This window comes from Equus caballus, chromosome 6, assembly GCF_041296265.1.
Source record: "Equus caballus isolate H_3958 breed thoroughbred chromosome 6, TB-T2T, whole genome shotgun sequence".
Classification (NCBI taxonomy): Eukaryota; Metazoa; Chordata; class Mammalia; order Perissodactyla; family Equidae; genus Equus; species Equus caballus.
This window is the reverse complement of record NC_091689.1, coordinates 79,322,698-79,394,786: the sequence shown is the minus strand read 5'-3', so window position 1 is coordinate 79,394,786 and position 72,089 is coordinate 79,322,698. Positions and strand designations below refer to the sequence as shown.

At 37.5% G+C, this 72,089-nt stretch overlaps 5 protein-coding genes and 3 pseudogenes across 6 annotated transcripts; 1 reads left to right on the top strand and 7 right to left on the bottom strand.

Annotated features, from left to right (window-relative positions):
• The first annotated feature begins 660 nt into the window (after positions 1–660).
• OR8S34 (olfactory receptor family 8 subfamily S member 34) lies at positions 661–1,593 on the top strand. Its single transcript, NM_001391036.1, has one exon. It carries the CDS (start codon positions 661–663, stop codon positions 1,591–1,593), a length of 933 nt encoding a protein of 310 aa, NP_001377965.1.
• A 19,434-nt stretch (positions 1,594–21,027) lies between these two features.
• Positions 21,028–21,984, bottom strand: OR8S33 (olfactory receptor family 8 subfamily S member 33). The gene is given in 1 exon segment (NM_001391034.1): positions 21,028–21,984. A coding segment is annotated over 1 exon segment (957 nt).
• Positions 21,985–33,226: 11,242 nt separating this feature from the next.
• Positions 33,227–34,162, bottom strand: OR8S24 (olfactory receptor family 8 subfamily S member 24). Its single transcript, NM_001391030.1, is given in 1 exon segment — positions 33,227–34,162. A coding segment is annotated over 1 exon segment (936 nt).
• On the bottom strand, positions 40,437–41,382 carry OR8S36P (olfactory receptor family 8 subfamily S member 36, pseudogene; annotated as a pseudogene).
• Positions 49,753–62,759, bottom strand: OR8S1 (olfactory receptor family 8 subfamily S member 1). 2 transcript variants are annotated; one of them, XM_023643461.2, is made up of 3 exons: positions 62,562–62,759; positions 52,774–52,911; positions 49,753–51,825 (listed from the first exon to the last, which is right to left on the bottom strand). In XM_023643461.2, exon 3 carries the CDS (start codon positions 50,909–50,911, stop codon positions 49,973–49,975), a length of 939 nt encoding a protein of 312 aa, XP_023499229.2. In that variant the 5' UTR covers positions 50,912–51,825; positions 52,774–52,911; positions 62,562–62,759; the 3' UTR covers positions 49,753–49,972.
• OR8S37P (olfactory receptor family 8 subfamily S member 37, pseudogene) lies at positions 54,435–55,396 on the bottom strand (annotated as a pseudogene).
• A 755-nt stretch (positions 62,760–63,514) lies between the features above and the next one.
• OR8S31 (olfactory receptor family 8 subfamily S member 31) lies at positions 63,515–64,470 on the bottom strand. The gene is given in 2 exon segments (XM_001490962.3): positions 63,515–63,555; positions 63,558–64,470. Coding segments are annotated over 2 exon segments (954 nt in total).
• OR8S39P (olfactory receptor family 8 subfamily S member 39, pseudogene) lies at positions 69,407–70,314 on the bottom strand (annotated as a pseudogene).

Sequence of the window (72,089 nt, the reverse complement as noted above, 5' to 3'; positions counted from 1 at the left end):
CTTTTTTAATGGTTCCCTTGATGAGCAATTCAGCTTTGTTTTACCTTTATTATTTCTTTAGCTTTGTTTTTTAACTTTAAAATGTAGGTTTAGCAATTTCCTCCCTATTTCAAGTCCCTAACACACACACAACTTTCAAAGTTGTTTCTAAGATTAAACGTTCCAAATATATGAAAGATAATAATAAAAAGGAAAAAGGTAACACAAAGAATATATAATTAAGTAGTGATGAACTATTACAGTGTTTTGAATGGGAGGCGAAGGCTGAAACTGAGAAGAACAAGAAAGATTAGAACATCTGCCGAAAGTGAGCTCTTGACCAGAATATTCAAAATCAAAGACCCAGTTTAAATAGACACAACATTATTCAAGAGTCAGATCTGAAAAATTATGCGAATTTCTCTAGAGTTATTTGTAAGGAAAGAGCAACAAATGGAAAGAGCTCAGAAGGTTCAGGACTTGTGCACCAGGAAATCAACATAGGGAAGGGCATTCTTCAGCGGACTCCATGAGAGTTATGAGACAACTATGGCAATAATGGGAAGCTGAAGAAAAAAAGTATGTGATAGAATGGGTGGAAACTCTGGGTTGTACCCAAAGAAGAGACAGTTGATGCTTCATTCCTCTTTCTGTTTTCTTCCAAAGGATTATCATCTTTAGATGGCCTTGGGAAACCACAGCACCGTCATTGAGCTCTTCCTTCTTGGGCTGCCTGTTGATCATCACATCCAGGTCCTACTCTTTGTGCTTTTTCTGGCAATTTGCCTCTTCGCTCTGTCTGGGAATCTATTGATGATCCTGTTTATCAGGGCCAATTCTCACCTTCACGCCCCCACGTACTTCTTCTTGAGTCACTTCTCCTTCCTGGATCTCTGTTGCTCTTCAGTCACTGTCCCCAAGATGCTAGAGAACATCTTGTCTGAGAAGAAAACCATCTCAGTGGAGGACTGTTTGACCCAGGCCTTCTTTGTGTTTGACTCTGGGGGAAGAGAGCTGTGCCTCCTTGCAGTGATGGCTTATGACCGCTATGCTGCCATCTGCTACCCTCTACTCTATGGTCAGATGATGAGCAATGAGCTGTGTGTGGGACTGGTATGGGGATCTTGGGGCCTGGCCTTTTTAGATGGTTTCATCAACACCCTCCTAGCTTGGAATTTGGACTTCTGTGAGACTCAAGTCATCTCCAACTTCATTTGTGAGATACCTTCTCTATTCCCTCCATCCTGTTCCAATAGCTCTAATAATTTTGAGGCCTTTCTCTTCTCTGTGCTCCTGCATGCCTTTGGGACTTTTCTCCTGGTTTTCTCTTATGCTCGCATTATCTCCACCATCCTGAGTATCAGCTCCACCTTAGGCAGAAGCAAGGCCTTCTCTACCTGCTCCTCCCACCTCACTGCAGTAACCTTATTTTATGGCTCAGGCTTGCTTCGTTGTCTCATGCCGATCTCAGGTTCCCCATGTGAGTTGGTTTTTTCCATGCAGTACTGTGTGATCACTCCCCTGGTGAATCCCCTTGTCTACAGCCTAAAGAACAAGGAATTAAAAGCATCTCTAAAAAACATGTTGCAGAAAAATTTACAACATCTCAGGTAGCAGAGAACAGGCAGAGGATAATTGGGAAACAGGATGGAATTACAGAAAGACACCTCAATAACAGACATTAAGGAAAAATTTCGGTTGCTCATAATGTCAGACACGGCAAGCTATCTTGAAAAGCCTCCTTTATTGGAAATGCACAAAAAATATAGCAGCAAAGTATTTGCTTGCTTTGGTTCATATTTTGTCTTTCTCAGAGGCAGAAAAAAATGCATCAGATAGCTATTTCAATCCAGGTAGTATGGTTACAGACATGCAGATATATTATTCTTTTTGTTTGTGAAATGTTAACAAAATTCTTAGCATTGGGAAAACTGTTTATGCCCTGAATTCTTACATGGATTCCTGTGGGTATGAAATTGGGGATGAAGTTTTGATGCAAAGTGCAAAATCGGGGTCTCTGAAGGAAGAAGGACATAGGCTTGAGACTCATGGAGGGGGTGAGTGGAAGGTGGGTTTAAGATGTGCTCTGGCTGAAGAGGGCCTTAGAGACAAAGCAGATGCAGCTGAAGGGGTCTAAGAGAGGAAGTCAGCTTGTGGGGCTAAAGTCCAGGCTGACAGACATCTTCCCCAAGCTCTGTGAAGCATTTTCTGGTATGTGGCAAATAGCAGAGAATTTTATTCATTCTAGGGGAGTGTAGGAGTCCTGCTTGTTACCCATCTTGGGTCTTACTGCTGGCTCCAAAGGATAAGTCTGGAAGATCTTGTCCTGGCAAAAAATTTGAAAACGTGATTGATTTCTGTACAGTACAAAGTAAGAGACATCTTTTGCCTAATTGACAAAAGTTTTCATCTTAGAGATTTTGAAAAATACAAAAAAAAGATTCTCTCTCTCAATGAAATAGCTAACATTTAGTTTCATTTTTCTCCAAATTTTGTTCTGGTAAGACCTTTGGTATGCATTTTTATACATAATTATAATCATATTTATGTGCAATATTGTATCCAGCATTCTAACATTATGAATAAATGCCTTTCCATATTTCAAAACATAATTTTCAAGTTCTTTTATATTCCACTAAGTATATAGACTGTTGTATATTTAATAACTCCTCTACTTTTAAATGTGTCTGATATTGACCTATTTTATTAACCATGCAGTTGTTCCAAAAACAATATAATTCAGAGTTTCTCCCTTCCTTTCTTCCTTCATTCATTTGTTTGTTTCTTCCTTCCTTCCATCAATCCTTCCTTTTTTCTTTTTTTCTTTCCTTTAGGACCTCATGTCATAGAATTAGAACCATAATCCTTCATTCATAATGTGTTATATTGCTCCACACATATATAGCTTTTCTTTTCTTTTTTCTTCTTCTTGGCAAGGAAACTTCGCTCTGAGCTAATATCTGTTACCAACCTTCCTCTTTTTTTTTTGTCTTGAGGAAGATTAGCCCTGAGCTAACATCTGTGCCAAACTTCCTCTATTTTGTATGTGGGTTGCCACTACAGCACAGCTTGATGAGTGCTGTAGGTCTGTGCCTGGGATATGAACCCACGAACCCAGGCCACCAAAGTGGAGCACGCCAGACTTAACCACTGTCCCACGCGGTCAGTCCCCATTTTATTTCATTTTGATTCATTTTTCATATTTTACTTTTTGTTTGTATATTTGTTTGAGTTTAATAGTATTTAATAGTCCATGACCCCACCACTTAGCCCCAAAACTAAACTATTGCTAACAAAACACATCTATCTTGAGTTTCTTTCCCATCCCAAACAATAGTCACCAAATATTTCACCAGTCTTTTTTTTTCACATTTTTTTATTAAGATTATGATAGTTAACAACCTTGTGAAATTACAGTTGTACATTATTGTTGGTCATGTTGTTGGTACACCACCTCACCCTTGCACCAGTCTTTTTTAAATCTGAAACATTAAGAATAAGTTATCATGTTAGTTTCAGTTTGGTTTTACCTGTGTTTAACCATTTATGTGTTTGCCATTTTTTCTTGCAACTTAAACGTCCTTTGGGATTATTTTCCTTCTTTCCCAAGTACATTCATTAGATGTCTTCTAGAGGACATCACTAAACTGTGAACTTTTCCAGTTTTTGTTTATTTGTGAATAAATATCTTTCTTTATTCCCCATTCATGAAAGATTTTTTTGATGGATACATAATTCTGGGCGAACACTTGTTTTCTTTCAACATTTTGAGGTATTTTTCCTTGGTAGTCTTTCATTATTGCTCTTGAGAATCTACTTGTCAATCTGATCCTGTAGGGAATATCTTTCTTTTTTTTTCTTGTTGCTTTAAGGATCTTTTCTTTGTCCTTGATATTATGTACTTTATGCAGTTTTTCATTTATTACCCTGATCAAAAAGATAACCTTAAGAAATTCACCATTGTACATAATATAATTTAAAACATTTTAGCCTTTTCTGTGTTTTGGAAATCTTCCAGACAAGAATTGCCATGTCAAAGAGTATGAGACCTATCAAGACATCTCAGCCAAAGTGATTTGCAATGAAGATGATAATAAATTGCATTGAAATAGCAAACTATGAAATTGCCTTTTTGTCTCTTCCATGCTGATAGTCACTAAATTAGATTTTACTTCTTTATACAAATTGCAGTATCATGACAATCAGTCAATTATATCATTGTAAATTTATTTTTCACTCATTTCCTAGTGAAGTTGAATTTTTCTTCATTTTCTCACCAATTATAATTTGAACCTATTACATCCTAATTATACTGTTGTGTAAACAGTTTGACACATTCTCCATCCACTGAACTAATAAGGATTTAGTGATTTTCTTATAAATTTGATAGAGCTCTCTATATAAAAAGGACATTAATCAATATATCTGTATTGGTTGCAAACACTTTCTCATATTTCTTCTGTCCCTTTCTCTTAATTATTATATGTGTATTGTCTTTGAAATTATCTCTTTGCTGTGCAAACTACTGATTTAAAATATATTTAAACAACTTACATCACACACATTCTTTTAAAAAATGAAAATCTTCTCCCCCTGGATACATAGAAATATTTTTAGATCTATATTTATATATAGATCTACAAATATTGATTATATATTATATGTGGCTATACTATAGATATATAAATATTTATTGATATATGTACAGATAAAAAGAGTGAGATTTTATATATGTGTACATGGTTGGTATACACACATGTAGCTCCTTCCACTGTCAGCTGAGAAAGCCAGGAACCAACAATAGGGAGATCTCTCCAATAAGGAGATCTTGGTTTCTAACACCATTCTCTAATAAAAGGAACCAGGATTCACTGGAGAAATGGATGATTCTAAGACTAGGGTAGAGAATATACAAAATGAGCTGCACCATCTTGTAGAGCCAGAAAGTGAGGAAGTGCTCCAAAACCTCAATGATAGACATATATCTAAATGATACTAGAGTCAAATCAAAGAGTTCCCAGTGGCCAAAGCTGGAGCAATCTGAGCTATAAAACCAATTAAATATTTGCTAAAGACTGTATGTTTGTGTTCTTAAAATTCATATTTTGAAATCTTAATTCCCAATCTGATGAATTTTGGAGATGAGGCAATTGAGTTATAATTAAGGCTGGATTGGGCCATTAGAGTGGAGCCCCCTTGATTGAATTAGTGCCTTTTAAAAGGGGGAAGTGACACAAAATCTCTCTCTCCACGTGCATGCACCAAGAAAAGGCTGTGTGAAGATGTGAAGCAGGAAGAGGACCTTTACCAAGATCTTGACTATGCTGACTCTCTCATCTTGGACTTCCAGCCTCCAGAACTGTGAACATAAATGTTTGTCGTTTAAACCGCTCAGTCTGTGTTAATTTGTTATAACAGACTGAACTAAGACAATTTAGTGGATTATAAACAAAAATATAAATGAATACCCATGAGTCCATACTGATATAAATAATGGGTGAATAACTGAATAAATGAGAGAGACGAGACAAATATCCCCCACACAAGAATTCCAAATACTTTATGTAAATATTCTAATATCAAGCAGGAAGAGCATAACCTCTTAACCTACCTCTTAAAAATAGTACACTTTGGACTTCCTACCAAAGACTACAATACATAAACAGGAAAAACGAGTAAGTTTTCAGTGGAGAAACTGGATGAATACCTCAGTCAGGTGATCAAGATCAACATCAACAGTGATAGGTTATGTTAATAGTATGTACCCTTGAGATGATGTGATGACAATGGTACTTCATCTCTGTGGTCTTCATCCCCATATCCCATAACTCACAACTAATCATGACAAAAACATCAGACAAATTTAAGTAGGGGGACATTCTGCAAAATACCTCCATTACTCCTCAAAACTCTCAAGTCCATAATAAGCAAAGAAAATCTGAAAAAAGAAGCCTAAGGAACATGACAACTAAATGTAATGTAGTACCCTGGATGAGGTCCTGGAATATAAATGGACAATAGATTAAAACTAAGGAAATATAAAAAAGTATGGACTTTGGTTTCTAAATCTATAAATATTTATAGTGTAAAATGTTGACAGATAGGGCTAAATTGCTGTCCAAATGTTTTTATCTATTTATGTCTGTCAATACTGCCTGAGTGTAGCTGTTTCTTCCACACGGTCTCCAGCTCTGAATGATGGAACCAAATTTGCAGCCAGGGAAGAGGGAGGGGTGGTTGCTGAGTATGAGCCAAAGTAAAACTGAAAATGAGCTCTGTTGAGTTTCCACTTCCACGAATCACAGAGCAGGATATTCAGACCACCCCTCCCACTAAAAAGAACTGCAAATTTTGAATTAAATATATGAAATGTCTTCCAGAAAGCGTTAACCAGATAGTGAGTATTTACCAGATCAAGATCAGGGTGAGTCCAGGAACTCAGAAAACTGACCAAAGAGTTTGAAATCATGTCTGTTGAGTAAAGAAGAATATCTCAATCAAACCTTGAACTTTAATTTATATGATCCTAGACTGCTTACTTCATAGGCATATGGGAGAAGCAATCAATCAATAATCAATCAACTCTACAAGATGATAACTTCACCCTAGGTCTCTATTACTACATATAATTTTTCAATTACTATGCTTAGCCTACAAGCAAACACAACTAGATAAGCAAGTAGACAAGAACGATGAGTAAGAACTAAGAAGAGTAACAAACAATAAACACAGACCAACAGGTACTCTAGATAATGCTATTATCAGATACCAATAATAAAGCAATGATGCCACCACGTTCAAGGAAATAAAATCTAAGCTTGTGTATCTTTGCAGAAAATTGGAAGCTTTAAAAAGTGGCAGTATAGAGTTGAAAAAATTTCTTTAACAAAATTAAAATAACCAAAGTTAGGAACTCAGTGTGCAGATGCAACACAGCTGAAGAGAATTAGTTTATTGGGTAACATGTCTTGAACGATATATAGAAACAACACAAAGACAAAAAAAAAATGCAGTGAAGAGAATAAGAGACATGGGGTACAGTGAGAAAGACTAACATAAATTTTATTGGAGTTCCTAAAGAAGAAAATAGTTGAAGCAAAGCAATATTTGGAGAGAGAATGGTTGAGAACTGATGAAAGAAATCAATCCTCACATTCAAGAAGTCCAATGAATCAAAGTAGGATATATTTTTAAAAAATTACTTCAGATCACATCATAGTGAAACATCAGGAAACATAATGCAAAGAGAAAATCTGAATGCCAGTCAGTAGATAAAAAGTCATAAAAAAGAACCAGGGTGTTCCAGACACTAACTTTTAAAAATTTCTTCTCTAACCTGGATTTATAATTGTACCAGACTTCTCCATTTCAAGATGAAATCACTCTTCATGTCAGTGTTTCTCAGTGGTCTATCAACTGCCTTCTTCAGAGTCATCTCATCATGCAGAACACAAGGCATATCCCAGACTGATTTAATTGGCACTTTTGCTCTCAATTCTTTTCCATTGGGCTTTACTATGCACAAAAAAAATGGCACAAAATACAGGTATATAGTCTTGCACAAGGTCCGTGGTACTTTCTTTCATGCTATGGAGACCTTGGAAGAGTTCTAGAAGGCCCTGTGGTCCAGGATAAGTATGGAGCCTCCCTTCTCTTTTCTTCCTCCCTCTCATTCTGCAACTTTCCCACCTCTTGGTCTCTCTGTGCAAACCTGGTGCCTTCAAACTACCTTCTGCAGAACTCCTTTGACTTTTCTCCTACAAGATATTTGTCTAAAGGTCATAATCATTATAGATATATTTTGTCAATCGTAATCACAGTTTATTATTTTTGCCAACATCAATTTTTCTTTTAAACCATTTTCTTAATATCCATAATTGTGAAACTTTAGAATTTCATGTTAGAAAGCATGTTTAGGCCTATTTCAACATTTTATTTTATTTTCTATCTATTTTCCAGTTTAGATTCTTTGGGGAGATTTTGGCCAACTTATCTCTTCCTTTTACCGGCATATTTTAGCAAGTTCTATGAAATATGCATTATTCGTTTGTGATTCACTAAGTCTTTTTGAGGATTCTTGTCTTCCTTTTGCTATTTTTAAAACTATTTGCTTGCACACTTTATATGGTTTTATGAAACATAAATATTTTTTATGTTTTTAGTCAATACTTGTTCCCACAGTTAGCTTTATTTTTCCCATTAATCTAAATTGAGCATAAAAATATGTGATGGATATGTTACAGCATTTTAAAATTTCATTTCACTTTATTTTTCACTTTTTAGTTATAAAACTGTTAAATCATATTATTTAAATAACACTAATTAACATTTTCTATGTTTAAGTAAATATTTAAATTACAAATTACTTAAAAAGATTCACCAACTAAATCAAATTGGTAACACTGAAATAGTTATAATTCTTTTCTTCTAAATCTGTTCTACAGAAAATCTTTTTGTAATGCATTCTTGGATAAATTTATTAACATCCTACCATCTAACCTAAAATTATATCATAAACAATTTGTCATTATTTCTAATTTTAAAAACCTCATTTTCAATTATCATCCAGTTTCATCAAGTACACAAACTGTTGTAATAATACACTATTACTAGACATATTTTCAGCCTTTTATCATAACACCAATTTCTTTATTCTAATATTGTTCTAAATTAAATCTACGGCAGGCTCATTGAAATGTACAATAATGCATTAAACTATTTCAGCATGAAGTTCTATTTATGATTATTTCAAGATCCTGAATACTGGGTCAAAGGTTATGAATGCTGTTAAGATTCTTGATACTGTTCAATTTCAATCAGACAGTATTAAATCACTCTAAGTAGTAAATCAAATAGATTCATGGATTTTCATTTTTCCTCTATTTTTTATGGATAAGAGACAAATAAAATTGGATATATTTAAAGTGTACAATGTGAAGATTTGGTTTATGTACACATTGTGAAATGATTACCAAAATTAGGCTAATTAACACATTTCGTAACCTTATATAGTTACCATTTGTGTGTGCGTTGAGCATGCGCGCGTGTGTAGGGAGAATGCTTAAGATCTAGTCTAACCATTTTCAAGTGTACAAAACCTTATTATAGTCATCATGCTGTTCTTTAGATCCTCAGAACTCATTCATCTTATAACTAAAGTTTGTACCCTCTGATCTGCAATAGATTTCCAACCACCCAAACCTATGCTGATTCTTGACTCTTCTGTTTCCTCTACCACCTACCTCAGCAGAGTCCATGGTTGAGGTGCAGTGGCAGTTTGCAATAACATTAGAATTTAGGTTCTACAAAGAGGATAAGCATAAGCCACCAAGAAACCACTATCTGTTCTGAAGTGTTCTCCCTCTTCTTCTCAGAAAAGAAGTTGAGCTTGTGTGTTTTAGCTTTCCCTAATCTTCCAGGGCCCCAGGCCAGGCAGAGACTGTGTGCAGAATGCAAAGAGTCTCTATTGCCAATGCTCATGATCAGTCAGGAAAGGGCCGTGGTCTCTCTGGGCAGCTCAGTACAAGATCCAACCAAAGGGGAAAGGCAAGGAGCAGTGATGCAGAGAGAGAACGGCAACAGGAGGCACAGAAGGGAAGAAGATTCAAACTGAGAGGATATACTTTAGAGGGACAGGAGGAGAAGATCTGAAGAGGAGAGAGAAACAGAACTGAAAAGAACTGGAAAGAGGGAGGAAGACGCTGGGGAGAAATCATATTTGATCTACCCAGTTGCTGGCTTTTTTGGTGCTGAACACGTCCACTTCTGTCTCCTGTCCCCGATGAACTTGTCTAAGGTCAGTAATTCTTCCCATAGAAGAGAACCAGTTCTTCCAAGGAACTATAGAAACAGCACACAATACTTTTTTTTCTTGTGAAAAGCCCCAAATTGGCTAGAAAGTAGAGGAGACCAAATTCTTGATATCCTCAGAGGAAAATTTTCTTTAGCTTTATCTTTGGAACAGTTCCCCATGGTCAAAATAGTAATAGAAATGTAGAATTTCTCTCATTTGATGCTAGGTTCTGTCACTTGAACATCTGTTCATTTATTTCTCGTGATACGTCTATATACATTACTAAATGAGTGATTTTCATATCTGGTCTTTTAGAATGGCATCTACATTTAGTGGAGCCTGACAGTCGAAGAGACATCTGGTCAGTAACGTCTATTCCCTGAAGTCACAGCCTGAAGCCAGATTTTAACTCATTGTCTGATTAAAGTTAACTTCTAATCACAGGGAATTCCTTAGCATGTGGGACTTTTGGGCCTTCTGGGTTGATACAATATTTTTAAATCTTGGATGAATGTCCCTGAGGGTCTGTTTCCCTTCAGAAAGGAGGCAGGGCTGGAAGAATTTCCTCATTCAGTACTCACTGCCTGCAAACCTCATGTGTGAATTCCTGGGAGTTGTGCTGTGTACTACTCCTCTTTTCCATAGATTTTCCTGTGTTTATGTGAGCTGCATTTCTGAACAGAAACAATTTGACGATAAGATGACTGAAGCAAATGAAACAACAAAACTTTTTATGTGGGTATTTTATCAGAGGATTCTGTGAACCCTCACCTACACTATGGGACTGAAAAGCACTATTGTGAAAACGAGTCTTAAGCTAACACACCTTTGCAGCTTTATCTCCAGAAATGAATTATCAACTAAACAATGCAACTACATGGGCAGAATAAAATACATTTATAGATATTTTTTGATGAGTTTTTTCATGGTAGAAATGTCAGTATATTTTATATGATCCACACATAGATCCATATGTAATAATTCACATACACAAGACTATGTGGCTGCACTTAAGAAAGCCAATGGAAGATTAATTATAAAAATGTTAACTAAAAAAACTTATATTTCCTTCCCAACAAATTCTTAGTACTGAGAAAAAATTCGACAGTCTCAGTAAAATAAGATGTTCTTGGAAAACTTACAATCTAGAGAAGGAACTTACCAACATCTCTAAAATGTTATTCTTCATGAGAATAAATTCAGCCCCAATCTGCTGTTTTAATGTATTGCTTTTTCTCATAGTATTGACTGAATGGATTAGTTCAACAATTTTTCTATAAGTGGTCTTTGTAAACAATTCTATCTTGTTGTAAATGTTTTATTATGTGATGAACATCAAGCTTTGGAGATGGGTACTAATGATGCCGGCCCTGATATCAGTTCCCCTACATTAAACCCAACATATATGGGGTTAAAACCAAAGCACTCTTTCCCTGCTTACTGCCTAGCTCCCTGGCTCCAGAATCCACTATTTGCCATGAAGACCAATGGCAAAGCTTGCCCGCCTGGGTTCCTTATCATCTCCTCCTCCTCCCTGCAAGCAGTGTCCCAAGGCCAAATGCAAGCTGGTGGGAAAGCTCTGACCAGCAAGGCCACTGACTCCCAGCCCCTGGCCCCCTGCCCCCCTCACCCCCTCTTCCCTCCAACAAACAACCACATTCCTCACAAACCTTTAAAACACCTCACCTCCCCTCTTTGGGGGAGAAGAGATGAAAAGAGACAAATTTGAGGGCTTATTCTTGTCTCCTGGCTGATATCATCTGAAAAAAAACCACTTTCCTTGCCGTAAACCTCGCATTCCAGTTTTTATTTGGCCTCTTTTGTGTGGTAGGTAAAGAACCTATGTTTGTAGGTGGTAACACTACCTTTGTAAAGTGTGTTCTGCCAATATTCCTCTGTAATGGTTTTGAAACTTTCAAAGGATTGAACTTGCTGACAGGATTGGCCTGGTCCAGCTGAACCTGTTGAGTGAAGAGCTGGCTCATGAGGACCTGGGAGGGATGTTTTGGGATTTCGACGTAATCATCTTCAGAGATGATCCAGTCCAACTTCTGTTCAAGTTATTCAAGTAAATACCTTAGATCTGAAGAGAAGTGACTGGCCCTAAGTTAGATGGTAATTTATGACAGAGCTAGGACAACATTTTCTTACACCTTTTTTCTAATTTTCATTATGTTCATTATATACAAAAAGCCAGGTACAATATTTAGCTGCCTACAGGTATTCAGATGTATAAACTCTGATACCTTTGGATGTATAAAACTAGTCAAAAATTTATGATAAGTTTTGTTGTTATTGGAAAATATCACACTGACGGACACTAGAGGAAAGAGTGAAATACTACATAATTATTTGAAACAGAATAATGAGAGAACATGTATAAGATATATGTACGTATACAGAAATATATATATATCATTTCAGTATATATGTTATCTTATTACACAAAAGATTATCTTTATCACAATTAAGGTACTGAAATTTTTTATGGAGCCAAAAGAATACAAATCTGAACTTGTGAGGTCTCCTTTAGATAGTAGATTTTTATAAAACTGTTTGACTTGTGGACTTGAATAAACTCACAATGGACACAAAGTCTTGATGGCTTATATGTATACTAATGAGAGTTTAGTCGGGATTCATATCTAAATATTTTGGGCTACCATTTTGTGTTATAATAAATGTTAAACTACTGTATTAAGACAAGTGAAAGGATTATGGATAGTGAAATATTTTGCTTTAATAGCACTTTGTTTTTAATTGAGTTCATATTGGCTTAACATTTTAAAATTTTAGGTGTACATTATTATATTTCAGTTTCTGTATAGACTCCATTGTGTTCACCACCAATAGTCTTATTTAAATCCATCACCAAACATATGTGCCCCTTTATCCCTTTTGCCCTCTCCCCATCCCCTGGTAACCACTAATCTATTCTTCTTATCTATGTGTTTCTTTATCTTCCACATCTGAGTGAATTCATATGGTATTTGTCTTTCTCTGATTATACTTAGCAAAATACCCTCAAGTTCCATCCATGTTGTTGCAAATGGCACAATTTTGTTTTTCTTTATGGCCGAGTACTATTCCATTGTGTATATATACACTACACCTTCTTTATCTATTCACCCATTTACAGGCACTTGGGTTGCTTCCATGTCTTGGATATTGTGAATAATGCTGCAGTGAACATAGGGATGCATAAATCTCACATGTCAGTATCATAAAAGCACTTTTTAAATTTTCTTATTAATAGCTCTGCACTTGGTATAAAATTACAGAATCCAAATTTTATTTAGAAACATAAATATATGTTCTCATTCATATATGTGAAAGCAATTCATGTTCTCATTTTGGGACGCTGCTAGCATATTGCCTTGGGGATCTGCTTATGAAAGGGCATTTTAAATGCCCAGAATGAGCTACAAACATAATTATAACAATGATTATGGAAGAGTTCCTGGCCTACAGAGATTTTGACCATCTTGTGAGGGTCATGTCAATGAGAGGGCAGTAGTGGAGAAATGTGCCAGGCATGAAATGGTGGTGTGCAAAAGACAATACTGATGTAGACAGACGATCCTTACCCAGCATACTTGAAGATGAGTGGTTGAGTGGGCAATTTGATTAAAGTTCAAATATATGAAAAATAGCATGTTTCTTGTGGGAAAAAATCATGAATTTAGTGATTGGAAACTGAAATTGATTAGATAGGAGACCCTAGAGGAAGATTATCTGTGGTTTTCTATTTCATGCTGAATATAGTAACTTGGATTTTAACTTCCCCAAGCATTGGGCATAAGGTATTAAGCTTTGAAGAACATTGGCAAGTAAGCATTTTATATGTAAAATTGTATCATATGTGTAGAAGTTGGATTTGAGGTGAGTAGAGGTGTGGGCAAGGAGATTAACTAGGAGGATGTTTATAACTTCATGAAGATTTGAACTAGGCCTGTGGTCAAAAGGACAGAAAACTTCTAAGGAGTTAAGTTCTAATCATTTCTCGATGTTTATGGTAAATGAGAAAGAGGAGTCAGAGTTATATCCAAGTTTGAAATCTGAAGGACCTCTTGGATGCCAGTGCCACCACATATAAAAAAGTATCCAGCAAAATGGGGAACTTGAAATCCTGAAACACTACTGCTACATAATTTCTAAATCTGATCAATCTATTATGAAACTGAAAAAAAGATCTTAAATGAACTGATAAGAAAGTAAAGGAAGTCATCTGAGGCCATGATTAAAGTAAAAGGATCAGTCCAGGGGATAAATGAACACTGAAGTTTCTGATATCCTGGGACATCTGGATCTGGATGGTCTAGAGCAGAGGCAGGAAAACTATGGCCATGGACCAAATCTGGCTCCCTGCTTGTTTTTATAAATAAAATTTTATGGGAAGGCAGCCAAGCTCATTCATTTGTTTGTCTGTGATTGCTTTTGCAGAAAAATGGCAGAGTTTAATAGTTCCAACATGGTTCTTAAGATCTAAAATATTTACTGTCTGACCCTTTACAGAGGAAATTTGCCAACCTCTCTTAGAGATGCATCGCCCAATATAGTAGCCACTAGCTACATGTGTTCATTTAAATTAAAGATAATTAAAATGAAATAAAATGAGAATTTCAATTCCATTAGATATACTAGATGAATTAGATGTATTTCAAGTGCTCCGTAGGTACACATAGCTGGTGGTGACTGTACTGGACAGTGCAGATATAGAGCATGTCCATCATTACAGATAGTCCTAGTGGATGGTCAGGTAGCACCAGGCAGAGAAACTTGGGGCATGTAGGGAGAGAGGTAGGTGGCCTTCTTCTCTTTTTTTGCCCCTCCCGCTTCTTGATGCCCCTTTTCCACTCATGTGCCCAGTGCCCTCAAACGACCCTTTATAGAACTTCCTTTTCACCACCTCCTTGAATTTTCAGAAGCTCAACAAATCATCTAAGAACAATTCAACAAGAGCAAATTTCCTTAAAGAAGTTTTTCTTAATGACCAGTTTTTTAACTGACATATTCACTTCCTGAGGTTACGTACAGCCTTGGTTATATGCACAGACCTATGAATGTGGGTGAATTGCTAGATTCCAAGGAAGACGCTGGAGCTTTTCAAAACCCCTTATGGACGTCTCATTCTCCAGCTTTTTCCTTTTAAGTTTTTGATTAGCCTATTGTTTTCCCCAATTGTTATCTACTGCCTTAGGCAGCTGTGATGTTTAACAATTGACTCTGATGTTTATCAACAAACATCCCATGATGAAATACTGTTCACATTGGGTGTTAAGCCTTATGAGTGGGGTCTTCCTAGGAATCACCATGAAGGTAAAATAATGACTGTTCTCTGGGAATGGGGGTGTGGTGCTTGAAGGAGATCCAACCCCATCATTCCACCTCCAGAGTTTGCTACTCTGCTGATTTTTAATATGATTGAGAGATTTTGGTAACCTGAAGTCTATTACTGTTTTTTACTCAATTCTCCAGAAGCTTTACTTAATAGAGAAATTATGCCTTTCATTGAATTCTTTAAACTCAATTACAAATAATGATTTAAGAGACAAATATTTTGCATAAGAAGAAGATTAAATTGAATATTTGAAGAGTAGAGAGAATCAACACTTTCATTTCCATATTTTCTAAATTGACACATTATTATGAAACTGTCAAAAATTAATGACAAAGAAAGAATCTTAAAGGCAGTCAGAGAAACAAGAAAGTAACCTACAAAAGAATCCTCATTGGGTTATCAATGGATTTCTCAGCAGAAACTCTATAGTCCAGGAGAGAGTGGAATGACATATTCAAATTGTTGAAAGATAAAAATTGCCAGCCAAGAATACTTTATCTGGCAAAGTTATCCTTCAGACATGGAAGAGAAATGAAGGATTTTCCAGACAAACAAAAGCTGAGGGAGTTCACCACCACTAGACCTGTCTTGCAGGAAATGCTGAAAGGAGTTCATCAAGCTGAAATGAAAAGACTAATCAGGGACATGAAAACACATGGAAGTACATAATCATGGGTAAAGGTGAAAAATAGGCAGAATTAGAAAACTGTAATTCTACATTTTGATGGTGTATTAACCACTCATGTATAGAATAAAACTTAAAGGGAAAGAATATTAACAATAACTATAGTTAGTATAAATTGTTAATGAATACACGACATAAGAAGAGGTAAATTGTAACATCAATAATACAAAAGGGAGGAACAAAAGGGTGAAGCCTTTATAAGCATTCAAATATAAGTTGCTATCAGCCTAAAATGGATTGTTTATCTATAAGGTGTTTATGCAATTCTCAAGGTAAGAACAAAGCGAAAACCTAGAGCAGATTCACAAAAGACAAAGAGAGGGGAAACAGAGCATACCACCATGGAAATTAACCAATTTTCAAAAGTCAGCATAGACAGAGGGAAGAAGAAACAATGGAAACATGAAACAGTCAGAAAGCAATTAATAAGATGGATTAGCAATTCTTTGTATATCACTAAGTACTGTAAATATAAATGGATTGAATTCACCAGTCAAAAGCAAAGAGTGGCTGGATGGATTAAAAACCCAGACCCCACTATATGCTGCCTACAGGAGACCCATTTCAGATTTAAGGACACATGTAGACTCAAAGTTAGGGGATAGAAAAAGATATTCCATGCAAGTGGAAACCAAAAGAAAGCAGAGGTAGGTATACTTACATTAGAAAAAATACGTTTTAAGTCAAAAAAGATAAGAGGCAAGGAAGGTCATTATATAATGATAAAGAGATCAATTCAACAATAAAATATAACAGTTATAAATATATACACATCCGACATTGAAGCACCTAAATATATCAAGCAAATACTAACAGATATGGAGGGAGAAATAGACAATACAAAACAGTAGGGACTTCAGTACCCCACTTTCAACAACGGACAGATCATGCAGAGAGAAAATCCAAAAGGGAAGGATGTACTTGGTCTATACATTAGACCAAATGGAATTAACATACTTTTATAGACCATTCCATCCAGCAGCAACAAAATTCACATTCTTCTCAAGTGCACACAGAAGTTTTCCAAGAGAGACCCTATGACAGCACAAAGGACTTTGCTGAAAGATATTGAAGAAGACATAAATAAACAGAATGACATCCTGTGTTCATGGATTGAAAGAGTTAATATTGTTAACATGTCTATGCTATCCAAAGCCATCTATGGATTCAACATAATCCATATCAAAATTCCAACAGCATTTTTCACAGAAACAGAATAAACAATTTTAAAATGTGTATGGGACCACAAAAGACCATAAATAACCAATTAAATCCTGAGAATGAAGAGCGATACTGGAGGCATCACACTTCCTGATTTCGAACTATATTACAAAGCTATAGTAATTAAAACAGCATGATATTGGCATAACAACTAGACACATAGACCAATGAAATAGAGTAAAGAGCCCAGAAGTAAGCCCCTGTGTATATGGTCAGCTAATATTTGATAAGGGAGCCAGGAACATTCAATGGGGAAAAGACAGTCTCCTTAACAAGTTGGGAAAACTGGATAACCACATGCAGAAAAAAGAAATTGGACCCCTGTCTTATACCACTCACAAAAATTAACTCAAAAAGATCAAAGACTTAAAACATAAGACCTGACACCATAAAACTCCTAGAAGAAAATGTAAGGAAGGAGCTCCTTGACTTTGGTCTTGGCAATGATTTTTCCAAAAGCACAACAACAAATAAAAAATCAACAAGTGGAACAAGATTATACTTAAAAGTTTCTGCACAGCAAAAGAAACAATGAACAAAATGAAAAGGCAAACTACAGAATGAGAGAAAATTTTTACAGACCATGTATCAGATAAAGGATTAATTCCAAAATATATGAAGAACTCATACAACTGAGTAACAAAAGCAATCTGATTATAAAGTGGGCAAAGACCTAAATAGATATTTTTCCAAAGAAAATATCCAAATGGCCAATAAGTATATGAAAATATTCTCAACATCACTAATCATCAGGGAAATGCAAATCAAAACCACCATGAGGGCCAAGTCCTGTGGCCTTGTGGTTAAAGTTCCATGCTCCAACTTCAGCGACCTGGGTTCTTGGGTTTGGATCCTGGGCACAGACATATTCCACTCACCAGCCACACTGTGTTGGTGTCCCACATACAAAAAAATAGAGGAAGATTGTCACATATGTTAGATTAGGGCTAATCTTCCTCAAGCAAAAAAAAAAAAAAAAAAGAGGAAGATTGGCAACAGACATTAGCTCAGGGTAAGTCTTCCTTAGGAAAAGAAAAAAAAAAACTGCGACAAGCTGTCACCTCAAATCTGTAAGAATGGCTACCGTTAAGAAGACAAGAGTTAAGTTTTGGCAAGGATGTGGAGCAAAGAGAACCCTTGTGCACTGTTCGTGAGATTGTAAACTGGTTTAGCCACTATGAAGAACAGTATGGAGGTCCCTCAAAAAATTAAAAATAGAACTAGCATACTATCCAGCAATTCCACTTCTGGGTTTGTATCCAAAGGAAATGAAAACAGGGTATCAAAGAGACATATGCTGTCTCTTGTTTTTTGCAACATTATTCACAATAGCCAACATGTGGCTATGAATGGCTAACATAGAAGGCAAATTCGAAGTGGAGCAGGTCTCCATTTCACAATTACTCTGGGTGGCTTCACTCTGAAAGGAGGGCATGTAATTGGTGCAATAGGTGTGGCTTTAAGACTGCAGAAATGACAAGAGGAAGAGAAAGTGATCAGGACTCAATGTAGACCCCTGGGCCTGCCCTGATGAGTATTACTAGGATTTATGTGTATTGCACAACAGGCCAGAATCTGTAGAAAGGTAAGAAAGAGGAATGCTTGAAAGGTTTCTTACAAGGGAATGCTTGAATGCAGATCCTGGCTGCGGCAGAAGACAGGATTCTGCCTAGTATTACACATTCTGGACCATGCTCCCAGACAGTATAGGAAACAAGTCTGGCAAGTCACCCTGTAGGACAGTGAGAATTTCACTCAGAGATCATAGCTTCTGTTAGAAACACTGGCTGTTGCTAATCCCTGCCCCAGAGGAAGAAGGCTCCACCCACTAACTTTTCTCTGCTCATCCTCAGAAGCCTGTTTCAGACAGGAATAGAGCATTCAATCCTTTATATGTATGCCTGTGTCATATAGATTTTAGATCAGCTTTCTGGATTTCATCCTGAGACACTGTCCTCAGTCTTCATATGCCAAATTTCTCCTTCATGACCGGATTGTATTCATGTCCCTCAACTCTGTTTTTCATAAGTCTTCGGGTCTGGATTAGACATTACTCAATTTCCTAGAAAGCTAACTACTTACCCATGACTCTCAGCTTTGCCATACACCCTAAAGTCTGATCTTGGTCACCCCCAGGAGCCATTCTGGTGGCTCAGTCAATTTCCTGGTCCTGGCCATTCCCAGCAAGTCCAAAACCCAAGCAAGGGGTAGCTCTGATTCCCTACTCTTTGACCCCTTAGCTATAAACTCAGCCTCAAAATCCATCCCACACCCCAAACATACATTACCTGTATATCCTGTCCAACAAGGCAATCTGCTTTCCAATTTGACTACAAGACTTTCATTTAGATTCATCTACTAATACGGGAGAGGACCTGATGAAAGTGACTTCTGAGTCTTTTAGCATGGTAGAGTTTATAAAATCCTATTGATGATAAAATGTTTGACTGAATTCCACACAAAAAATTTATACTGCCATAGGGCAGTTCCTTTTCTCAAAGGGCCTCAAATTCTTTCGTTTTCTTTGTTTCTAATATCATGTCTCAGTCACAGGTAGTATTGTTTGCGTTTAACCCGTCCGCAGAGCAGGTATGTTCAGGCTGCTGGTTGGTTTGCTTTCTTGCCCTTGGCAGCCCAATGCATGGTGAAGACAACGACTTTTATATTCTGTAGTCACAATCTGAAGTCAGATTTAGTTTTCAAGAACTATTTTCAACATTGAATTTTACAAGGACCAATAGGTATCTCTTAGGTGTGGGCTCTGAAATGTCTGCATGATACAATGACCTATAATCATTAATTCTAAACTCTTCTGAGCCTAGTGAGAGTTGAAAGTAGAAAGAGTGGCCAAAGGGGTATTTGCCTCCTTCCCAAGCAGGAAGGGGATAATTATCAACTGATACTCTAAGGGCTGTATCTTCTCTCTGGTACTTCTCAGGTGAAATCACCTGCAGATAAATTTGCTGTGTAAAGTGATTTGTTGAGCAAATAAGTAAAAGACAAAAACAAATTAGCTAGCACAGTTTTTTGCATAACTGTCTATTTAAATCCATCAGGTTTATGGATCCATTTAGAGTCCTACACAAGGCCCTGTAATAGTTTGATATTCCCAGATTTGGGAGTATTTAAGGAAGTACGTGTTTAAATGTTATTATAGACTTAAGTATGACTATGCTGCTACAAAATTCAAAGTTTGCATTTATTTATTTACAATGAGCCATTAGGTTTTCATTCAAACTAGACTTTTCTGGCATAATATTTTCCCTACTGTTAGTTATCAAATAAATAAGCAAAGAGAACACAATTCAAGGACGTTTTAGAACAATTGAGCTCACTTTTTTAGAATATTTGCTCTCTTGTTTGTCTATATGGATTTCAAAGTGTTTTGTTTTTAATTATTTTTACAGTTACAACATTCATTCACATATTTATCTAAAAATTTATGCATATACGAATAAGCATATTTAAGAGTTCCATGGAAGCATCATGGTAAGAAACAATAGAGTATTTGAGTCTGTCTTCTGTCCAAGTATGCAAATACTTTCTTCTGCAGCTTTAGGTCCTTTGGCCCATATCCAAGGACCACTCAGTTGAAGTTCACGATTCTTCTGTTACATAGCTGAAGTCTATTACTGTTTTTAGTCAACTGTCCAGAAACTTTATTTAAGTGTGAATTTGCAGCTTCCATTGACTTTTCCTAAAGTCAATTACTACTAATGACCGAAGACACAAATATTTTACTTAATAAGAAGACCAAAGAGATTATTTGGTGAGTACTGGGAACAATGAATTAACACTTTCATGAAAACATTTTCTAAATTGAGATAGTTATTTAACCCATGTTTTTCCTCTATTTGGACTAAGTTAACACCTTTAAAATACTTCTGTGCTCATTTTTTATGCACTGCCTATATATCTTGTAACATCTGACATTATGTGGAGCCTAGAAGTTTTTCTTAAGGTCATCTCACTCATATGTGGCTAGTATCATATTATCCTGATTCTCCATTACCCTTTAGCTTTACTTTTCCATGAGGAACATGGCAAATATTTTCCCAGGGTCCTTCTCATAGCTGCCTTCACCTGCTTGTTCTTCAGACTGTAGATGAGAGGATTCACCATGGGAGTGACCACACTGTACTGCACAGAGAAGATCAATTCCAGGGAGGATGCTGAGGTCGGCATGAGATAGCGGAGAAACCCTGAGCCATAGAAGAAACTCACTGCAGTGAGGTGGGAGGAGCAGGTGGAGAAGGCCTTGCTTCTACCTGAGGTGGAGCTGATACTCAGGATGGTGGAGACAATGCGGGCATAGGATGAAATGATTGGGAGGAGGGTCCCAAGCCCATGCAGCAGGGTGGAGCAGAGCAGGACTAGGAGGTTAGTGGAGACATCAGAGCAAGACAGAGGGAAAAGGGAGGGTATCTCACAGCTGTAGTGGCTGATGGTATGGTTCTCACAGAAGTCCAGGTTAGAAGCTGGGAGGATATTGATAAGGGCATTCAAAAATCCCAAGCTCCATGAACCCCACACAAGCTGTAAACATAGCTGTTTTCTCACCATCTGTTCATAGAGCAGAGGGTGGCAAATGGCAGCATAGCGGTCATAGGCCATCACTGAGAGCAGAAAGCCCTCAGTCCCTGCAGTGATAAATATAGAGAAGCCTTGTGCCAGGCAGCCCCTTACTGAGATGGCTTTTATCTCAGATAGGAGGTCCTTCAACATTTTGGGCACAGTGACTGAAGATAAACAAAGATCCAGGAAAGAGAGGTGACTCAGGAAGAAGTACATGGGTACGTGGAGGTGGGAATCAGCCCTGATCACCAGCAATATCGTCAGGTTCCCCATTATGGTCAGGAGGTAAATATCCAGGAACAGCACAAAGAGCACAGACTGGATGTGGGGGTCGGCAGACAGCCCGAGGAGGAGGAATTGAGTGATGGTGCTGTGGTTCCCCAAGGCCATTTACGTAGGTTATTCCCTAGAAGTAATATAAAAAGTCATGGCAGCAAAGTTCTACTATCCTCTATTGATTTTCTCATTGAACCGGTTCTCTTTTTCTATCACTATTATTATTATGGATAATAATACTGAACTGTATACTGAGAAAGAAAAAGATGAAGAAGTAACTGGCTTCACATTCTGGGTTCATGTCCCTGTCTGCCAGTCTAAGTGAAGAATTGAGCCAAAAGGGTAATAGAGGCAGATGGTAGGGCACAGAGATTGGGGTAGGGGTAGAGTGACAACAGAGGAGAGACTTGCAGCCCAAGATAGGGTGTTCTAAATACAACCTGGAATTCTTACTTAACTAGTGCCCCCTTGCACTTAATGGCAATAAATCACGTAATTGTGAAATTTGGAATCATGTAATCGGAAGCAATGTGAAAACAATTTGTAATTTTATAGGTGAATAATAAATACTGTAGGAGACTTAAAACAGTGAGTATCTGGTGTATGAAATGGACCACCAGAAGGTACCCGGGCTTGAACAGGTATACTTCACAGACAGAGGATTAAAGTCAAACTCAGTGCAAAACACTCTTATCCTACTCTTTTCCTTGCCCAGTAATGGAATTTCAGGTGCTGAAGTGGGATGAGGAGTAGAAGAGTGGAGAACCCTCCTGCCCACTGAAGTTCCCCAGAGGCACAGGTCAAGCCTATGCTGGGGAGAGGGGAACAGGTGCAGTGTACATTGAGTTTGGTATTAAAATATTTGACTGCACAGACTTTCAATAATTGACAGTGATTGGGAAATTGTGAAATAATCCCAAGAATCATTAAGGGATGGAAAAGGATTATTGGGTACAGCAAGGGGGAAAGAAGAAATTGGAAAAAAATAAAACAATAAAGTTTTGAGTTAAGACTTGTTTGACAAACCAGTCACATGACTAAATATATGTATATATCTCACACGCTCTCTCTACACTCATACACCATGCTTGTTTTGAAAACACGTGGTGTTATTTTACATCATTATCTTTTATGTTATTTTTAATCATATGCGTGCATTATTTTGAAAGTTAAAGTGCAACTTTCATGAAAAAATTCGTTATTGTTAATATTATTATTTCTTGAGATTGGAAGTCTAAGCAAAAGTCACCTAAATTCTCACAGGAAGTTCTCACAGGTAAATTTCTCACAGAAAGTTCTGATTCCTTAATTAATAACTCTTTAGCCGTAAATTCAGCCTCAAAATTCTTCCCATACCCCAACACACGTTACCTGTGTATCTTGTCCGATAAAGACAGATCTCTGCTCTCCAGCTTTGCTGCGGGACTTTTATTTAGATTCATCTACTAAGTGGAGGATGAACTAGGTGGAGGCTTCTAAGTCTTGCATCATGGTAGAGCTTATAAAATCTATTAATGCTGAAATGTTTTACTGAATTCTACACTAATAAAGTTAAATAGCCACAGGGCAGTTCTTTTTTTCAAAAGGTCTAACATACTCTGGTTTTCTGCTTCCGATATCATGTCTCAGCCACACGTAGCATTGGTTGGTTTACCCAGTCTGAAGAGCAGCTCTGTTTAGGCAACTGATTGGTTTGATTCCTTACTTGACAATAGCTTTTATGTTCTATAGTCACAACTTGAAATCGGACGTAGAGAGTCACACGCATTCTCTCACGTGTGTGATCTTCGCAACATCGGGATGATGCAATGACCTATAGTCATTAATTAAACTGAGTCTAGTGAGAGTTGAAAGTAGACAGAGTAGCCAAAGGGGTATTTGCCTGGCTCCCCAAGCAGGCAGGAATAGTTTTCAGTTTGTGCTGTAAGGGCTGCGTCTTCTCTGTGGGACTTAGGTGAAAACACCTCCAGTTAAATTGGGTGTATAAAGGTGATTTTTTGATCAAAGAAGTACAAAGAAAAAGTAGGTTAACTAGCACAGTCTTTTCCTGAACCATCTATTCAAATCTATTTGCTTTGATGGATCCAGTTAGATTCCTACGCAGGGCCCTGTTATAATGTGTGCTCTCTCAGCCTTTGGATATGTTTAGGGAAGTGTTTGTTTAATAAGTTTATTATAGTCTTATATAGGAACAGACTTTTATGACTAAAAATTTCTATTTATTTATTAAAATGAGCTATAAGGTTTTCAGTCAAACTCAACTGTTCTGGGTAACATTTTTTCCTCCACTGTCACTTGCCAATTAAAAAAGTAAGAAATGGTAATACAATTAAAGGATATTTGGAATAGTCAAGTCCACTTTTCTAGATATTTTCTTTCTTTTTTAACTATATGGAATGCTGAAGTATTTTATTTTTATTTATTTTTCTGGTTATAATATTAATATATTCTTGTACCTAAGGGTTTATACATGCATGTGTGTGTATATTTAAGGGTTCCAAGCAAGTTTGATATAACTATTTGCCCCATATGCAAATTATATGAATCCACCTTTGATTATATGTGTACATGTGTGTGTCCAAGTGAAAAGATATATATTGAAAGAGTTATGGTAGCTTTGGTATAGTGTACCATGATGAATGATATTTATTATGCATTTCTTGGCAGTTATTTCCTGAAAAAAAAGGTTAATTGAGCTTCACTAAAATTAAAATTATGAATTTCTCTTAATTGAATGACAACATTAAGAAAGTGAAAATAAACCACCGATTGAGAGAAGATAAATACAGTATATGCATATGATAAGGAGATATATGTAGAATATAAAAAGATCTCCTGGGGCTGGCCCCATGGAGTAGTGGTTAAGTTTGGTATGCTCCACTTCGGCGGCCCAGGTTTGCAGGTTTGGATCCCAGACGTGGACCTACACTACCCTGTCAGCCATTTTGTGGTGGCAAGCCACATATAAAGTGGAGGAAGATTCACACAGATGTGAGCTCAGGGCTAATCTTCCTCAAGCAAAAAAACAGGAAGACTGGCAACAGATGTTAGCTCAGGGCTGATCTTCCTTAGCAAAAAAAAAAAAAAAAAAAAAAAAAATCTACTTCATATAAATAATAAAATGTCAAATAGCCAATTTAAAATTAGGCAAAAAAGTTAAACTGTCCTTTCTCAAAAGAGGATTTCAAAATACTCAATAAGAAAATTAATATATGGTGAACATTATTAAGGGGGTGCAATTTATATCACAATGAGATAATGCTATACAAAACCCATAATCTATCATTTCCCCATTTAAAAATTATAATTATTTAAACTGCACACACATATTTTATACTCTTTTATAATGAAAATATTTAACAATAATAAAAACAAAAATACTTAAATTATAATATTTCAACAATAAAAAATAAAAATATATAGAACATTATAGTTAAAGTTAAAACATCAACATGAACTGGTCCCTTTAAAAGATTCCCCCTCAAGAACCTGTCCTGCTTCTGTTGTCATCCACCTTGCAGGAATATACTGCACATATGATAGGTAGAGTGATGTTCCCAGTATATCAGTGCTCAAACACAATCATACATTCACCCTTCCTATAAATAGCACTCAGGTATGTGCTGGATTTACTGTCAGTTATTTGCATTTGATAGACCAGCTGATAAGTAACAGGATTGTCCAAGTATCTGAGAATCAATGGAATCCTTAACCTGGTCAGGAAGTATGGTCAACAGTGGGGAGCATTAAAGCCAAAAGGAGTAGCCCCAGCATCTTACAAAGTGCTGTTGAGACTTGGCAACTATAGGGCTGCCTTTATGCTATTATATTATCTCCCTCTTTTATATTATGGTATTATATTATCTTCCTCTTTTATATTATGCTATTGTATTATCTTTCCTCTTTCTCTTGTAGGCTATTTGCCTGAGTCTTTATAATCTTTCTCTCAATCACTGTCCTTCACGTGACATCAGAACACTGATTCTACCCAACACTCATGTGGATTGATATCAATAAGTCAGCTGGATCCCAGGCTCTCTTTCATTCTAAGGAAGCATGGCCCCTGGAGTTGTGGCTTGTGTCCCAACCTATGTCCAAGAATGCAAGACAGAAATATTCCATTATTCATGGAGGATTCATTCTGTTTTTCACTGAGAGTTACAATGCTCACTGAGTTTTCTGTTTGTTTTGTTTGATTTTTGAGAGCAATGGAGAATGGACTTCACTTTGGGGGCGTGAATGACAAGGAGAGTAAGAAAAGCCATGATCATGACCAATTGGAATGAGGTGAGTTTGTTAAAGAAGCTTCAGAAACGTTAACTTAGCATTACATCCTGGAATTCTTACTTACCTTGTACCTTTTTTCACTTAATGACAATTAATCAGATAACTGTGAAATTTGGAATCATGTAATCACAAGCAACATGAAAGCAAATTTGTAATTTTATAGGTAGATAAGAAATACTGTAGGAGACTTAAAACAATGGGCTTACCACCAGAAAAGCATAACAGTCTTCAACACTCATTGATTACCTGAGAGCTGAAAGGCGACAGCCAAAGTCCACTCAGGACCACCATAAATGAGACCAGAACTGAATTTTTAGTCTAGGGTAAATAACCTTCACTCCACAAGACAAAGCACTCGGACCCCGGTACAGAGGAGATCAGGGTCATACAAAGGGAATTGAGACGAGGAAACTTTCCTTAGCAGAGAAAGAAGAGAGAAAATTGAAGTTTCTCGAGTGGCAGAGTCTTCTTGTGTTTCTCTCACTGGAGGACAGGCCAACCACAGATGCAGACAACAGATGTGCCCTCTTAGTGTGTGTGTGTGTATGTGTGTCTGTGTGTGTTTGTAATAAGCAGATATTTATATCAATAAATGGAATCCTTTGAAATTTATTTGAGATTTCTCTTAAGACACGAGTTAAGGGCATGGGTTCTATATTCAGATAGACTTGGATTTAAATTCCACTTCCATTATTGATTTTGTGTCCATGGGCAAGTTTATTTAACCCAACTTAACCTCATTTTTGCCATCCACTTGCAAAGGATGTCTATACTTACCTTATATATTGTCTGCAATAAGGAGATAGTGAAATAATGTATTTCATCCAGACCTGGAACAACCTAAGAGTCCCAACAATGGCTGACATGATTATTCACCTATCCACAAAAACATTATGTTTTAATCTTAGGATAACTGGGTAAGCTCAAAGATAAAACACATAATTTGTACACATAAAAATTTAACAATTATGTTAAACATAAAAAACAACATTCTTAGAGGGAATTTCATAGCAATAAATGCCTACATTAAGAAACAAGAAAGATCTCAAATAAACAATCTAACTTTACATCTCAAGAAACTAGAAAAAGAGGAACAAAAGATTCCTAAAGAGTAGAAGGAAGGAAATAAAGATCAGAGAAGAAATAAGTGAAATGGAGACTAAAAAGATGATAGAAGAGATCAAGGAAACCAAGAGCTATATTTTTGTAAATATAAACTAGATTCTTCTTTAGCCAGACTCACCAAGAAGAAAGGGGAGTAAAATAAATAAAATCAGATATGAAAGAGGAGACGTTACAACTGATACCTCCAAAATATGAAGAACCACAAGAGACTACTATAACAATTACACAACAACAAAATGGACAACCTAGAAGAAATGAATAAGTTCCTACAAAAATATAACCTGCCAAGACTGAATCACGAAGAAATAGAAAATCTGCACAGACCTATTACTAGTAAGGAGATTGAATGAATAATTGAAAATCTCCCAACAAAGAAAGCCTGAAGATAGATGACTTTACTGGCAAATTCTGCCAAACATTTAAGAATTAATGCTAATCTTTCTCAAAATCTTCTGAAAAATATAAGAGGAGGGAACACTTCCAAATATATTTTATGAGGGCATCATCATCCTGATACCAAAGCCCATAAGGGCACTACAATAAAAGATAATTACAGACCAAAATCCGTGACAAACACATATGCAAAAATCCTCAACATAATGTTTGCAAACAGAAGTCAACAGCACACTGAAAGTATCATACATCATAACCAAGTGATATTTATTCCAGGGATGCAAGGTTGGTTTAACATCCACAAATCAATCAATGTGATACACCATATTAACAAAATGAGGGATAAAAACCATATGATCATCTCAGTGGATGCAGAAAAGGCATTTGACAAAATTCAACAAATTCATGATAAAAATTCTTAACAAAGTGAGAGTGGAGGGAGTGCACCTTAACATAATAAAGGCTATATAAGACAAGCCATAGCTAACATCATACTCAATGGGGAAAATTGGAAAATTTTTCCTCTAAGATCTGGAACAAGATGAGGATGCCCACACTCACCACTTTTATTCAACATAGTATTTTGGAAGTCCTAACCAGAACAATTAATCAAGAAAAAGAAATAAAAGGCATTCACGTTGGAAAGGAAGAAGTAAAATTGTCACTACTTGCAGAGGACATGATCTTATATATAGACAACCCTAAAGATGTTGCATAAAAACTGTTAAAACTAATAAACGAATTCAGTAAAGTGGCAGCATACAAAATCAATATACAAAAATCAATCACTTTTCCAAACACTAATAAAAATTGTCAGAAAGAGAAATTAAGAAAACAATCTTATTTACCATTGCATCAAAAAGAATAAAATACATACGAATAAATTTAACCAAGGAAGTGAAAGACCTGTACACCAAAAACTATAAAACATTGAGGAAGGAAATAGAAGACACGAATAAATGGAAATTTATTCTGTGCTCATTGGTTGGAAGAATTAATAGTGTTAAAATGTCCATACTACCTAACGCCATCTACTCATTCAATGCAACTCCCTATCAAAATTCCAATGGCATTTTTCACAGAAATAAAACAAATAATCCTAAAACTTTCTTGGAAGTACAAAAGACCCTGAATGGCCAAAGCCATCATGAGAAAGAAAAACAAAGTTGGAGACATCACACTTCCTGATTTCAAACTATATCACAAAGCTATTGTAATCAAAACAATATGAAAACTGACACATAAATCAATGGAATAGCAGAGAGACCGCAGAAATAAACCCTTGCATCTATAGTCAATTAATTTACCAAAAAAAAGCTAGCATAAACAATGGGGAAAGGATAGTTTCATCAATAAATGGTGTTGGGAAAACTAGACACATGCAAAAGAATAAAACAGGACCACTATTTTACACCAGACACAAAAATCAACTCAAAATGGATTAAAGACTTGAATGAAAGTCTGAAACCATAAAATTTCTAGAAGGAAATGAGGGTTAACCTCTTTGACATTAGTCTTGGCATGATTTTTTAATTTGACATGAAAAGAAAAGGCAACAAAAACAAAATAAACAACTGGAACTATATCAAACTAAAAAGCTTCTGTATGGCAAAGGAAATGATCAACAAAATGAAAAAGCAACCTATGGCATGTGAAAAAATATTTTCAAATCACATATCTCATAACTGGTTAATATGCAAGAAAACAAAAAGAACTCATAAACCTCAATGGAAAAAAACCAAACTATTCAACTATAAAATGGGAAGAGGATCTGAATTGACATTTTCCAAAGAAGACATAAAAAGGACTAAGTACTTGAAAAGGTACTCAACATCACTAATCATCAGGGAAATGTAACTCAAAACCACAATGAGATGTCACCCCACACCTATTAGAAATGCTATTATCAAAAAGACAAGAAATACCAAGAGTTGGCAAGATGTGGAGAAATGGGAATTATTGTGCACTGTTGATGTGAATGTAAACTGGTGCACCACTGTGGAAAACTGTATGGAGGTTCCTCAAAAAATTAGAAGAGAGCTACCATATGATCCAGCAATTCCACTTCTGGGTGTTTATCTGAAGGAAAAAAAAATCACTATCTGTAAAGATATATGCACCTCATGTTCATTGCAGCATTATTCATGATAGCCAAGACATGGAAACAACCTAAGTGTCCATCAATGGATGAAAGAATAAAGAAAATCTGTCTATATATCCATCTATATATCTATATAAAGAAATTTATATATATATAAAGAAAATGTTGTGTATATACACAATGGAATATTATTCAGCCAAAAAAAGGATGGAAATCCTGCCATTTGTGACAACATGGATGGAACTTGAAGGCAATGTGCTAAGTGAAATAAGTCAGACATTAAGTGACATAAGTCAGAAATAAGACAGAGAACGCAAATACTGTACATTCTCACCTATATGTGGAATCTAAGAAACAAACTGAGATCCTAGATACAAAAACAGATTGGTAGCTGCCAGAGGCAGGTTTGGGGAGTAGGGAAAATGGGTTTAGATGGTCAAAGGTACAAACTTCCAATTAGAAAATAAATAGGCCCTGGGTATGTAATGTATGACATGGTGACTATAGTTAACAATACTGTATTGTGTATTTGAAAGTTGCTAAGAGATTAGACCTTAAAAGTTCTCATCACAAGAAAAAAAATTATAACTACTGGAGGTGATGGATGTTAACTGAACCTACTGTGGTTATCATTTTGCAATATATACATATATCAAACCATTGTGTTGTACATCTAAAACTAATACATTGTTATATGCCAATTATATCTTAATTTTAGAAAAGGAAAGTAACACTTTCTCCCTCTAAATATATATTTTTAAAAATTTAGTAATTCTGTTTAACAGAAAAAAATCATAAAGCACAGTCACTCCAATAAAATGAAAATTGGCAAACCCCAAGACAGATCAGGTTTAGTGTATTTATCATGTCATTCAAATTGATAAGAAAATCATTAACTACCATATAATGGGGTGAGTAAATTAAATGAAGAAAATATTTCCAGAAGAATGAATGTAATTAGTAAATATACATAGACAATGTTTCATTGGCATGATAACCAAATAAATATAAACATAAAAATTCGTATCATTTCTTGCTTTTCAAACTAGTACAGTATTTTCTTAGAAGGCAATGGTATACATTCAGGGGAGAAACAGACATTTGCATCATTTCTGGCATCAGAGTGACCCTCTCAATGTTTTTGGAAAGCAATCTATCAGTGTTTGACAAGAGATTCATCAATATTCTTACGCATAAACCCAGTAATAACAGTTCAGGAATGATTCTAAATGTCAAAACAATGTTCTGTATGAAGTAGTTTCATACAATGTTATCTATAATGGTGAAAGTCTAACTCAAATTCTGTTCTAAACAATGTGAGGCAGTTAAATCTGAAAGTTCAACAATTAAACATGCCTAATAGCAGTAAACTTTAAACAAAGCTCGGCAAACTTTGGGTAAGATGCTTAACAGAACTTTAAAATAACTAAAACAAATGTTTGCAATACACTTGCATTAACATGGAAAAATTCTTATGTTATAATATTCAATAGGTAAATCTGGATATCCTATGGTGCATATTGTATGATTGTTACTAGGCATAAAAATGCAGAATACTATAAAAAACATTGATTTGGACTTTTTCTGCTGTGCTGAAATTGATAACAGAGATCACAGAGAGAGTGGTGTATATTTTAAACAAAGTTGGCAATCACTGGGGCCAGATACTTTTTCTCTGAACTTACCAAGATGTGTCAGTACAAATCTGCCATCATCAACCACCACACTACACTCATTTCCCAATCTATGTAAGAAATCTTGGGAGAGGAGAGAGGAATGAAGGAGTCTACAATGTCTTCATCCTGTGGGAAAGTGCAATTTTATTTTATCACAAAATTCTTCATATATTCCTTCCTCTCATTGAGCCAGAGAGATGACTGAAAGTACAGTAGAATGAAAACTCTTTCCTCTATTTGTATACTTTGAATAAAAACTTTTTCATTGTAAAATGAAGAAGCACATTGGTATTTCAGATCAAATTATTATGTTTTAAAACAGTGAAAAATAAATGAAATGCAACTTCAAATAATTTGATGTATACATTCGAAGCTCACTGGCAACAGAGTAGAATCTCACTATACGGAAATGAATATATGGTAGCTGCTATGATTGGCAAGATTTTAGACCAAAAAGTATAAACAAATGTGAATAAAAGCAGCCTAAAGACAACCAAGTTCCTAAAAACACATTTAATATATCGAGTAACAATGTCTGCTTGCTGATAAGCACTTTTTAGAATCTAATCTGTAGAAGAAAATGCCTTTGGAGCAAATGGCTAAGAATTCTTGAAATTATCCAAGTATGCAAAGGAGAACTACATAACAAGATATTAGATGGAATGAAATGTGTCTATGCAAAATTTGTATTATGACTGAAAGAATGTATCATGATAGAAATTTGTCATTAGAAAAGAAGGAATTTAACGTTTCCTTTTGAGTAAATTGTTATTGATAAAGTGACAGCTAGTGAGATGTTGGGAAAGTTTTGCAGAGAGTAGAGAACAGAACAGGATGAAAAGGAGCTGAGTGCACAAAGGGAAGGTAGAGATCATCTATGTCGTTCAGTTTTTAAATTCTGCCCAGAAGCCACAGTGTTTTCCCATCTTTTAAAAAGCTCTTGTAGATCCCTTTCATCCTAGGTCTCATCTCTGAGATTTATTGTGGAGTTCTGAGGAGAAAGACTGCCCTTCAGCTGCAGAACCAGGCAGGCATTGGTCCAGTGACCATCTTGAACCAAACCATAGCTTCGGGCAGCCAGCAGTTCTGCACTGTACTGGTAAATCTGGTTTTCCTTCTTCCATCTTTCCAAGAGTCTTTTCCTCTTCAGGAATGTGTGCCCCAGGTAGAGTCTGGAAAAAGGAAAGAGCAGAACTCCTCTGCAGCTTGAGATGTGGAATTCTCAACGGTCCAATGCTGGCAAGAAACAGCAGAGTCTGATCTGCTGTCCTGATATGGAAACTCACTGTCTTCAGAACCCTTAGCTCCTTTTCCCTATATCCAAGGGCCATTTTAGTTGATGTTCTTTCTTCTTCTCCTGCATGATCCCCAGTCTATGATTCTTTATACTCAATTACCTGTATATTCTCTTAATAGTGAGGTTATAACCTTCAGTGATTATCTAAATCAATTAAAAATAATGATTCAAGAGGTAAATATTTCACCTATTAAGAAGACTAAGTGATTACTTGAGGAGTACTGAAATGAACGAGTCAACACTTTTATGACCACATTTTCTGGGCTGAAATAGCTATTTAACCCGTTGTTTTCCCTTGATTTGGACTAAATTAACACCTCTCTCATATCTATGTGTTCATTTTTTATGCACTGTTAATTTACCTCCCAGCATCTGACATCGCGTAGCCCTTGGAAGTTTTTCTTAATGTCAACTCTCATAATGTCTGGCTTCATATCATATTACCTTGATTCTCTGTTACCTTCTAATTTTATTTTTTCACCCGGAACATTGCAAATACTTTCCCAATGTTCTTCTCACAGCTGCCTTCACCTGTTTGTTCTTCAGACTGTAGATGAGAGGATTCACCATGGGAGTGACCACACTGTACTGCACAGAGAAGATCAATTCCAGGGAGGATCCTGAGGTGGGCATGAGATAGCGGAGAAAAGCAGATCCATAGAAGAAGCTCACTGCAGTGAGGTGGGAGGAGCAGGTGGAGAAGGCCTTGCTTCTACCTGAGGTGGAGCTGATGCTCAGGATGGTAGAGACAATGCAGGCGTAGGAAGAGACGATTGGAAGGAAGGTCCCAAGCCCATGCAGCAGGCTGGAGCAAAATAGGGCAATGAGATTGTTGGAGACATCAGAGCAGGACAGAGGGAAGAGAGAGGGTACCTCACAACTGTAATGGTTGATGGTATGTTTCTCACAGAAGTCCAGGTTGGCAGCTAGGAAGATGTTGATAAAAGCATTCAAAACACCCAAGCTCCATGAGCTGCACACAAGCTGCACACACAGCTGTTTCCTCATCATCTGTCCATAGAGCAGAGGGTGGCAGATGGCAGCATAGCGGTCATAGGCCATCACTGAGAGTAGGCCGACTTCAGTCCCTGCACTGATAAGCACAAAGAAGCCTTGTGCCAGACAGCCGCTCACTGAGATGGTTTTTATCTCAGATAGGAGGTCCTTCAGCATCTTGGGCACGGTGACTGAAGAAAAACAAAGATCCAGGAAAGAGAGGTGACTCAAGAAGAAGTACATGGGTGTGTGGAGGTGGGAATCAGCCCTGATCACCAGCATCATCGTCAGGTTCCCCATTATGGTCAGGAGGTAAATATCCAGGAACAACACAAAGAGCACAGACTGGATGTGGGGGTCGGCAGACAGCCCGAGGAGGAGGAATTGAGTGATGGTGCTGTGGTTCCCCAAGGCCATTTACAAAGGCTACTCCCTAAAAATTAAACAAAAAAATAATGGCAGTGAAGTTTCTTCTGTTCTCCAATCAGTTTTCACATTGCATTGATTCTCTTTTGTTATCACTATTAATCAGCAATTAAATTTTTATCTTCTACACTAGGCCAACTTTTATGTCAGTCACTTGAAGTATAATGGAAAACAAGGCATGGTCTCTCTCATTTTAAAGGTCACACTTCAATGAGATACATATATGAAGATAGGCAATTAGACACCATTGTGATGGGTGAAATGGGAGTTCTAAAGGTGATTATTGGAAGTCAAGAATGAATTAATATTGAGGTACTTAAGCAAAGATTTTAAGAGAATGTAAGCTTTCTCTAGAGAGACATGCAGATTGAGAGAACAGCACACTCAAAGATAAAGAAGTAGGAAATGGGATAGTTATTTTTTAGCTAGACCCTAGAGTGTGAATTGGCAGCACAGTGCAGTCAGTCACAGGTGGGCATGAGGCTAGGGTCAAATCCCAGCTGCACCACTAATTACCTAGGAGACCTTGTTCAAGTGGCTTAACTGTTCTATACCTCAGTTTTCTTGTCTGTAAAATGAGGTGATAATAGTACCAGTCTCATAAGATTTTTGCAAGAATAAAATATATAAAGTATTTAGAAAAATGCCTATAGAAAAAGCTCACATTATTATTGTGATTATTTTCATCGCTATTATTCCTTTGGGTTACAATGTGGGCAGAAGTCAGATAAAAAATAAATCTTCTTGCAGGGCAATGTACTATCAGGAGTTAAAGCTTTTGCTGTGACAATTACTGCATTTTTTTCCTAAAGGAAGTGTAAGAAAATCACACAGACATCACTAAGGAAGCTGTAGTTTGGCATTTTGAAATCACTTTGGAGTTGTTCCCTTCCAAAGTTAAACCATTTAACAATTGTTGAGGGCAATTTCACTCAGGAGGGGAAGGCATATCACTGTTCTGGAAAGGAAGAGAAGCCATAAATGAGACAGGAAGATTTAGGGACTTTAGGTGTACCTTTGGCACTTACCCTTACATTATTTTCTGGGGTGGATGCATATCTTGGTTGGGCAAAGAAGAAAGCAAAGTATGTGAGTGGAAATTTTTCAGGTGCCCAGAGGTGCAGCCAGGATAGAAGACTCTCTCCAGAACAATCCACTCTGGACAATTGCCCCAGACAGGGTAGAACAGGGATAGTGTAAGAGAAGAAGATCAGGGACTTATCCTTTCAGTCCTGTGACAGCTCTTGCTTGACAGGGCCCCTATCTTAAGTTGAAATCCTCAGCTGCTGCTGACCCCTGCCCCAAAGGAAATAGATCTCATCTTTCTTTCTCCAGTCTAGAGAGGCTGCTTGAAACATTCAGTCCTGTATATACCTCAGTTGTGTACATCTCTGATCTTGATCCTTAAGTGTCCAAATCCCAAGTTTCTTTCTCATGCCCAGATTATGTTCTTGTCCTTAGATTCTACTTTTTTTCTAAGAATCTATAGCTAGTTTATAACATCAGGGAGTCTAGTTAAATAATGTTACCCATAGTTCCAACTCTGGCCTGACAGCCTAGATCCTGTCCTTTAGGTATATTCCGGGATTCATTGTGGTGCCCCAGCTTGATTCCTGGTTTTGGCTAATCTTCAGCTACTTGGTACCTGATAATGGAAGGTCCAGCCCAGACTTAACTACCCAGCAGGGGTGACTCCTGAGCCCTTACTTATCAATGCATCATCTGCCATCTCAGCCTCAAAGCCCTTCCCATAACCCAAATCCTGATTACCTGTAAATTCTGTCCAACAAGACAATCTGATTCCCAAGAAGCCTGCAGGACTGTGAGTTAAATCCAGCTTTTAAGAAGATGAATGAACTGAAAAAGGTAGTTTTCTGCGTCCTGAAACATGGTTAAGCTCATGTAATCCTGATGTTAATTAAATGTACTTGATTCTGCAATAATAATAATATGAAGTAGCCACAGGACAGTTGCCTCTGTCAAATGATCTCAGATGTCTTCACCCAGGCAGCTCTTCACTTGGGTTTCTACATGATTGTTGATAACATATCTCAGCCACTCATAGGATTATCTGGTCTAATGAATCCTCAGAATAGCTGTGTTTAAACAGCCTGAGCATTAACTCCCTAGCTTAGAACTTCATGGGAACGACAACTCTGCTGTTCCCAGCAGTCAAAATTTGAAGTCAATCTTGTAGTCAAGAACTTTAGCAAATGTACTAAAAAATGTCAGCAAGTTTAAATTCATGGTGCTTGCTTAAATATGGCCTTTGGAACTACTGGTTTGATGTAATGACTATGAAGCATTACACGCGAACCTTTGTTAGTCTAGAGGGAGTCGATCGGAGATAGATTGGGCCAAGAGTATTTGACCGGCCCTCATGAAGCAATGGGAATTTACCTGGATGTGAGTTAGTGACTCCCTAAGGTGATTATCAAATGGGCAAAGAAAAAAAAAATCAAAGAACTTGATCACTTTTCTAAAGGACTTGACTCCCTTTGTGTGATGCATCTGTGTAGATCCAGCCTAAACAATGGTTCTGTTAAAGTTTGAGTGCTCACAGATTGAGATGTCATGTGGGGACTCATTTGCTTAAGTTTTCATGGTCTTGATGTAAAACACATTTCCATTTACTTATTAAAATGAATTATAAGATTATTAATAAAAGCAGTTTTAGGAAAAAAAAGTAATCCTTAACATTTATCAAGAAGGCAAACAAATAAAATTCCAAGAAATGTTGTTTACAGGTACATACTTGCAACTAGCAGATAAATAACTCCTGGAGACATAATACACAGTACAGTGAATGTAGACAACAGAACTGTATCATAAACATTCAATTTTCAAAAAACGTTCCCACTCCATTGAAGAATGTTGATATGGAGACAAGAAATCATAAAACAGCATAATTGATGCAATGGGAGCACAGATTGTGATTTAGTAGGGATCAGTAATGATATTACATTGAGGAAATTAGAGCAAAATTTTAAAGAAGGTATAAGATGGTTCTTGGAAAACATGTTTCTGAGAGATGGCTATTTTGCATGAATGATGTGTTAAAATGCTCAGGACTGGGAAGAATCAAGCCAAGTTTGGTAAAACATGGGTAGTTCTGAAAAGCTGATGCCTAGGGAAGAAGTGGGCATCATAGCATAGGAGTTAAATTTGTGGGTTCCTGCATCAGAATAGGTTCAAATACCACATCTACACTTAATTACCTATATGACTTTGCATGAGATATATGAAGCTCTGTGCCTCAATATACTTGTATATGAAATGCAGTTAGTAACATAACCACAGTGGGCTTTTGGAATTAAATATGAAATTATATGTAACGGTCTTCAGAAGCACCTACTCCTAACTACTTGTTATTATTATTTTTATTATATTTGAGGTTGTAAGTTTATACAAATGTCACCTAAATTCTCAGATAGGGTGAAGCACTATCAAAGACCAAATCTGCTGCCGCTCATGCTGCTGTTGTTGTTACTGCTTCATATGCCTTTATCAAGAGAGGTGTAAGAAAATCACGTTGAAACCACTCACAATATCTCCCCTCCTCTGCTCATGACCAAACTGGAAGGCAAATTAGAAGTTTAGAATTATTTTGGAGTGGAACGGGTCTCTATTTTGCAATTACTGCGAGTGGCTTCATTCAGAAAGGAGGGTATAAAATTGCTGCAATAGGTATTGCTGCAACACTGCAAAATAGCAAGGGAGAAAGAAAGCGATTGGGATTCAGTGTACACCCCTGGGCTTGCCCTGATGAGTATCACTAAGATGGATGTGCAACCCAGAAAAGGCCAGAATCTCTAGAAGGTAAGCAGGAGGAATGCTTGAAAGGTTTCATGCCAGAGAATACTTAATGGGTATCCTGGCTGTAGCAGGGTGCAGAAAACAGGACTCTGCCCAGTACTACATGTTCTGAAACATGCTCCCAGACAGCAAAGGAAAAAAGTTTGAGAAGTCATCCTGTAGGACAGTGAGAATTTGACTCAGAGTTCCTAGTTTCTATTAGAAACACCCACTCTACTAGTCCCTGCCCCACAGGAGGAAGGCTCCACTTACTAACTTTTCTCTGCTCATCTTTAGAAGCCTGTTTCAAACAGGAATAGAGAATTCAATCCTTTATATGTATTCCTCGTCATACAGATCTTAGATTAGCTTTCTGGCTTTCATCCTGAGACATTGTCCTCAGTCTTCATATGCCAAATTTCTCCTTCATGATCAGATTGTATTGCTGTCCCTCAACTCTGTTTTTCATAAGTCTTCAGGTCTGGATTACAACATTGCTCAATTTCAAGGAACACTATTTACCCGTGACTCCCATCTTTGGCTGCACACCCTAAAGTCTGACCTTGGGTCACCAACGGGACCCATTTTGGTGGCTCAGTCAATTTCCTAGTCCTGGCCATTCCCCGTAAGTCCAAAGCTGAGTCAAGTGGTAATTCTGATTCCTTACTTATTAACCCCTTATCCATAAACCCAACCTCAAAATCCTCCCCAAACTCCAAAGACACATTACCTGTATATTTTGCACAATAAGACAATCTGCTCTCCAGTTTGATGGCAAGAATTCCCTTTAGATTCCTCTATTAAGAAGAAAGATTACCTGGAGAAATTGGCTTGTGAGTATTTTAGCATGGTAGAATTTATAAAATAAACTGATGATGAAATGTTTTACTGAATTCTACACTAAAAAATTTATATAGCCACAGGGCAGTTCCTTTTTTCAAAGGTCTCAAATACTTTCATTTTCTTTGTTTCTAATATTGTGTCTCAGTCACATGCAGTATTGTTTGGTTTAACTAGTCCGCAGGGCAGCTATGTTTAGGCAGCTGGATGGTTTGATTTCTTGCCCTTGGCAGCCCAGGGGATGGTGAGAGCAACAGCTTTTATATTCTATAGTAACAATCTGACTTCGGATTTAGCTTTCAAGAACTGTTTTCAACATTGAATTTTACCAGGACCAATGGGAATCTTGTAGGTGTGGCCTCTGGAAGTTTGGGACGGTGCAATGACCTGTAATCATTAATTCTGAACTCTTCTGAGTCTAGTGGGAGTTGAAAGTAGAAAGAGTGGCCAAAGGGGTATTTGCCTCCTTCCCAAGCAGTAAGGAATAGTTCTGAATTGAAGTTAAGGGCTGTATCTTCTCTCTGGCACTTCTCAGGTGAAATCACCTGCAGTTAAATTTGCTCTGTAAGGGGATTTGTTCATCAAATAAGTCCAAAAAAAAAAAAAAAAGTTAACTAGCACAGTTTATTCCCTATGGTGCCTATTTCAATCCATTGTGTTTATGGATCCACTTAGAGACCCACGCAGGGCCCTGTAACAGTTTGATTACTCCCAGATTTGGGAGTATTTAGGAAAACATGTGTTTAAAAGGTTATTACAGATTTAAGTATGACTAGACAGCTGTCTAAATCAGAATTTCCATTTATTTATTTACAGTGAGCCATTAGGTTTTCATTCAAACTAGACTGTTCTGGCACAATATTTTCCTTACTATTAGTTATCAAATAAATAAGCAAAGAAAACACAATTCAAGGATGTTTTATAACAATCAAGTTCACTTTTTAAGAATATGTGCTTTCTTATCTATATGATTTTAAAGTATTTTGTTTTTAATTATTGCTACAATTATACCTTTCATTCACATATGTATCTAAAAATCTATGCATATATGAATGTGCATATTTAAGGATTCCATGGAAGCATCATGGTGAGAAACAACACAGTGTTTGAAAGATTTATTTGAGTCTGTCATCTGTCACAATATACAAACACTTTCTTCAGCATCTTCAGGTCCTTTGGCCTATGTTCAAGGGCCACTCAGTTGAAGCTCATGATTCTCCTGCTACATAGCTGAAGTCTATTGCTGTTTTTACTCAACCATTCAGAACCTCTATTTAAGTGTGAATTTGTGGCTTCCATTGACTTTTCCTGAAGTCAATTACTAATAATGACCGAAGACACAAACATTTACCTAATAAGAAGATTAAAGTGATTATTTGGTGGGTACTGGGAACAATGAATTAACACTTTCATGAAAACATTTTCTAAATTGAGATAGTTCTTTAGCCCATTGTTTTCCCTCTACTTGGACTAAATAAACACCTTTCTAATATCTCCATGTTCATTTTTGATGCACTGCCTATTTATCTTGTAACATCTGACATTGTGTAGAGCCAGGAAGTTTTTCTTAATGTCATCTCACTCATGCGTGGCTAGTATCATATTATACTGATTCCCCATTATCCTTTAGTGTTATCTTTCCACTAGGAAAATGGCAAACACTTCCCAGTGTTCTTCTCACAGCTGCCTTCACCTCCTTGTTCTTCAGGCTGTAGATGAGAGGATTCAGCGTGGGAGTGACCACACTGTACTGCACAGAGAAGATCAATTCCAGGGAGGATCCTGAGATTGGCATGAGATAGCAGCAAAACCCTGAGCCATAGAAGAAGCTCCCTGCAGTGAGGTGGGAGGAGCAGGTGGAGAAGGCCTTACTTCTGCCTGAGGTTGAGCTGATGCTCAGGATGGTGGAGACAACGTGAGCATAGGATGAGATGATTGGGAGGAGGGTCCCAAGCCCAAGCAGCAGTGTGGAGTAGAACAGGACTATGAGATTGGTGGAGACATCAGAGCAGGACAGAGGGAAGAGAGAGGGCACCTCACAGCTTTAATGGTTGATGGTATATTTCTCACAAAAGTCTAGGCTAGCAGTTAGGAGGATGTTGATAAGAGCATTAAAAAAAAAAAACCAAGCTCCATGATTCCCACACAAGCTGCACACACAGCTGTTTCCTCATCATCTGTCCATAGAGCAGAGGGTGGCAGATGGGAACATAACAGTCATAGGCCATCACGGAGAGCAGAAAGCCCTCAGTCTCTGCAGTGATAAATATAGAGAAGCCTTATGCCAGGGATCCCCTTGCTGAGATGGTTTTTATCTCATATAGGATGTCCTTCAGTGTCTTGGGCACAGTGACTGAAGAGAAACAAAGATCCAGGAAAGAGAGGTGACTCAGGAAGAAGTACATGGGTATGTGGAGGTGGGACTTAGCCCTGATCACCAGCAGCATGGTCTGATTCCCCATTATGGTCACGTGGTAAATATCTAGGAACAGCACAAAGAGCATAGACTGAATGTGAGGGTCAATAGACAGCCTGAGGAGGAGGAAGTCAGTGATAGTGCTATGGTTCCTCAAGGCCTTTTACATAGTTTATTGCTAGAAATAATATGAAGAGCCATGGCAGCAAAATTCTCCTATCCCCCAATGATTTTCTCATTGCATTGATTCTCTTTTCCTATCACTATTATTCAGTAAACGTTTTTACTCTCTACTATTGCATAGGTTTGTGTTAGTCACTCGGAACATAAAGAACATTAAGCTTATTTCCTCCTCTTAAAATGCTCCCACTCAATCAAATAACGTGGATACATAGCCAAGAAATAATAACACAATATAAATTATGCAATTGGTGCTGCAATTATGATTTAGAGAGGGCTCAATAGTAACATTACATTGAGGAAATTTGAGCAAAACTTTTAAGAAAGTATACGATTGCTTTTGGAAAATGTTTATCTCAGACACATTTGGTTTACATGAACAACGTGTTCAAAGGCTCAGAACTGAGAAAAATCAAGCGATGTTTGGTAAAACATGGGTAGTTCTGAAAAGTTGATGTAGAGTATGAGTGGGTATGATGGATTCATTGCTAAACGTGGGCTCCTGCTTCACACTAGGTTCGAATCCCAGCTCTTCCACTAATTAGCTATTTGACTTTGTATAAGCTAAATAAAGCCCTGTGCCTCAATCTGTTCATGTATAAATGCACATAATAACAGTGCCACAGAGGGGTTCTAGGATTAAATATTAAATTATATATAAAGCTCTTCAAAAGCACCTCTTCCTAAGTATTCCATTGAAACTGTGATATATATAGAATGAATACTATTTAGCCTTAAAATTTATGTAGAGAGAGAATTTATATACATATATTTATTTATATATACATATGTAATTATATACATATATAAGTCAATAAATGGAATATTATTGAGCTTTAAAAAATAAGGAGATCCTGCCATTTGGCAAAATGGGAGACCTAGAAAGACATTGATGCTAAGTGAAATATGCCCGACACAGAAGGAAAAATACTGTTTGCTCTCATTTATTTGTGGTGTCTAAAAAAGTCAAATCATAGAAGCAGAGAGTAGAAGTGGAGTTACCAGGGGCAAGGAGGTGGAAGAATGGGGAGATGTTGGTCAAAGGACACAGGTTAGAATTATGTAGGATGAAAAAGTCTTGGAACTGACTGGGCAGTTTGATGAATACAGCTAATAATCCTGGACTGTAAACTGAAAAAGAAAAAGAAAAGGAAGATTGGATACAGCAAGGGGGAAAACAGAAATTGGAAAAAAATAAAGTTTTGAGTTAAGACTTGTTTGACAAACCAGTCACATAATTACATATATATACATAAAAATTCCACTCACTCCCTCCACACACATATAGCATGCTTGTTTTGAAAACATGTGATACTACTTTACTTTTTAATTTTATATCATTCTGCACCTTTTATTTTATTTTTAATAATATGTACGCATTTTTTGAAAGTTAAGGTGTAACTCTCAAGGAAAAATTCATTATTTATTATTATTATCATTTCTTGAGATTAAAAGGCTAGGCAAAATTACCGAAATTCTCACATAGGGTGATGCACTATCAAAGACCAAAGTTGTTGCTGCTAATGCTGCTGTTTTGTCATTATTTTATATGGCTTTACCAAGAGAGGTGTAACAAAACCACATTGAAATTTCTCACGGTAGCTGCCCTCCTTTGCTCATGACCCCAGTTGTAAAGTAAGTTGGAAGTTTACAATTATTTTGGAGTGGAGCCCATCACCACTTTGCTGTTACTATGGGCATCTTCACAAAGAAAAGAAGGTACGTAATTGCCTCAATGGTTATAGGGGCAAGACTGCGGAGATGACAAGGGAGAAAGTGGTTAGGACTCAGTGTAGTCCTCTGAGCCCACCCAGAAGAGCGTTAGTAGGATGGATGTGTATTCCAGGACAAGAAAGAATTTCTAGAAAAGTAAGCAAGAGGAGTGCTTGAAAGGTTTCATGCCAGGGAATACTTGAATGGGTATCCTGGCTATAGCAGCAGCCAGCAGAGAGGACTCTACCCAGTATTGTACTTTCTGGACCATGCTCCCAGGCAGAATAGGAAACACATTTGGGAAGTCATCTTTTAGGACAGTGAGAATTTGACTCAGGGCTCCTAATTCCTGTGAGAAACACGCACTGTTGCTAATCGCTGCCCCACAAGAAAAAGGCTCCACTCACCAAATTTGCTCATACTCAGAGGCCAGTTTTAAACAGGAATAGAGCATTCAATCCTTTATATTCCTCTATCATACAGATATTTAGATTAACTTTCTGGCTTTCATCCTGAGACACTCTCCTCAGTCTTCATATGCCAAGTTTCTCTTTCATGGCTAGATGGTGTTCATGCCCCTCAACTCTGTTTCTCACAATCCTTCAGGTTTGGATTACAACATTACTCCATTTCCTAGAACATCGGCTGTTTACCCATGACTTCCAGCTTCGGCCTTCTAGCCTAAACTCTCACTTTGGGTCAGCCATCGGACTCATTATGATGGCTCATTCAGTTTCCTTGTTCTGGTCATTCCTCGTACGTCTGAAGTGCAGCCAAGGGGAAGTTCTGATTCCTTAATTAATAACTCTTTAGCCATAAACCCAGCCGCAAAGTTCTTCCCATACCCCAAACACACATTACCTGTGTATCCTGTCCTATAGGGAAATCTGCTCTCCAACTTGGCTGCAGGACTTTTATTTAGATTTATCTACTAAGTGGAGGATGAACTGGGGAAAGTGGCTTCTAAGTCTTGTATCATGGTAGAGTTTATAAAATCCTATTGATGATGAAATGTTTTACTGAATTCTACACTAAAAAAGTTAAATAGCAATAGGGCAGTTCCTTTTTTCAAAAAGTCTCAAATTCTTTGGTTTTCTAACATCATGTCTCAGCCATGTGTAGTACTGTTTTGGTTTAACCAGTCTGCAGAGCAGCTCTGTTTAGTCAACTGATTGGTTTGATTCCTTGCTCTTGGCAATAGTTTGTATGTTCTATAATCACAACTTGAAGCGAGACTTAGTTGTCAAGAACCTTAGCAACATTGACATTTTTGAGGATAAGTGAGGATCTCTCATATCTGTGATCTTGTAACATCTGGGTGATGCAATGACCTATGATCATTAATTTTAAACTCTTCTGAGTCTAGTGGGAGTTGAAAGTAGACAGAATAGCCAAAGTGTTATTTGCCTGGCTCCTCAAGCAGGGAAGGAAAAGTTTTCAATCTGCCATCTAAGGGCTTCATCTTCTCTGTGGGTCTTAGGTAAAAACACCTCCAGTCAAATTTGGTGTCTAAAAGTGATTTTTTGAGCAAAGAAGTAAAAAGAAAAAAATAAGTTAGCATTTTTTATTTTAACATTTTTTATTTTACAGTCTTTTCTTAAACTGTCTATTCACATCCATTTGCTTTGATGGATCCAGTTAGATTCCTACACAGGACACTGTTACAATTTGTGCACTCCCAGCCCTTGGGTGTGTTTAGGGAAGTTTTGTTTAATAAGTTTACTATGATCTTATGTAAGAATAGATTGCTTTATGAATAAAAATTTCTATTTATTTCCTACAATCAGCTATAAGATTTTCAGTCAAACTCAACTGTTCTGGCATAATATATTTTTCCTCACTGTTATGAAAGTAAGTAATGGTAATACAATTAAAGAATTTTTGGAATAGTCAAGTCTACTTTTCAGATATTTTCTCTTTTTTAACTATATGGAGTGGTGAGGTATTTTTTTTTCTGATTATAATATTAATATATTCTTGTACCTAAGGACTTCTACACGCACATATGTGTATTTTTAAGGGTTCTGTGAAAGTTTGATATAACTACTTCCCCCATATGAAAATTATATGAATCCATCTTTGATTATATGTGTATATGTGTGTGTCCAAGTAAAAAGATATATATTCAAAGAGTTATGGTAGCTTTGGTATAGTGTACCATGATGAATGATATTTATTATGCAGTTCTTGGCTGTTATTTCCTAAAACAAAAGATTAATTAATTGAAATTCACTAATATTAAAATTATGGATTTCTGTTAATTGAATGACAACATTAAGAAAGTGAAAACAGCCAGCAATTGAGAGAAGATAAATACATTACATATGTATGAAAAAGAGATATATGTAGAATATAAAAAGATCTCCTGGGGATGGCCCCATGGATTAGTGGTTAAGTTTGGTGTGCTCCACTTTGGTGGCCCAGGTTTGCAGGTTCGGATCCCAGGCATGGACCAACACCACTCTGTCAGGCATGCAGTTGTGGCACCCTCCCAAACAAAATGGAGGAAGACTGGCACAGATCTTAGCTCAGGGCTAATCTTCCTCAAGCAGAAAAAGAGGAAGATTGGCAACAGATGTTAGCTCAGAGTTAATCTTCTTCAGAAAAAAAAATCTCCTTCAAATAAATAATAAAATGTCAAATAGACAATTTTAAATTAGGCAAAAGAGTTAAACTGTCCCTTCACAAAGGAGGATTTCAAAATAATCAATAAACAAATTAATATATGCTGAACATTATTCAGGAAGTGCAATTTAAATTGCAATGAGATAATGCTATACCCTACCCCATAATCTATCATTTGCCTATTTAAAAATTATTTGAACTTGACGCACATATTTTATACTCTTTTATAATGAAATATTTAACAATAATAAAAAATAAATAAATTACTAATGTTTCAATAATAAAAAAGAAAAATGTATGGAACATTATAGTTAAATTAAAAACATGAGCATGAACTGGTCCCTTTAAGAGATTCCCCCTCAAGAACCTGTCCTGCCTCTGTTGTCATCCACCTTTCAGGAATACCCTTCAGATATGATAGGGAGAGTGATGTTCCCAGTATATCAGTGCTCAAACACAATCATAAGTTCACCCATCCTATAAATAACACTCAGGTATGTGCTGGGGTTATTACCAGTTATTTACACTGGAGAGGCCATCTTACAAATAACCAGATTCTCCAAGCATCTGAGAACCATATGGAATCCTTAATCTGGTCAGGAATTATGGTCAACAGTCTGTGCGCATTAAAGCCCAAGGGAGCAGCCCCAGCATTGGAGAGAGCCCTCCTGAGCCTTGGGATCTATAGGGCTGCCTTTATGCTATTATATTGTCTTACCCCTTCCTCTTTGCCCTGTAGGGTATTTGCCTGAGTCTTCATTATTTTTCTCTCAATCATTGTCTTTCAAGTGACATCAGAACACTGACTCTACCCATCATATGTAGAGTGATATCAACAGGTCACCCCTGGTCCCAGGCCCTCTTTCATTCTAAGAATTTTAAATGCTTTTGACAAAAGCTACCTGGCAAGCTGCATCAGCTAGAGGTGGCAGATCAAAGGCAAACCTGTGTCCTACCCCTTCAAGTAACCACTAAACAAGTCAAAATATACAACCACAATTTTTGAAAACAAGGTCTGTATGGCCTTTTCCTAGCACCAGCAAGCTGCACCAGAAACACAGGCCCTAACCCTACAGCCTCTGATGAGCTGAGGATGGGAGATGGTAGGCAAGAAAGCAAAAACACCACAATACTTTCTTACTGAAATTTAGCAGCCTTTTTCTTTTTTAGGTATTCCCTTGCTTGCCATAAGTCTTTGATCAGGTTCCAGAGTTTCAAGAAAGTGGATTCTGTTACTTTTTGCAGCTTCGTGGTTGCTTCAGTGGAGGGACCCACTCAATGGCTCCCTACTCCACCAGTGTCTATGTACCTTATTTATTTTTGAAGCTCTGCTTTAAGATCCACATGCATTTACGAAGTTATATCTTTTCGGACGTTTTGACTCCTTTATCATTATGTAGTGTACCTCTATTGCTGATAATCTTTCTTATTCTGAAGTATATTTTGAAATTAAAATAGTTACTCTGGGTTTCTTTTGGCTAGTCTTTCATGGTATATTTTTGTCCATCACTTTTTTTCCCACTTATTTGTGTCATATATTTGAAATTGGTTTCTATAGTTAGGGCTTGCTTTTTAGTGAAATCTGCTAATATCCCTACTTTACGTTTTTAGACCATTTATATTTAAATTCAGTTTTAATATAGTTGGATTAAGATCTACCACCTTCTTAACTTTCTATTTGTTCTGTTTCTTTTTTTCTTCTTTTTCTGCCTTCTCCTGTTTAGTTGTGTATTTTTAAGAGTCCATCGTATCTCCTTTATTAACTTATTATTTATATCTCTTTTAAAAACTTTTTTTAGTGGTTGCCCTAGGATTTAACCATATTATTTTTAAATAATCTGAAGATATCTTCAAAAATATTTTGCCTTGTCAGAAGGTGCATTTGGCACCTGAGAAGGGTGCCAAAGCTGTTGGTTAGAGACCCAAATATGAAAACTTCCATCTTAGGCCAAAGGGTATAGGTCCCTTAGTGAGGCAAGCAGCAGCCTATGTGAGTTTTTTTAACACATCACAGTGGAGTGCCAAAACCAAAGCGTCTGATGGGCGTAACTTCCTATGAGTGAAAAGAAGTGAGTCACAACTATACATATTTCATAGTTCTATTTATTTAAAGTTCACAGACAGGCAAAACTAAATTATATAAAGAAAATCAAAGAAAATTCAGAGTACTGGTCAGTTTGGGGGAGTGGAGAAGAGGTCGTGAAGTGAATAATTTCTTAAACTGAGTATTGGGTACATGAGCGTTCATTTCATAATCATTCTTTAACTGGTACACACGTGTTTTGTACATTTTTTTTGTAAGAGTGATATTTTTATAAGATAAAATGATAAAAGAAATAGAATAGGCTGCAAGGGTTTTAATAGTAAAAAAGCAAAGAACATAATGAAACTAGGGTAAAATTGAAAAACTTAGCAGGAACTGTCACCTTGCAAGTCTCCCTTTCTGGCATATTTGCTACGCTTTTTTGTCACCCGTCCTAGAGGACGAATCTTCAGGCCTGATAAGGGAAAGATGTTCCTGGGAAATTAATACTGAGAATTTTCCCTCAAATTCAACTTCTCAGTAATAAGCACTCAGGTTTATGCTAGGATTGTTACTAGTTACTTATACTTCTTGGGAAGGCCAATATGCAGGCAGTCTCCTTGAATTTCTGGAGGCCAGAAGGGCAGAAAAATCCTTGGGAGAATGGTACAAAGAGCTTCTCTAAGGCCTAGACAGGATCCTTTCAATGATCAGTCGCTATAGTAAGCAGTGAGGTTCTATTGTGGGCATCGAAGTTCAAGGGTATTCCTCCTCCAACGAAGAGAACACTGCTGAGCCTCTTGATTTATAGGGAAGTCTTCACACAGTTATGATTTCATGTCTTTGACTTATACTTAGGGAATTTGACTAAGTCTGTTCGTATCTTTCTCTCAATCACTGTCATCTGGTGGCATCTGTGCACTGACTATAAGCAGCCATCATCCCAAGGTGTAGTTCCTTATGCTCCCCTTCACCATAGGAAGCTTGACCTTAGAGGGTTGCTGGTGTTGAAACTTAGGTCAAAGAAACCAAGAAAGTCCTTGAATATCCTGTTGTCTGTGGAGGGGGATAATGTATTTAAAGTTTTCTGGAGTATCAATTGGGAAGAGGCTCCAATTTTGAGTTATCAATGGGCAGATGAGGATGAAAAGTCTTTATAACTGACAATTGGAATAAAGTGAGTTTCTGAAAGAAGCTTGAGAAAAGTGCAAGTTAATATTAAGTAAATTCAATCACTTGTACTTAGGTTTTGCCCCTTTTCACTGAAATACAGTGAACTAGACAACTGTAAAATATATATTAAACAGATCAGAAGCACTGTGAGAATGGATTTATGTTTTATAGCTAAAAATGAATTATGCAAGAGTGCTGCAGTGCCTTAAAATCAGCAAATCAGCAGCCACTAAACACTGACCAGTTGTTTGACAGCTGAAAGATGAAAGACGAAGATGATTTTAGGATTTGTTCGTGATGAGATCAAAACCAGATTATTTGTCTAGGACACATAACCTGCACTCTACAAGGAAAAGAACATTGATGAGACCAGCTAATTGGAGAAATTACAAATCTTCATGAAGACTGTGAGAGAAACGAAGTTTCTAGAGCCACAGAGCCTCCTTGCAGCCTTTCACACTGGAGATCTGGCCACCACAGTGCACATACAGAAAAGTTCTTGGAAATTTTATGAGTCTGAGCTCTCTCTCAATATGTTCATTGTCTCTCTGCAGAACTTTTAGATTTTCATACCAATGTTCTATAGCCACCCAGTTGGAATTCTTTATCTTTCTCCTCATCTACCCTTATCTATGACTTTTCACTCTTATATATCCAGGACCCTACATTCTTATCAAATGTATGGCTTTCAGTGTATTCCCCAAAGTCAATAAAAAATAATGATAGATTCATGATAGTAATGACTTTACTGAATGCAAAGGCTAAGGTGAATGTTTTAGAATGAGAAAAAAGGAGCCAGTATGTTCATAACAAAACTTTCTAGATTATTATTTTTAATCATTTGCTTTGCCTTTAGAAGGAATGAAAGTGAACTATCCTTCTTATAATAACTCCATCCCATTCTATGATGCACTTTTAATTTAGTTTGCAGCATGTGACATTTAGGTAGTCAGGAGTCGTCCTTCTTGATGTAAACTCACCTAATGTCCTTTTGAATGCAGTTTTATTCAATTCCCTATGATGCTCTGTTTTTATTTCAGGACCTGATATGTTGTACATACTTTTCCAAAGTTCTTTTCAGAGCTGCCTTTACTTCCTTGTTCTTCAGGCTGTAGATGAGAGGATTCAGCATGGGAGTGACTACATTATATTGCACAGAGAAGATCAACTCCATGCTGGAACCTGAATTTGGCATGAGATAGCGGAGAAACCCTGAGCCATAGTAAAGTGTCACTGCAGTGAGGTGGGAGGAGCAGGTGGAGAAGGTCTTGCTTCTGCCTGAGTTGGAGCTGATGCTCAGGATGGTGGCAATAATGCGGGCATAGGATAAGAAGACCAAAAGGAAGGTTCCCAGCCCATGCAGAAGAGTGGAGCAGAGCAAGACAATCAGGTTTCTGGAGGTATCAGAGCAGGACAAAGGGAGGAGAGAGGGCATTTCACAGCTGTAGTGGGGGATGATTTTGGCCTCACAGAAGACCATGTTTGTAGCTAAGCAGATGTTGATGAGTGCATCCAGAAAGCCAAGTCCCCATGATCCCCACACAAGCTGCATATACAGCTGTTTACTCATGATCTGTCCATAGAGCAGAGGGTGGCAGATGGCAGCATAACGGTCATAGGCCATGACTGAGAGCAGACAGGCTTCAGTCCCTGCAGCAACACACACAAAGAAGACCTGAGCCAAGCAACCCTCTACTGATACAGTTTTCCTTTGAGACAGAAGGTTCTCCAGCATCTTGGGCACAGTGACTGAAGAGAAAGAGATATCAACAAAAGAGAGGTGACTCAGGAAGAAGTACATGGGGGTGTGGAGGTGGGAATCAGCCCTGATCACCAACAGCATCATCACATTCCCCATTATGGTCAGAATGTAAATCTCCAGGAAGATCACAAAGAGCAGAGCCTTGACATTGGGGTTGTCAGACAGTCCAATGAGAATAAACTCTGTGATGTTGCTGTGGTTCCCCAAGGCCATTTACAAAGGCCTCTCTCTAGAAATAATGTAAAAAGACATGGGAGCAAAAGGTCTATTATCTTTGAAGGAATTTTCTCATTGCATTGATTCTCTTTTAATATCACTGTTGCTTAGTAAACACTTTTGCTTTCTATTATGACCTAGTTTTTGTGTCAACCACTTAACATAAAGAGATGATTAAGATATAATCCCTGAGCTTAATATTTTCCATTGAAGAAATGGATATAAAGACAAAATATAACTGCAATTAAGGCAATGGGAGCTCAAATTGTGATTTAGTAAGAGTCAATAATGACACTACCTGGATTGAAATTGACAAGATTTTTAAGAAAGCATATAATTACTCTTGGAAATATGTTTCTGACAGCTATTTAGTTTGTATGAACAATGTGTTCAGAGGCTCAGAACTGAGAAAAATCAAGCCATGTTTGGTGAAACATGAGTAGTTCTGGTAAGCTGATGTGTAGGGGATAAGTGGGCATCAAAAATCAGTGGTTGAACATGTAGGCTCCTGTGTCAGACTAGATTCGTATCCCAGCTCTAGCAATAGTTAGCTATGTCACTTTGTACGAGATACATGAATGTCTTTGCCTTGATTTCCTTATGTATAAATGCAGATAATAACAGTATCATGGAAAATTTTTAGAAAAATATGAGATAATGAGATATGAGTTCTTCACAAGTACCTACTCCTATCTATTATTACTAGTATTATTATTATTATTCTTTCTTTAGATTGTAACTATAGGTAAAAGTCACTTAAATTCTCATATAGGTTGAAGCACTTTGAAGATTAACTTGCTGCTGCTGATGCTGCTGTTGCTGTTGTCACATTATATGCCTTTACCAGGAGGTGCAAGAAAATCATATTGAAATCACGCCCGATAGCTGTTCTCTTCTGCTCATGACCCAAGCTGGAAGGCAAATTGGAAGTTTAGAATTATTTGAGAGAGAGTGGAGCCTGTCTCTACTTTCCTAATACTATGAGTGCTTTCACTAAGAATGGAAGGTGTGTAATTGCTGTAATAAGTAGAACAGCAAGCCTGCAGAGATGACTCAGGGGAGAGAAAGTGATTGGGACTCCGTGTAGACCCCTGGGCCTGCTCTGATGGGTATCACTAGGATGAATGTGAACCCTGGAACAGGCCAGAATCTGGAGAAAAGTAAGCAAGGGGGATGCTTGAAAGGTTTCATACCAGGAAATACTTGAATGGGTATCCTGGCTGTAGCAGCAACCAGAGAGAGGACTCTGCCCAGTACTACACATTCTGGACCATGCTCCCAGACAGTATAGGAAACAAGTTTGGAATGTCATCCTGTAGGACAGTGAGAATTTCACTCAGAGCTCCTAGCTTCTGTTAGAAACACCTACTGCTGCTAATCTCTGCCCCACTAAGGTTCCACTCACTAACTTTTCTCTATTCATCCTCAGAGGACTGTTTCAAACAGGAATAGAGCATTCACTCCTTTATATGTATTCCTCTGTCATACAGATTTTAGATTAGTTTTCTGGCTTTCATCCTGAGACATTGCTCTCAGTCTTCATATGCAAATTTATCTTGCATGACCAGCTTGTATTCATGTCCCTCAACTCTGTTTTTCATAAGTCTTCAGGTCTGGATTACAACATTGCGTAATTTCCTGAAATACTATTTACCCACGACTTCCAGCTTTGCGATACACCCTAAAGTCTGACCTTGGGTCACCCACAGGACCCATTTTGGTGGCTGTCAATTTCCTAGTCCTGGGCATTCCCAGTAAGCCTAAAGCCCAGTCAAGCAGTAGTTCTGATTCCTTATTTATTAGTCCCTTATCCACAAACCCAGCCTCAAAATCCTTCCCACACCCCAAACACACTTTACCTGTATCTCCTGTCCAATAAGGCAATCCAGTCTCCAGTTTGACTGTAAGATTTTGATTTAGATTCATCTATGAAGAAGGAAGATGACCTGGAGAGAGTGGCTTCTTGAGTCTTGTATCATGGTAGAGTTTATAAAATCCTATTGATGATAAAATGTTTTACTGAATTCTACACTAAAAAATTTATACAGCCATAGGGCAGTTCTTTCTCAGAAGAGTCTTAAATACTTTAGTTTTTTTGTGTTTCTATTATCATGTCTCAGTGACACATATTATTGTTTGGGTTTAACCAGTCCACAAATCAGCTACGCTTAGGCAGCTGTTTGGTTTGATATCTGGCCCTTGGCAGCCCAGGGGATAGTGAGGTCAATAGCGTTTATATTTTATAGTCACAACCTAAAGTCGGATTTAGTTTTCAATATTGAATTTTACAAGGACCAACAAGAAGCACTTAGGTGTGGCCTTTGAAATGTCTGAATGATGCGATGACCTATAATCATTAATTATAAACTCTTATGAGTCTAGTGGGAATTAAAAGTAGAGAGAGTGGCCAAAAGGGCATTTGCCCTCTCCCCAAGCAGGAAAGGAATAGTTTTCAATTTATACTCTAAGGGATATGTCTTCTCTCTGGAACTTCTCAGGCAAAATCAAATCCAGCTAAATTTGCTGTGTAAAGTGATTTGTTGGTTAAATGAAGACATAAAAAAAGTTAACAAGCACAGTTAATTGTCTAACCTATTTATTCAAATCAATTTCTTTATGAATACATTTAGATTTCTAAATGAAACTTTATTAGAGTTTGAGTGCTCCAAATTTGGGAGTATTTAGTGAAGCACTTGTTTAAAAAGTTTATTGTAATCTTAAGCATAAATAAACCGTTACATAAATCAAAATTTTCTTTTATTTATTTACAATGAGCTATAGGTTTTAGTCAAACTAGACTGTCCCGGCATAATTTTTTCGTTACTCTTACTTGTCAATTAAATAAGTAACAAATGTAACATGATTCAAGCATATTTGGAACAATTAAGTCCATATTTTAGAATGTTTGCTCTCTTTGTTAATCTATAGATTGATTTTAAAGTTTTTTAAAAAATTATTTGATAACATTCATTCACTCCTGTATCTAAAAATTTCTACATCTATGAATGTGCATATTTAAGGGTTTTGTAGCAAGAAACAATAGAGTTTTTGGAAAGTTTATCTGAGTTTGTTCTCTGCCCAAATATACAAAAGCAATTTCTTCAGCAATTTCAGTTCATTTTGCCTATATCCAAGGGCCACTCAGTAGAATTTCATTATTCTCCTTCCATAACCTGAAGTCTATCTTTGTTTTTATTCAACTGTCCAGAACCTTTATTTAATATTGAAGTTATGGCTTTCATGGAATTCCCTAAACTCAATTACAAAAAATGATTTAAGTTGCAAATATTTTGCTTAATAAGAAGATCAAAGTGAATATTTGAGGAGTATTGAGAATCAACACTTCCATTTCCATATTTTCTAAATTGAGATAGTAATTTATCCCATTGTTTTCCCTTTATTTGTACTAAGCTGACACCTTTACAACACCTCTGGATTCATGTCTTAAGGACTGTTAATTTATCTTCCAACATCTGACATTATGTAGACCTAGGACGTTTTCCTAATGTCAAGTCCCATAATGTCTGCCTAGTATCATATCTTCTACCAGTAACATGGAAAGTACTTTCTCAGTGTTTCTCACAGATGCCTTCATCTCCTTGTTCTTCAGGCTGTAGACAAAAAGATTCAGCATGGGAGTGACAACACCATACTGCACAGAGAAGATCAATTCCAGTGGGGAGCCTGAGATAGGCATGAGATAGCGTAGAAAAGCGGATCCATAGAAGAAGTACACCACAATGATATGGGAGGAGCAAGTAGAGAAGGCCGTGCTTCTGTCTGAAGTAGAGTTGATGCTGAGGATGGTGGAGACAATGTGGGCATAGGAAGAGATGATTAGGAAGAAGGCCCCAAGCCCATGTAGAAGGGTGGAGCAGAGCAAGACTATGTGGTTGGTGGAGACATCAGATAAGGACAGAAGAAAGAGAAAGAGCACCTCACAGATGTAGTAGTTGATGGTATGTTTCTCACAGAAGTCCAGGTTGGCAGCTAGGATGACGTTGATAAGCACATTAAAAAAAACCCCAAGCTCCATGAACCCTATACAAGCTGCACACACAGCCTTTTCCTCATCATGTGTCCATAGAGCGGAGGGAGGCAGATGGAAGCATAACAGTCATAGGCCATTAAATACTGAGAGCAGAAAACCTCAGGCCTTGAAGTGATGAACACAAAGAAGCCTTGTGCCAGGCAGCCCCTTACTGAGATGGCTTTTGTCTCAGATAGAAAGTCCTTCAGCATCTTAGGCATGATGAGTGAAGATAAACAAACATCCAGGAAAGAGAGTTGACTCAGGAAGAAGTACATGGGTGTGAGGAGGTGAGAATCAGCTTAGATTACTAACAGCATCATCAGATTCCCCATTATTGTCAGGAGGTAAATATCCAGGAACAACAAAAGGAGCAGAGCCTGGATGTGGAGGTCAGCAGAGAGTCCAAGGAGGGTGAACTCTCTGATGGTGCTGTGTTTCCCCAATTCCATTTACAAAGGCCTTTCCCTAGAACTAATATGAAAAGCCATGGCATCAAAGTTCTACTATCCCTAAGGAATTTTCTCATTGCATTGATTCTCTTTAATATCACTATTATTCAGCAAACAATTCTGCTTTCTACTAATGCATATACTTCGTTTAAGTCACTTGGAACATAAGGATAATTGAAATATGGTCCAGGCTTTTGAAATGCTCCCACTTATGGTGACACCAGTAGCATGATGTCATAAGATGCTTCTCTTTTTTATCTTCCTTTTTAATGAATGAATTTTGCATCCATACAGAAACAAGAACATCTAGGTGGGGGTTTACAGACTTTGTATCTTGCTCCAAGGGCCCTAGGATGAATCTTACCCACCAGTGTAGCTGGTAGGAGATAGACAAACCTCCATATGGGCTGCAGCACTAGCAGAGCCAGGGACACTGCCTATATCCTTCTCACTGCTCTTGGATAAGAATCAGGCGAGTGATGAATTAGGCAGACAAGTACCCATGAGAGAGAACTGGCAAAAGTCCAGCCCTCCCAAAGGGATAATCCAACACACCAGTGGAAGAAAAACAGAGGAAAAAAGAAATGTATGAGTTTGCTTGCATTGCATGTGAGTCTGGTTGCAGTGGAGGTGGGTAAGAGAAACTTTTTTGGCACCCCCCAGAAGGTGCTGAAGGGGTTGATTTATGTGGCAGAGGTGATCCCTCCCTTGGGCAAAGAGGAGGGTGGTGAAAGAGAGCCCAGCTATCCCAGCTGGCTGGTTGCAGCTGAATAAATCCATTTCTCATCACCAGCACCTGGAGTACTAATGTGGGAGCTCTGAAACCGGCAGGAGGGAGGATATTGAGAAAGAGGTAGATAAGAATTTCAAATGGCCTTGAAGGGATTGTGCTCAGCATAAAGTCCACCTACGTGCCTCTGGGAACACCATCTCTTGGGATTACCCTCCTGGGTCTGTGGGAGCCCCAAATGTACTGAGTGCTAGACCTACACCTCCCCCAATTCTGTTGCCATCTTCTTATGTATGCTCCTGAGTGTGTCTGCCAAAGTGAACTCTGGTAGACAAGAAGCATGCTCAGAAAATAGGCCATGGTTTCTGGGCAAGGGAGAAACCAAACACTGAGCTATAGCAAACCTTCTGGAATACAAAAGAGAGATTCTAATAGCCAACCTGGTGAATTGTAAGAACTAAATAAGACATATGAACTTAGTTAAGGAGGTATCCACTACTTCAAATGTGAAAGCAGCAGCACATAGCTACAAACAATATGAAAAATTAAGGAAATATGGCATCACAAAAATAAAATGATAATTCTCCAGTAACTGAACTCAAAGATGTAGAATATGGCAATCTAACTGGTAAAGAATAGCTGTTATGAAGAAATTCAACAAGCTATAAGAAAACTCAGAAAGACAATTCACTGGAAGCAGGAATAAAATTAACGAACAGAAGGAGTTCTTTACCAAAGTGATTGAAATGATAAAAAAAGAACCAAACAGAAATTCTGGAGCTGAAGTTCTCAGTGAATGAAATCAAGAATGCAATAGAAAGCATCTGTAGTAGGGCAGACCAGATAGAAGAAAGAACAGGTGGCTTGAAGGATAGGAATATAGAAATAATACACTTAGAAGAAAATACAGAACTAAGATTTAAAAACAGTGTTGAAAGCCTACAAGAGCTATCAGAGTCCATCAGAAAGGCAAATATCCAAATAATTGGGGTTCTGGAAGGAGAAGAGAAGGAGAAGGGGCCAGAGAGTTTATTTAAAGTAATAAAAGATGAGACCTTCCCAAACCTGAGTAAAGACTTGAACATACAAGTCCATAAAGCTAAGTGAACACCCCGTTAACTCAATGCAAATAGATCTTCTCCAAGACACATTATTATGAAACTGTCAAAAATTAATGACAAAGAATGAATCTTAAAGGCAGCCAGAAATCAAGGGAAAGTAACCTACAAAGGATCTCCATTAGGTTATCAGTGGATTTCTCAGCAGGAACTCTACAGTCCAGGAGAGAGTGGAGTGACATATTCAAATTGCTGAAAGATAAAAATTGCCAGCCAAGGGGCTGGCCCCGTGGCCGAGTGGTTAAGTTCACACGCTCTGCTGCAGGCAGACCAGTGTTTCGTTGGTTTGAATCCTGGGTGCAGACATGGCACTGCTCATCAAAACCATGCTGAGGCAGCGTCCCACATGCCACAACTAGAAGGACCCACAACAAAGAATACACAACTATGTACCAGGGGGCTTTGGGGAGAAAAAGGAAAAAAATAAAAAATCTTAAAAAAAATTGCCAGCCGAGAATTCTTGATCTGAAAAAGTTATCCTTCAGATATGAAGGAGAAACAAAGGCTTCTCCAGACAAACCAAAGCTGAGGGATTTCACCACCACTAGACCTGTCTTGCAGGAAATGCTGCAAGGAGTTCGTCTTGCTGAAATGAAAAGACTCTAACCAGGGACACGAAAATATATGAAAGTACATAACACACTGGTAAAGGTGAAAAATAGGAAGAAATTAGAAAACTGTAACTCTACATTAGGATGGTGTATTAACCACTCAACTATAGTATAAAATTCAAAGGAAAATAATATTAAAAATAACTATAGCTACTACAAATTGTTAATGAGTATATGACATAAGAAGAGGTAACTTGCAACATCAATAGTATAAAAGAGAGGAGTAAAAGCATTGTCTTTATAGGCATTCAAATATAAGTTGCTATCAGCCTAAAATGTATTGTTTATCTATAAGATGTTTTATGCAATTCTCAAGGTAAGAACAAAGCAAAAACCTAGAGCAGATTCACAAAAGACAAAGAGAGGGGAAACAGAGCATACCACCATGGAAATTAACCAATTTACAAAGTAGGCATAGACAGAGGGAAGAAGAAACAACGGAAATATGAAACAGTCAGAAAGCAATTAATAAGATGGATTAGTAATTCCTTAAATATCAATAAGTACTGTAAATATAAATGGATTGAATTCACCAATCAAAAGCAAAGAGTGGCTGGATGGATTAAAAAACCCAGACCCAACTACGTGCTGCCTACAGGAGACCCATTTCAGATTTAACGACACACATAAAGGACACACATTTAAAGACTCAAAGTGAAGGGATAGAAAAAGATATTCCATGCAAGTGCAAATCAAAAGAAAGCGGAGGTAGGTATACTTACGTTAGAAAAAATAGACTTTAAGCCAAAAAAGGTAGCAAGACCCAAGTAAGGTCATTATATAATGATAAAGAGATCAATTTAGCAAGGAAATATAACAACTATAAATATATACACATACCCTACATTGGAACTCCTAAATATATCAAGCAAAATACTAACAGATATGAAGGGAGAAATAGACAATACAATAATAGTAGGGACTTCAATACCCCACTTTCAACAATGGACAGATCATCCAGACAGAAAATCCAAAAGGAAATGATGTACTTGATCTATACATTAGACCAAATAGAACTAACATACATTTATAGACCATTCCATCCAACAGCAACAAAATTCACACTCTTCTCGAGTGCACACAGAACTTTTCCAAGAGAGATCCTATGACAGCACAAAGGACTTTGCTGAAAGAAATTGAAGAAGACATAAATAAATGGAATGACATCCTGTGTTGATGGATTGAAAGAGTTAATATTGTTAATATGTCTAGGCTATCCAAAGCCATCTGCGGATTCAACATAATCCCTATCAAAATTCCAATGGCTGTTTTCACAGAAACAGAATAAACAATTCTAAAATTTGTATGGAACCACAAAAGACCGTGAATAACCAATTCAATCCAGAGAATGAAGAACAATACTGGAGGCATCACACCTTCTGATTTCAAACTACACTACAAATCTATAGTAATTAAAACAGTTTGATATTGACATAAAAACTAGACACATATTCCAATGAAATAAAGTAGAGAGCCCAGAATTAAGTTGCTGCATATATGGTCAACTAATATTTGATAAGGGAGCCAGGAACATCCAGTGGGGAGAAGATAGTCTCTTCAAGAAATAGTGTTGGGAAAATTGGATAATCAAGTGCAGGAAAATGAAATTGGACCCCTGTCTTATCCCACTTACAAAAATTAGCTCAAATGGATCAAAGACTTAAAAATAGGATCTGAAAACATAAGACTTCTAGAAGAAAAGGTATGGAAGACGCTTCTTGACATTGGTGTTGGCAACGATTTCTTTTTGATATGACACCAATAGTACAACAACAAAAGAAAACATCAACAGGTTGAACAGCATCATACTTAAAAGCTTCTACACAGCAGAAGAAACAATTAACAAAATAAAAAGGCAACCTACAGAACGAGAGAAAATTTTTACAAACCGTGTATCACATAAAGGGTTAATATACAAAATATATAAAGAACTCATACAACTCAGCAACAAAAAAAATCTGATTTAAAAGTGGGCGAGGACCTAAATAGACATTTCCAAAGAAGACATCCAAATGGCTAATAAGTACATGAAAATATGCTCAACATCACTAATCATCAGGGAAAAGCAAATCAAAACCATGATGATGGTCCGGCTCCATGGCTGAGTGGTTAAAGTTCTGTGTGCTCCTGCTTCAGAGGCCTGGGTTCATGGATTCAGATCCTGGTACAGACCTATTCCACCCACCATCCATACTGTGGCAATGTCCCACATACAACAAAATAGAGGAAGATTGGCACAGATGCTAGCTCAGGGCTAATCTTCCTCAAGCAAAAAGAAAAAAAATAAAGAGAGATTGGCAACAGATGTTAGCTCGAGGTGAGTCTTTCTCAGAAAAGAAAAAAACCAGGATGAGCTATCACCTCACACCTGTAAGAATAGCTATCATCAAGAAGACAAGAGTTGAGTTTTGGTGAGGATGTGGGGAAAGGGAACCCTTGTGTACTCTTTGTGAGACTGTAAACTTGTTTAGCCATAATGAGGAACATTATGGAGGTTCCTCAAAAGATTAAAAGTAGAATTACCATATCATCCACAATTCCACTTCTGGGTAAGTATCCAAAGGAAACGAAAACAGAGTATCAAACAGACATGTGCTCTCTCTTGTTTGTTGCAATATTATTCACAATAGCCAAGATGTGGAGACAACCTGAGTATCCATCAACGAATGAATGGATAAAGACAAGTACACAATGGAATACTATTCAGCTATGAGAAAAAAAGGAAATCCTACCATTTGTGACAACATGGATAGACCTTGAGGACATTATACCAAGTGAGATAAGTCAAATAGAGAAAGACAAATATCATATGATTTTTCTTATATGTGGAATCTAAAAAAATGAAATTGTAAAAGCAGAAAATAAAATGGTGGTTACCACAGTCTGGAGGCAGAGGAATGGGAGAGATATTGTTCAAGGTACATACTTGCAACTAGTAGATAAATAACTCCTGGAGACATAATACATGGTACAGTGATTATAGACAACAAAATTGTATTATAAACATTCGACTTGCAAAAAATGTTCCCACTCTACTGAAGAATGTGGATATGAAGATAAGAAATTCTAAAACAGTATAATTAATGCAATGGGAGCACAAATTGTGATTTAGTAAGGATCAGTAATGATATTACATTGAGGAAACTAGAGCAAAATTTTTAAGAATCTATAAGATTGCTCTTGAAAAACATCTTTCTGAGAGACATCTATTTTGCATGAACGATGTATTCAAAGGCTCAGGACTGAAAAAAATTGAGCCAAGTTTGGTAAAACATGAGTAGCTTTGAGAAGTTGATGCCTAGGGAATAAATGCCATCATAGAGCAAGAGATAAATGTGTGGGCTCCTGCATCAGACTACGTTCAAATCCCACGTCCACCCCTAATTAGCTATATGACCTTGAACAAGATACATGAAGCTCTGTGCCTCAATATAATTGTGTATGAAATGCAGTTAGTAACAGCACCACAGAAGGTTTTTGGAGTTAAATATGAAATTATACATAAAGCTCTTCAAAAGTACCTACTCCTAACTATTTATTATTATTATTATTATATTTGAGATTGCAAGTCTATTCAAATGTCACCTAAATTCTCACATGGGGGAAGCACCAGCAAAGGCCAAATCTGCTGCTGCCAATGCTCCTGTTGCTCTTACTACTTCAAATGCCTTTATCAAGAAAGGTGCAAGAAAGTCACATTGAAACCACTCACAAGTATCTCCCCTCCCCTGCTCATGACCCAAGCTGGAAGGAAAATTAGAAGCTTAGAATTATTTTGGAGCGGAGCATGTCTCCATTTTGCAATTACTGTGGGTAGCTTCACTCAGAAAGGAGGGCATGTAACTGCTGCAAAAGGTATGACTGCAAGACCACAGAAATGACAAGAGGGAGAGAAAGTGATTGTGACACAGTATGGACCCCTGGGCCTGCCCTGATGGCTGTCATTAGGATGGATGTGCATTCCAGAACAGACCAGAATCTCTAGAAAGGTAACCAAGAGGAATGCTTGAAAAGTTTCATGTCAGGGAATGCTTAACTGTGTATTCTGGTTGTAGAAGGGGCCAGAAGAAAAGACTCTTCCCCATTCTACACATTCTGTACCATGCTCCCAGACAGTATAGGAAACAAGTTTGGGAAGCCATCCTGTACAACAGTGAGAACTTCACTCAGAGCTCCTAGCTTCTATTAGAAACGCCCACTCTACTAATCCCTGCCCCATAGGAAGAAGGCTCCACCCACTAACTTTTCTCTGCTCATCCTCAGAATCTGGTTTCAAACAGGAATAGAGCATTCTATGTATCCTTTATATGTATTCCTCTGTCATATAGATTTTAGATCAGCTTTCTGGCTTTCATCCCAAGACATTGTCCTCAGTCTTCATATGCCAAATTTATTCTTCTTGACCAGATTGTATTCATGTCCCTCAACTCTGTTTTTCATAAATCTTCAGTTCTGGATTAGAAAATTGCTCAGTTTCCTAGAACCCTAACTATTTACCTATGACTCTCAGTTTTGGCTGTATACCCTAAAGTCTGACCTGGGGTTACCCCCCAGGACCCATTTTGGTGGCTAAGTCAATTTCCTGGTCCTGGACATTCCTCCTAAGTCCAAAGCACAGACAAGGGGTATTTCTGATTCCTTACTTATTAACCCCTTAGCCACAAACCCAGCCTCAAAATCCTTCCCACACCCCAAACACATAGTACCTGTATATCCTGTCCAATAAGGCAAGCTGCTCTCCAGTTTGACTGCAAGACTTTCATTTAGATTCATCTACTAATAAAGAAGATGACCTGGAGAAAGTGGCTTCTAAGTCTTGTATCGTGGTAGAGTTTATGAAATCCTATTGATGATGAAATGTTTATTGAATTCTACACTAAAAAATTTATATAGCCTTGTGGCAGTTCCTGTTTTCAAAGGGTCTGAAATACTTTCGTTTTCTTCGTTTCTAATATCATGTCTCAGTCATGCGTAGCACTGTTTGCATTTAACCAGTCTGCAGAGCAGCTGTGTTTAGGCAGTTGGTTGGTTTGATTTCCTACCCTTGGCAGCCCAATGCATGGTGAAGGCAACACATTTTATATTCTGTAATCACAGTCTGAAGTCAGATTTAGTTTTTGAGAACTGTTTAGTTTTGAAACAATGTTTTCAACATTGAATTTTACAAGGACCAATAGGGATGTCCTAGGTTTGGCCTTTGGGAGGTCTGGACAATGCAATGACCTATAGTCATTAATTTTAAACTCTTCTGAGTCTAGTGGAGTTGAAAATAGAAAGAGTGGCTAAAAGGGTATTTGCCTCCAGAACCTTTACTTAAGTATGAATTTGTGGCTTCCACTGACTTTTCCTAAAGTGACTTACTAGTAATGACTGAAGACACAAATGTTTTACCTAATAAGAAGACCCAAGTGATTATTTGGGGAGTACTTGGAATAACGAATTAGCACTATCATGACCACATTTTCTAAATTGAGATAGTTGTTTAACCCATTGTATTCACTCTGTTTGGACTAAATTAATAGCTTTCTGATACCTCTGTGTCCATTTTTTATGCACTGCTTATTTATTTTGTAAGATGTGATGTTATGTAGAGCCAGGGAGTTTTTCATAAGGTCAACTCACTCATGTGTAGCTAGTATCATATTATCTTGATTCTCCATTATCCTTTAGCTTTATTCTTCCACTAGGAAAATGGCAAACACTTCCCAGTATTCTTCTCACAGCTGCCTTCACTTCCTTGTTCTTCAGGCTGTAGATGAGAGGATTCAGCATGGGAGTGACCACACCATACTGCACAGAGAAGATCAATTCCAGGGAGGATCCTGAGGTCGGCATGAGATAGCGGACAAACCCTGAGCCATAGAAGAAAGCCACTGCAATGAGGTGGGAGGAGCAGGTGGAGAAGGCCTTGCTTCTACCTGAGGTTGAGCTGATGCTCAGGATGGTGGAGACAATGCAGGCGTAGGATGAGATGATTGGGAGGAGGGTCCCAAGCCCAAGCAGCAGGCTGGAGCACAACAGGACTGTGAGATTGTTGGAGACATCAGAGCAGGAGAGAGGGAAGAGAGAGGGCACCTCACAGCTGTAGTGGCTGATAGTATGGTTCTCACAGAAGTCCAGGTTGGCAGCTAGGAGGATATTGATAAAAGCATTCAAAAAACCCAAGCCCCATGACCCCCACACAAGCTGTACACATAGCTGTTTCCTCATCATCTGTCCATAGAGCAGAGGGTGGCAAATGGCAGCATAACGGTCATAGGCCATCACTGAGAGTAGGCCGACTTCAGTCCCTGCAGTGATAAGCACAAAGAAGCCTTGTATCAGGCAGCCCCTTGCTGAGATGGTTTTTATCTCAGATAGGAGGTCCTTCAGCATCTTGGGTACAGTGACTGAAGAAAAACAAAAATCCAGGAAAGAGAGGTGACTCAGGAAGAAGTACATGGGTGTGTGGAGGTGGGAATCAGCCCTGATCACCAGCATCATCGTCAGGTTCCCCATTATGGTCAGGAGGTAAATATCCAGGAACAACACAAAGAGCACAGTCTGGATGTGGGGGTCGGCAGACAGCCCGAGGAGGAGGAATTGAGTGATGGTGCTGTGGTTCCCCAAGGCCATTTACAAAGGCTACTCCCTAAAAATTATATAAAAAAGTCACAACAGTGAAGTTTCTTCTATTCTCCAATCAGTTTTCACATTGCATTGATTCTCTTTTATTATCACTATTAATCAGCAATTAAATTTTTATCTTCTACACTAGGCCAACTTTTATGTCAGTCACTTTGAATATAATGGAAAATAAGACATGGTCTCTCTCATTTTAAAGGTCACACTTCAATGAGATACATATATAAACATAGGCTACTAGAAACCATTGTGATTGGTGAAATGAGAGTTCTAAAGATGATTTTTGGAAGAGTCAGTAATGAGTTAATATTGAGGTACGTAAGCAAAGATTTTAAGAAAATGTAAGCTTCTCTAGAGAGACAAGTAGTTTGAGAGAATAGCGCACTCAAAGATAAAGAATTAGGAAATGGGATAGTTCTTTTTAGCATGACTCTACAATGTGAATTAGCAGCACAGTGTAGTCACTCACAGGTAGTGTAGTCATTCACAGGTAGGCATCAGTCTAGGTTCAAATCCCAGCTCGACCACTAATGAGCTGTGAGACCTTATTAAGGTGGCTTACCTATTCTGTACCTCAGTTTTCTTGTCTATAAAATAAGGTAATAGTATCACCACTCTCACAGGATTTTTTCAAGGATAAAATATATAAAGTATTTAGAAAAATGTCTACACAAAAGGCTCACTTATTATTATTATTATTAATTTCATCACTATTATTCCTTTAGGTTACAATTGTGGGCAGAAGTCAGATAATAAATAAATCCTCTTTCAGGGTAATGCACTATCAATCAGGAGTTAAAGTTTTTGCTGTGACAATGACCGAACTTGTTTTCTAAAGGAAGTCTCAGACAATCATGTAGAGATCACTAAGGTGGCTGAAGATTGGCATTTTGAAATCACTTTGGAGTGGATCCCTTCCAAAGTTAAAACATTTTACAATCATTGAGGGCAATTTCCCTCAGGAACGGAGGGCATGTCACTGTTCTGGAAAGGAAGAGCAGCCATAAATTAGACGGGAGATATTAGAGACGCTAGGTGTAACTTTGGCGCTTGCCCTTACGTTATTTTCTGGGATGGATGCATATCCTGGTTGGGTGGAGAACTCTGGGCAAAGAAGGAAGCAAAGAATGTGAATGGAAATCATGCTGGTGCTCAAAGGAGCAGCCAGGATAGAAAACCCTCTCCAGATCAATCCACTCTGGACAATTGCCCCAGACAGGGTAGAACAGGGATAGTGTTAGAGAACAAGATCAGGGACTCACCCTGTCAGTCCTGTGACAGATTGTGCTTGATGGGGCCCCTATCTTCAGTTAAAATTGTCAGTTACTGCTGACCCCTGCCCCTAAAAAATAGATCTCATATTTCTTTCTCCAGTGTAGAGAGGCAGCTTAAAACATTCGGTCCTGTATATACCTCAGTTGTGTACCTCTCTGATTTCGATCCTTAGGTACTTTCTCAATGTCCAAATCCCAAATCTCTTTCTCATGCCCGGATTATGTCCCTGCCCTTAGATTCTACTTTTTTCTAAGACTCTATATCTAGTTTATAATGTCAGGGGGTCTAGTTAAACATTGTTACAGATGGTTCCTAGTTCTAGCCTGAGAGCCTAGAGACTGTCCTTTAGGTAACTTCCAGGACACATCATGGTGCCACAGCATGACTCCTGGTTTTGGCTAATCCTGAGTTGCTTGGTACCTGATAATGCAAGGTCTAGCCCAGACTTAATTTCCCAGCCAGGGTGCCTCCTGAGCCCTTACTTATCAATTCTTCATACATAATCTCAGCTGCAAAGCCCTTCCCATAACCCAAATGCTGATTACCTGTAAATTCTGTCCAAGATAATCTCATCCCCAAGAAGGCTGCAAGAATGTGATTTATATCAAGGTTCTAAGAAGATGAATGAACTGGAGAAGATAGTTTTCTGCATCCTGAAACATAGTTAAATTCATGTAATCCAATTGATAATTAAATCTACTTCTTTATTCTGCACTAACATACGAAATAGGCATAGAACAGTTGCCTCTTTCAAATGATCTCAGATGTCTTCACCCAGGCAGCTCTTCACTTGGATTTCTACATGATTGTTTATAACATGTCTCAGCCACTCATAGAATTATCTGGACTAATGAATCCTCAGAATAGCTATGTTTAGACAGCCTGAGCATTAAGTCCCTGGTTTAGAAGCTCAGGGGAATGATAACTCTGCTGTTCCCCGTAGTCACAATTTGAAGTCAATCTTGTACTCAAGAACTTTAGCAAACGTACCAAAAAATGTCAGCAAGTTTAAATTCATGCAGCTTGCTTAAATCTGACCTTTGGAACTACCAGGTTGACGTGATGACTATGAAACATTAAACGTGAACCTTTGTTAGTCTAGAGGGAGTTGATTGGAGATAGATTTGGCCAAGAGTATTTGAATGGTCCTTATGAAGCAATGGGAATTTACCTGGATGTGAGCTGCTGACTCACTAAGGTGATTATCAAATGGGTAAAGAGAAAAAAAATCAATGAACTTGATCTCTTTAAGCCAGTTGACTCCCTTTTTGTGATGCATCTGTGTAGGTTCAGTCTAAACAATGGCTCTCTTAAAGTATGAATGCCCACAGATTGGAGATGTCATGCGGGGAATCATTTGCTTAAGTTTTCGTGGTCTTGATGTAAAACAAATTTCCATTTATTTATTAAAATGAGCTACAAGATTTATCAGTAAAATTAGTTTTAGGAAAAAAAGTTAATCCTTAATATTTATTAGGAAAGCAACCAAATAAAATTCCGAGAAGACTGGAAAACTCAAGTCCGATTGTCTAGTGTGGTCCAACAGGTTTCTGTGATGATGGAAAAGTTCTATATGTGCACAGTCCAATAAAGCAGCCACTAGCTACATGTGGTTATGGAGCCCTTGAAGTGTGCCCAGTGAGACTGAGGAACTAGATTTTTAGTTTTACTTAATTTTAATTAATGAAAAATTAAATTTAAATAGTCTTGTGTAATTAGTGGTTACCACATTGAACAGCTCAGGTCTACCATTGTCATTCTATAGATCTATGCAAAGAAATAATATTTTCATATATTTCTCTGATTATAAAATTTATATATATAAAATCTAGGAATGTTGTAGATGATTCATGTATATGCATGTTTGTATATTTTTATGGGCAAGGTGTTGGTGTGTGTTTTCATGTAAAGAATATTTGCAAAGTATTAATAGTAGTTATCTCTGGATGCACAGTATTAAATAGTGTTTCATTATCTATTCTTTTTAGGGGGATTCTCTGTGTTTCTATATTGAGCTTCTATTAAAATAAGACAATAAAAGTTACAAAAGTAACACAAGTTTAAGTAAAAATGTAATTAAGACAATATAAAGTCTTCTTTATTTGCCACAAGTTAGGGAAAAATACTCTGATATTAAGGTATTTTTCTTTTAATTCTGTCTATCAATCTATAATCTGTCAATCTATCTATCTATCTATCATCTATCTACCTATCTTTCTCTCAAAATTGATTACTCTCTTGCTCCTCAACTCAAAGTATGGTCATGGGCCAGTATTATTAGCATCATCTGGAAATTTGTTTGAAATACAAACTCTTAGGCCCCATGCTAGTCTTATTGATTGGACTGACATTCATCCACATCTCCAGATAATTCATGTGCACATAAAAGTTTGATGAACAGTGGATTAAATCCAAGAATAATTTTGAATCTTTTTTATGTATCATTTTAATGTGTAGAATTTCCTTACATTAAATACTTTCCTAAATATGATTTCAAAATATGGATTACAGTATTCAATAGCATGAGTTTACCTTAATCAAATTACACATTCTGTAATATAACAAAGCATTTCTAGCTTTCATAGCTATCATGAAAAAATTATGTGATAAACAATCTTGTGGCCAAAATTTGATGCAATATATGTTTAATTCTTTGAACCTGTAAATGCTGGGGCAAAGGATATGAGCTTTGTGAAAGTTCTTAATGCATATTACCACAAAATATCCAGAAATATTGAACCCCTTTACTCCTCCCATGTGACTTGAAGTCTATCACTAGTTTTATCCAACTGTCCAGAACCTTTACTTAATAGTGAAGTTATGGCTTCCATTGAACTTCCTAAACTCAATTGCAAATAATGATTTAAGACACAAATATTTCACCTGTGGAAGTTAATAAAAGAAATCTTAGCTAAATTGGAGTTGGGAAGGCCTGCAGGCAGAGTACTCATGCCCTATCATATATCGTGAATTTCAACAAACAGGAAGAAACATATGCTTGCATCTTCCACAGGAAGTAAAACTACTTTAAGACTAAAGGAAGATTTCTCTCCCCACCTGGCAATAGTCCAGCCAATGAGAAGTGCCACAGCTCAGCCAATGAGAAGCTGTTGCCCCTGAACTGTTACTTTATCCCAATGGACTTTCATTTACAACAGCCCATCCTTGCTCTCCATTTTCCTCTATAAAAGCAGCTTCCCTGCTTTGTTTTCTGGATTTGCCTATAGTTTGCCATAGCATGCACATTCTGAATTGCAATCCTTTTGGCTATTCCTGAATAAACTCATTTTAAGGATAAAATAACAGGCAAATTTGCTTTTTAAGTTGAGACACGCAATAAGACCAATGTGAATATTTGAGGAGTAGTGAGAATCAACATGTTTATTTCCTATTTTCCAATTTATCTCAAAAAATAATATTATTTAAAATATAATATTAATATAATATAAATATAATATAAAAATTGTTTTCTATTTGTACTAAGCTAACACTTGTATAATACCTCTACATTCATTTCTTACGCACTATTAATTTATCTCCCAACACTTGATATTGTGTAGACCTAGGAATTTTTTCTTAATGTCTGTCTAGTATTATATTTTATGATTCTTTGTTATCTTCTAGCTTTATTTTCCCACCAATAACATGGAAAGTAATTCCCCAGTGTTCTTCTTAAAGTTACTTTCACCTCCTTGTTCTTCAGGCTGTAGATGAGAAGATTCAGCATGGGAGCAACCACAGCATACTTCACAGAAGAGATCAACTCCAGAGGATGCTGAGATTGGCACGAGATAGTGAAGAAAGGCAGATCCATATAAAAAGCTCACTACAATGATGTGGGAGGAGTAAGCGGAGAAGGCCTTGCTTCTGCCTGTGGTGGAGCTGATGCTCAGGATGGTGGAAACAAAATGGGCATAGGACTAGATGATTGGGAAGAGGGTCCCAAGCCCATGCAGCAGACTGGAGCAGAGCAGGACTATGAGGTTGGTAGAGACATCAGAGCAGAACAGAGGGAAAAGAGAGGGTACTTCACAGCTGTAGTGGCTGATGGTATGGTTCTCACAGAAGTCCAATTTGGCAGCTAGGAGGATGTTGATAAGAGCATTCAAAAAACCCAACCCCCATGACCTCCACACAAGCTGCATACACAGCTGTTTCCTCATCATCTGTCCATAGAGCATAGAGATTGGCAGAGGGTGGCATAACAGTCATAGGCCATACTGAGAGCAGAGTGTCCTCAGTCCCAGCAGTGATAAGCACAAAGAAGCCTTGTGCCAGGCAGACCCTTATCGAGATGGATTTTGTCTGAGAGAAGGTCCTTTAGCACCTTGGGCATGATGACTGAGATAAACAAAGATCCAGGAAAGAGAGATGACTGAGGAAGAAGTACATGGACAACTGGAGGTGAGTATCAGACTTATCACCAGCAGCATGATAAGATTCCTCATTTATTGTTAGGAGGTATATATCCAGTAACAACACAAAAGGCAGAGCCTGGATGTGGGGGTTGGCAGAGAATTTGAGGAGGGTGAACTCTGTGATGGTTCCATTGTTCCCCAAGTCCATTGACAAAGGCCTTTCCCTAGAAATAATATGAAAAGGCATGGCCACAAAGTTTTACTATCCCCATGGAATTTTCTCATTGCATTGATTCTCTTTTAATATCATTATTATACAGCAAAGATTTTTGCTTTCTACTAGGGCATAGATTTTGTGTCAGTCACTTGGAACATATGGATAATTGAGACATGGCCCAAACTCTTAAAATGCTCCCACTCGTGGTGACATCAGCAACATGACAGCATAAGACATTTCTCCTTTTTATCTCCCTTTTTAATGAATAAATAGACATCCATACACAATCAAGAACATCTAGGCGAGGATTTCCGGACTTTGGATCTTGCTCCAAGGGACCCAAGAGGAATCTTACCCATGAGAGTAGGTAGTAGGAGATAGACAAACCTCCATATAGGCTGCAGCACCAGCAGAGCCAGGCACATTGCCTGTATGCCTCTTGCTCTTCTTGGGCAAGAATCAGGTGAATGCTGAATTGGGGAGGCATTTAACCATGAGAGAGAAATTGCAGAAGTCCAGCCCTCTCAAAGGGAGAATCCAACACATCATGGAAGAAAAAAAAGAGGGAAAGAAAACGTATGAGTTTGGTTGCAGCAGATGTGAGTCTGGTTGCAGCAGAGGCAGTAAGGGAAACTTTCCTGGCAACTCCCAAGAAGGTGTTGAAGGGGCTGATTTATATGGCAGAGGTGACATCTCCCTCAGGCAAAGAGGAGGGTAGTGAACAAGAGCACAGTTATCCTAGCTAGGCTGGACACAGCTGAATAAACCCATTTCCCTCCACCAGCACCTGCAGTACTAAGATGAGAACTCTGCAACTGCGGGGAGGGAGGATATTGAGAAAGATGCAGATAAGAATTTCAAATGGCCTTGAAGGGATTGTGCTCATCAGAAAGTCCACCCACATGCTTCTGGGAGTGCCACTGTGTCTGCAGGGTTCCCAAATGTACCCACCCAGTGTGAGATTCACACTTCCCTGCACTCTGTTGCTGCCTCTTAGTGCATGCTCCCTTGTGTATCTGCCAGAGTGAACTCTGGTAGACAAGGAGCATGCTCAGAAAATAGGCCATAGTCAGCAAGCAAGGGAGAATCCACACATTTGAGCTTTAGCACAACCTTCTGAACACAAAAGAGAAGTTTCTAATAGCCAACCTGGTGAATTGTAAGACCCAAATAAGACATAAAAGCTTAGCTAGGGAGGCACCTGCTACTTTGAATGTGAAAGCAGAAACATATAGCTACAAGCTATATGAAAAATTAAGGAAATGTGGCATCACAAAAAGAAAATGATAATTTTCCAGTAAGAGAACTCAAAGCCATGGAATATTGTAATCTCCTTGATAAAGAAAAGCTGTGATGAAGGAATTCAACAAACTACAAAGAAGATTCAGAAAGTCAATTTATTAAAATCAGGAATAAAATTAGTGAACAGGAGGAGTTCTTTACCAAAGAGACTGAAATTATTAAAAAAAATCCAAACAGAAATTCTAGAGCTGAAAGACTCAATGTATGAGACGAAGAATGCAATAGAGAGCATCTGTAGCAGGGCAGACAAAATCGAAGAAAGAATAACTGATTCGGAAGATAGGAATATGAAATAATACAGTTAGAAGAAGAGAGGGAACTAAGATTTTACGAGAGTCAATAAGCCTACACCAGCTATCAGATTTCACCAGAAAGGAAAGTATTGAAATAATTGGGCTTACAGAGGAAGAGTTTATTTAGAGTAATAAAGGTGAGCACTTCCCAAACCAAACCTTGGA

Coding starts and splice junctions, on each gene's coding strand:
- OR8S34 (NM_001391036.1), top strand. CDS start 661: ATGGCCTTGGGAAACCACAGCACCGTCATTGAGCTCTTCCTTCTTGGG.
- OR8S1 (XM_023643461.2), bottom strand. CDS start 50,911: ATGGCCTTGGGGAACCACAGCAACATCACAGAGTTTATTCTCATTGGA.